Source organism: Anarhichas minor, unplaced genomic scaffold (genome assembly GCF_050575085.1).
Source record: "Anarhichas minor isolate MPS153535 unplaced genomic scaffold, ASM5057508v1 ptg000026l, whole genome shotgun sequence".
In the NCBI taxonomy this organism is placed as follows: Eukaryota; Metazoa; Chordata; class Actinopteri; order Perciformes; family Anarhichadidae; genus Anarhichas; species Anarhichas minor.
Genome location: NW_027466472.1, coordinates 8,727,471 through 8,799,559, shown reverse-complemented (window position 1 = coordinate 8,799,559; position 72,089 = coordinate 8,727,471). Strand labels below are relative to the sequence as shown.

Below are 72,089 nucleotides of genomic sequence, written 5' to 3'. Positions count from 1 at the left end.
TCTCTCTTCAGAGCTGCTGGCCTTTGGCTCTGCGGCTCTTTCCAGCCACAGCTCCCCCTGACCGGGCCCCTGTCGTCCTGCTCTCCGCCTGGCCCCGACCTTTAGCTACATACCAGAACACATAGCAGCCAGGACAAAGGGCAAATGCACACGACACATAAACGCACTCGTACAGTACATACCGGCTCCCTGTTTCTTATACACATACTATTGCAAAGGTGATTTCTAACACAAACACTGTCGGACTCCACTATGAAACTTAATACACTCCTATTTAAGCGTCGTTTAGCCTCCTTTTGATTTATCGTTGAAGATTGTAAGCTGGAGAATACATATCTGTTGCTGGAACTCCTCTTATCCTGGTGCCTGTAAGGTGTCACTGGTATCGGTGGTGTCCGTGGTAATTGCAGTATAGTTTTGATGAGACACTGACAAACACAAGGCAAATCCGGCTGTGCCCATGCTGCGAGCTAATAGAGCCAATTTACCTAACGGACCTAACAACCCTGTATACAGACAAACCTAATTCTACCCTTTAGAGGTCATGATACTACTAGGACATCCAGATCAAAAGAAGTGCAAAAGAAGCCTGTATACAGAAATTTAGGACATTTTCACGAGAACAGCGCTGTATTGACCTTTTCTGCCAGGCCTGCAGTGGGGATATGAGAGGGGGAAATCGGATATTGAATAGTGCAGCCAGCAGAGAGTGACAGGATCGACCTGAGTATTTCCCCCAACAAGCTGGTCTAATCCCTTGACCTGGTCCAACCAACAGATTAAACGTGTGCTGTTCAGCGGCCATCCTGTCTGACCTCAATACGCTTAACCTGGCGTGGTACCTGTTTAACAGCAGATGGAGAAAGCTACAGAAAGATGCAACAGAAAAGTGTGATATTTAACTTATAAAAGGCTCAGTTGGGGGGCTATCTATAATCAAATATCAAATTATATATTGTAGCACTGTAGCACACCAGCAACTCGGCTCAACAATGAGCTTTGTACCAGACAAAATGTAGACAACTGCTGACAGGACACCTAGATGTGGATAAATCATTGTCTTGTTCTTTCTGAAATGTGCAACCTGTAGTTTCACTCCTGCACAATTTTTTGTTTGATTTTGACTTACCACCTTGAGGTGCTCCATACAGCTTTAAAAGAAGGCTGTATTGATGTGGAGCTCTGGAGCTAAACCAAGTTATGTGAATAATGCATCAATCCCAGCCTTACAGTATCACAGTCCACTGTTACACTCTGCATGACTGAACACAAACCCAGTGAACTTGGAAGTCTCTGCTAACACTCCCGGGAAACATTATCCAGCCAGAAGCCGAATTTCAAATGCGATGTCATTTTCTGAGGACGAACTGAAACGGCCAGACGTTTGACTGAAGAACCTGATGGCCAGCACGCCCTTGGGTGAAATGGCTTTAACGTGGACCATGTGCTCTCAGAGGGCAGGGCGGGGCTGAGCTGGTCCTGGTCTTCATGAGCAACTATTGACAATTTCCTCAAGCATGCGGGAGATGCACACAGAGAGGCGGACACTCCCAGATACGCAAACACACACACACACACACACACTTTTTCCATGCTAGTGAGGTTGTCGCATACAGCTCAATTCAAAGGTCAGACTGCTCTCACATGGGTGCTGCATGTGGTGAGCAGACACATGTATAGACCAGACCGGCATCACATCGTAAAGCGCCAAGGCCGTGGCCCCTTGTGGGGGAAGCAGTCGAGCTGTCGCATTAAGAGAGAAACAGTAAAATTCAGAAAAGCTGCACATAAAATACGTGAATATTCACTGTCAGCGTGGTGAATCGCTAAACGATGCTGGTGACAGCTACTTTACTACTGCTGGATAGCTAACGTTGCTTGAGTGGGAGGCTGCTGCAGTACAGTCATGCATATTGTGGCATCAGACTGTACCAACTAGATCTCAGCCTAGCCAGTTGGCTATTAACACTACTAGCCTACGAAACCTGGTGTTTCGATCAAATATGTTTGGATGTCCGGATAAGCAACTGACCACAGGTCATTCGATTTGTTGGGTCCTCGTCACACATGTCAAAATGACCACGTCAAATTACATTGACATCTATAGGATCTTAGGTTTTCTATCCCCCAGAAAGGGGTGCAGCTTGGCGCTTGACTAATACACAAGATCACGTGGGAATTGCGGGATCACATATCAGACTAAAATCCATCTTGTCAAAGGGAAGACATTTTACGTCCATCGTTCCTTCTTCCCATCTCCATCTTTCTTTCTTTTAAATTTTCTTGTAAGAAAAGAAGATACTGGTTCCAGCTGATCTTGGTTGCTGAACCCTCCTGCTTAAAACACCCGAAAGCTGCCTCTGGCCATGGGCATGCATCCAAAGGCTGACACCAGAGGATGGGTTCAGCTTCCACTTCTTCACTTGAGTAAAGTTAGAGGAAGCTTGGAGGCAGCCTACATTCACAGTAAGCAGAACAAAAACATTAAGGATTGTAATATCTATACAATCCCTTTGGTTGGATTGGTTGGTTGATACCACTCATGTCTTATGGTGGTATCAAACTTCTCCCCTTACTCTCTGCAAGTAAAGATATTGAATTACAACAGTTCTAGTGAACCCTGCCTTCTGTATTTGGCCATAACGTCTCATCCACATGACAAGAAGAAAAGAAGTCCTCTATGCTGTTGAGGAATAGAGAGTAAGGTGAAAGGAAACGTGAGACCAGTCCCAGGATGGGCTGTAAACCACTCTGTTACTGGACCAGCTTGATGAGCCGAACACTACATCGTCCCAAACAATTACAAAGCGTTCTGGATTACGTCTCACTTGCCCCCTTTCAAAGTCGAGGAATGAAAATAGGCACTCTGTGTCCCTATTAGGACTTCATGGCACTTTGTTTCTTTTGAGATGTAGATACCATTTACAGTGATTTTGCATTTATACATCATATACTCATTGTTTTGAACGTGAGTTTGCCAGTTTTTACAATAGTATCTAAACATGTGGAAAATAGAGTTTTTGGTGTATAGGTCGAGTTAGGTTGTTTTGTGTCAAAGCAATTCACAGTTTACTCCACATTGAATTCTGTTGTGCAGTTTATGCAGGATTTCTATTAGAAAAATGTATTGCAGGTCCACACGTCTTGGACAATTTCAATGTCCTGGACAAAAGGGAGACATTTTGGTCAAATATCTGTTTATTGAGCTTAAAGCGATTGACAGGCAGGCTTTATGAAGAATGAGCCTCTCCTTGACTTCAGACTGTAGGCTATCTGAGACTCATCGTTGGTGTCAGGGTTGCCGCCAGTGTATTGAGAAGATAAGATGCACTTTATTGTCCCGCAGGGAAATTTGTCTTTGGCTCCAAGCTGCCGGGCCTAAGAGTTGGGGAATTTTTTCTGTTCGTTTTTAAGATGTTTTTTTAACTAAAATGTCTCATACATGTGTCAAACTCCTTTTTAAAGAATAACACTAATGTTTTAGCTGTGGACGTAGCAGTGAAGTGTGTGTACGGTTTTGGCTGTTTGTCGGTGAATTAATGCTACAACTCCTCAACACCCAAGTTCCTTTGTCTTGCTTGCCACCAAGTGAAGGGGGTTAGCCCCGAAGTTAGCGACAAATTTAGGCTAGGCTACTTAAGGTGGACTGACCTTTTTAAGGTGGACCAGCTATTATTATTTTAGTGACACGCTGTTCCTTGTGTTGAGTTTTGCTCAGCTCTTCCCCCTGAGACTGTGTGAAGTTTTGTAAAAGCAAAACAAACCCCTGTAATTTGGGTGAGTGGGAAAGTATAGCAGAACAATGTGTGTCTATTTGTTTCTAAGTGAATGTGCCGTTGGTATGCACGCGTATGTAACAAGCTGAAATGTATCCAAACAAGAGCCTGTGTATGCTGTTCTTCTCTAAGTGCTAATAAGCAACTAGCTTGGAAATCCCAGACGGCCCTGCCTCTCTCTACAAGGGATTAAGTTGTCAGGTTACATTGAACTCTGAGCGCCCTCCATCCAGACAAAACCGTCTTAAGGTGCCGGCCGTCCAGTTATTTATAACTCTGTTGTTTGCCTCTGTGTTCTGCTTTATTACATGGACTGAAGGTGAACTCATTGCAGTGGTTGTGTTTTACCTGCACTATATTGTAAACCCCACGCAGGAGACACTATCAGCATTGTGCAGCTCCTTCAGTGACCACTGATGTCTCTTGTTGCACTGTCCACTTTGCTGCTGTAATCCTGCAAGTGTCCCCGCTGTGGGATAAATAAAGGATTATCTTATTTTATTTTTAAAATGTGTGATATTGTATCGATATGTTTCAGTCTGTTCGTGCCCGTCAGAGCCATTTATCAAGATTGTTTGGCCACTACTGGTCAGACTTTCAAAAGAATTACATGATAGGCCTTCACTGAAGAGCACCTTTTACTGACGTCACCACACACACACACACACACACACACACACACACGTGCCTCATTTCCACTGCATGGAAATTAGTAGTAAATGCAGCAGATTGCAGCCACACAATACCAGTCCTTTATCCCTTTTTGTTACACTGTCTTGCTTCCCACTCTCACACTTTCTCACTTTCTCTCGCTTTTGCCTCCCAGCCCACTTATCTGGAACTGCCGTCTATTTTAGGAGCTCGGTGCCGGCCAAGTATCTGCTGCAATGTGTGGACTACATCAAAGATATAGCGGTCCTTGTGAGATGGGATGTGTTCTGGTTTAAACAGTGTAGTCAGTGGTGGGTGTAGGTTACTTTGTATAATTTCTCAATCCCTGATTTACTCAGTTTTACACCTTTTTGTAGCATAAAGAATGACATTTTCATCTTTTATTTAGAATTAGACAACTATGTTAGATATGCATGGTTAGATATGAGGTTTTTGGTGCAAATCCAACCTCGGTTTGATTTATCCTTTTTTTTTTCTCGTCTCTGATGGGATTTTCACCTGTGTTTCCACATTCAAAACATTCCTGAAAAATAATCATTACTTTGCCTTCAGTTTATATGAAGACTCGGCATTCTTTACGGAGATGGTTGCCAGTAATGTGCTCTAGATCCTCATATGATTTATGATCATATCCATTACACAGTTAAATATGACAAAAAGCTCAGACAGTTATTGACCGTTTCAATACATTGCTTTATTCCTTGTTAATTTATCAAAGCTTGGTAGTCTCCCATAAATCAGCTGAATGAGACAAAACAGAAGACCGCGGTGATTGATTCCCGACATTTAAAATAAGACCGTACAACCCCGAAGAAAGACGGGATGAGAAAAACCAGAACTCACCACATTTCAGCTGCTGACATTTCTACAATTACTCTTCAATTCTCTTGAGAGAGAGTTGCTGATGTTTTTGCATATTTTTTCTACATCATTCATAAAGTGATTACTCGTATAAAATCAATGTTATTTTTAACGTATCTGCTTGGATTCTGTCATGGATCACATGGAGACAGACAAAGCGCTCATGTGGGGCTTTCACTAAGCATTTCATTTTTGACAATCAAGACTTTTCATATCTTATAACGGACTACATTATGGACAAAATGCAGTACAGTTGGGTCAACATAGATAATATTCTTATACCTGGAAGCTGGCTGGAGCTGGACAGTGTATTCCCTTCGTTGCAAAGTTTTGTCACACCTGTTGTCTTTTATGATATGGTTTACTTTTCGGGCATTGTTGATGCTTAAAAAAAGATATATAGATTGGATAATTGGACTAAACACAAGGGTGGTGATGGAAAACAATCAAGGAAAACATCATCTTAGAATGTTGTCAATAATATGTCAAAATATGTGTTTAGTAAAATGTAAGGTTAAACATGGATTACACAATCTAAAACACATTCAGCAACAAATGAAATGATTATCTTGTTAAATTTATTTTGTAATCAGACCGCTTGTATGTTGTGTGTGTGTGTGTGTGTGTGTCTGAGTCTGATCTTCTGGTTTATTTCCTGCCTGCTTTAGGCCACAAGATGCACTTTTCCCTCCGGGGGCTAAAGGTCATGGAGGATTGGAAGAAGGCTGCTGTTGCGTCATCACCAGTCTCGAGTCAGGTGCCCTCCCAAAGATCTCGCTGCCAGCTGCCATCGAGGCAGGGATAATCTGCCTAAGCAGCTTTCACATGATTTCACCCACAGGGAAGAATTTAGGGAAGGTTGTAAACCTCTTCAGACCTGGCCTTGGAGCTTCTTCCTGCTTTGACTTAAGAGGTGAACCAGGGCTGTGCAACAAACACTACACCAGAGAATACAGAGAAAACAAACACCCTCTGCTCGTATGCAATGTATTAATTACCACACACACACACACACACACACACACACACCAGCCCTTATTTAAAAATCTAGGATTTGTGTGTCTTGTCCATTAGCGCTTTGTTCTCTAAATTTAGCCATTAAATTGAAAGCACTACTATGAGACGGGAAGTGATAAGGAACATAGATCCGATCTCGCATCGATGTCCTGATGGAGAATATCTCTACAGCAGACATGAGAGCCCAGTTAGATATACTGTATCTTCTTGAAAAGACTGCAGGACGTCTCTGTGACCTTCTCTGTGAGGGTCGGAGGAACTTGATGAAGTTAATCTACCAACAGCTCGGGGTCAAAGTCAATGGCCTGATGACTATACATGCTGTGCAAAGATCTGACTGGTATTACATATTCCAAAGGGCACTGGCAACCCTATCCCTGCAGGGAAAACTGTCTCGGTCAGTCTTATGCATTCATGCAAAGCTCAGACTTTTGGCTTCTGATGGCACTGCTGACATTTAAAGTTTTTCTTTTTAGAAATAAAGACCAAACTGACTTCTGTAAAACTGAAATATAAGTGAAAATCCTACTTTAATTTGGCTTTGGAGTTGCTTTGCTCTAATGCTGTCGTAAACATCTAAAATTAACAATCTATTGAAAAAATAAAGATTGTCTTTCAGAAGGCTACATTTTTATTTATTTACTTTTTTCTTTACTGATGTGAAAAAAGTACCTATTCTTTCCTCAGCCTCTTTCAGGCTTATCACTTACTGAGCTCAAACAGCTCAAACAGATTATAGCCTGCTGAGCTGTTGGTGCACTAACTAACCCTCAGCCTGATGTTGATCAAAAGACATGCATATGTGAAAAGGTTTACTATTCCTAAGAATATCAGTTTTAGGAATAGTAAACCTTTTGCGCTGCAGACATTTTACCATATCGTAGCATGAAAAGCGTGTAATCAATAACAATAATTATGTCTTCATTTTATGGACGTCTCAGTATGAATACCTCAGTGATGTATAGTTTGCTGTGACACCTGAAAGAGCCATCGTTAATATTAACCAGCTATTCAAATGAATTGAGAACACTGTGTTAGTATGGTATCTGTGCAGGTGTTGACAGAAATTCAGCTTCAACAAAAACAGCACAACAATTTTGGTCCGTAAGTGCCACCTGACTGAGCCGCTAACTGCACAACAATGCCACGTTATGGAAAAGTAGCTGTCAGTATTTCCTCTTCAGATACAGTACATTGCTTGAGTAAGGGCTTGCTATTACTGCTCGCAGAGAGGCTCACAACTTAAGAAGATTATTGTTTATGTTCCCTCTGGCTGTAAAATGTATGTCTCCAACAGGAAGAGTGTTTGCTAAGTCCATTAGCCTGGAGCACTTATGTGCTGTAGTTCAGCTCCCACAGTCTAATGCAAGATAAATACAATATATCCACACGTGAACAACAGATTTGAATTTCTTATTGATTCAAGCTAAATTGATGAGTTGATTCTCAGTGAAAATGGTCAAACTGTTCACCACTTCTAGCCATTCTCTCATTATTTGAGCCATCACAGCAAGATGATCCGTTCAATAAACAAAATCTGTCAGACATACATGTATATGACTTCACATCCCAGGTGAATTTTCTGTTGCCACACAAATACAATTTCTGTATGAATGTGCATATCTTCTTTCTGTGTACTACAGTATTATACAGTATTGATGATTTCAGTAAACTTTTACAAACTGTGATATTGGATATTGAACCCGTAAACATTTTGTCTCATGTCATTAATGTAGAGTTGTAGGACCCTGATGTTGTTTAAACGGATCACAGTGAGTAGTTTTATTGATCAAAACTTAAGTTAATGTGAGAAATCACAAAAGCTGAAAATCGATAAAGACAAAACAAACAACTTTTGTACTTATAAGACATTTAATGTGACTGCAGCAGAGTACAAATTATACATCCTTAAATCGAATTTGTAATGCTGTTGACTTAATGATAAATTATATGCTGTAAAATAACTAAGCCAAATAATAAATATATTACGATTGATTGTGTGACGGTTGACTCAGGGCTCCTTTGATGATGCTCCTACATCTCACCGTTTGCAGCAGCTGTCTGTTTATCTCTTTCTATGATGCTGTGCTGTTTGCTTACACCTTCACAGCTGGCACAGGTACAGGCCACCCAGGTCTACCGGCACATCTGGGAGGAAGAGAGGGGTGGATGCACACACACACACACACACACGCACACACACACACACATATGTACACGTGACTTCAAATCTGTACTACAGGAAAGCAAAATGGTCCCATCCTGTAGGGTCAGGTGGATTCTCTTTACTGCAGGTGCATCCCTCCTTTCACAATCTCTTAATGCACTCACAGGCAGATTCCCTGGGAGCGGATCAGGCAGGCGAGTCACTGGCCTGAAACTAACATACACAAGGTCAAGGCGTGACCCTTATATGCACTGGTGTGGCACATTAATGCAGGTACTGGCAGTGCTTCCTGAAGAGGATGTACAGGAGAGAGAGTAGAATAATCCTGTGTTGGTGTTTCCTGTTTGTGTGTCTCACTGGAGTGAGGGAGGATTGGGGGAGGGGGGAAATGTCTGCCTAGCATAAGGACAGAGGGGAAAAAAGAGCAGATAAGGAGATTGGGACACAGACAGAGAACGAGGAGCCAGACCATGTTAAGGTAGTCTATAAAGAAGACGATGTACTTCAGGCAGGCTGAGGAGGGAGTCTGCCCAGTTCTTGCTTCCATCTGGGGTGTTAAGAGCTTGAGGAGTGAGAGAAGGCAACCGAGAGCATGTGTGCAAGGGAGAGTAAGCCGGGGCATCTGGTTTTGTTAAGGCCTCAAAACATTCCTTTCCTCTCTGTTCGTCTCTGGCTGGTAGCTTTTAAAGGGACTTGTTGGCTCTCATATCCTGCTCTGGGCATTGCCCTGTCTCTTGAAGTTTGCTTTATGACTGCCGAGGGTCACAGGCAAGATGTCTGTCTGTCAGTTTATATGTGCGCTCCTCTGCATGACACCCAGGGTTGTTACAGAGGAGAAATGTTCAATCCAATTCACTTACATAGCGTCAAATCACAGCAGAAGTAATCTAGAGACACTTTTCGTATGGAGCAGGGCTGGATTGTACAACATTCTTCTATGAGTAAGGACTTGGGCCACGGTGGCAAGAAAAAAACCTCCCTTTTTAATGGGTACAAACCTTGGGCAGAACTGGGTGCTGAAAAGGCAGCCAAATGCCTCCAGCGGTTGGGTTGACAGAGAGAAAGACGGAGAGAACAGGCAACAACAATAATTCTAACCACAACAGCTATAATAAGAATGAAAAAAGGACAAATACAAATTATAATAGTAGCGGTGAATATAATAATTATAATAATAATAGCAGAAATATGACGACGCAGACAAGTGAATGCTGAGGCATGTTGATTATAGAAGTTTATTTATTTCTTATTTAGTTCTTATTAGTTTTTTTTCTCATTCATTAAGCAAACACAGAGCATGACTAATATCCATTGTCACCTCGAGCAATAAGGCATTTTAATACAATATTAATATAGACAAAAGAACTGTTTTTTTTAGCCTTCAACTTTATTAGCTTCGCATGTGATTAATGATCGATTGAGCTCCCAGCATTTGTGGACAGATTCTTAACTTGGAGGTTTTTGTTTGAACACTGAAGGGGTTATCTTCAAAAGAAATTGAAATCCATTTCAGATGTTTGTTTTTCCTTTTTAAATTTCACCGAGGAGTTGTAGTCCAAATCTGAAATGAGGGAAAAAAGACTTTAATGTGACAGCTCATGCTCAACCAAAATGTTTCTTTTTTTTTTAGGGATGATGCAAGCCAGGTGAAACTTACAATTGTGCCAACACTGTACAACAACATTATAATAACATATCATTAAAAATAAACCCTAAACTGCACAGCTATAGTGAAATCTAACCCAAAATGACAGCGACGAGTCTACTGTCCCATGATGCAATGCTTTTGTTACATGATACGGCAGGTGTCATGGTATGAATCTCAACACATGAACGTGCCGCATAAGTAACAGGGTTTCCATGCAGTGACAGCTATGCCTATTAATTGATATGGCTGTCAGAGGCTGGATTTGATGGGCTCATTTTCCCCATGTCACTGTAGGCGATGGACGGGTCTTCAATGCAGGGAAGGGCCGACCACAACAGTTCTTCAGCTGGCAGCTTTAGCTGGTACATGAGGACATAAAGCTTGCCAGTGAAGAACTGCTGTAGGTCAGCCAACGAGCACCGTATACCCAACATGCAATTATGCACACCACGACATGAAGGAAAATGCCGAAAGTAACACTTTGAGGCTTTGATTTTCAATTTGCTGCTTGCTGGCATCTGTGACTGTAACTGAAGCTAATAGGAGGAGACGCCAGTCAATAAATAGAACACACCCCTAAACAAACTCCTGGTAAAGTCGTAATATCCCCTTAATGAAGCACTAATTCTCGAAATCGCTATCAAGGAACCATTTAGCGAGCTGTTGAAGGCATAACTTCTTCCGAGAACAAAATAATGACTTTGTATTTCCAGAGAAAATAATTTGGGACCTTTTCTATTGAATTCTATGCAGTTGGAGATTTTTTTGGAGCCAGCATCTAGCAACCATCACTTGTACTCCATCTTAAGGCGCTTCCACGTTGGCTCCAGCTTTTGGCCATGCTGGTAGATGCTTGGCACACAAACAAACACACACACACACACACAAACACAAACACACACTCCTTCTTCCTGGGCTGGCTTTAAAGGGAATTTGTTGTGGTAGAGATGTGAGGAGGAAGGGTCAAAGATACCAGAGAGGGAAAACTTTTATAACATTCCTTTATCCTTAGTTGTCAATACTGCGGTTTACGGCGTGTTTAAATGTGCGTGCATGTGTAGCGGCACGGAGCTGGCCTGCATCAGACTTGCCAGCCTACTGTTTTAGCATTCTCTCTGCTTTTACAATAATTGAATACAGAAGTCTTTCGCTAGCGAGATAGCTTGGCCTCTGGTTACAGCCTGAAACTCCTGATAAAAAACAGCTCTTGTCCTGTGGGGCAGTTCAGTTTACAGCAGCCATACTGGGCTGAATGAAGGAATTTTTCTTGTTGTTTAGACACTTCCAGTCCTTTGGGTGTGTCACAACTTCACCAACATGTCAAGCATTTTGTTATTTCACTTTGAGAAAACCCCACAAATTTCCATCCAGATGAAAGTCAGTTTAAGAGATTTTGGTGGACGGATGCGCCCCTAAGAGAAACTACACTGGGCCAATTTGGTCCATCATCTTCTTTGCTATGAAATTGTTTTGAAAGTTAAACCATGGCCTAATCGAGTGTTCGAAATTAAAAGTGACAAGAACACCCTTTGTGTGATGTTCCACTTTAACATCCCCTTTCCGCTGGCCACTGTGTAATACTTGCAAGTATAGCCCAGGATTTGTCTCGTCTGGCTTCCATTCAGCTGGACTGACTTCAACTATTGCAGTCACTCGGTCTGAAAAGCCTTTCCCTAGCAGCATATTCTTACACAGTTCAAGGACAGGTCTTTGGGCAAACTAGCTCTCAGCAGCACCGCAAACCCAGCAACCCCTGGAAACTCAATGAACCCCACGCTGCTCTGAGCAACAGTGGAAAGCTCTGGTCTACACACACACACACACACACACACACTCTCTCAATGTGACCAAGTGGTACTCTCCCACAAAAGCTCTGAATGGGCGGTGGGTTTTGATCTTGTACTGAATCCAGTGGGATCCATTGGAGATGAGATCCAGGACAAAGGTTTTTTTTTTCCTTTTGTACTCAGCACATTTGTAAAGAGGCACTTGATATCCGTTGGCCTTTGTTTAGCAATGAGGATATATGTTTCTTCTGGTGCTCAACAGATTGTATTTAAACTGAAAATTACAGTTGTGTGGAGAGAGAGAGAGAGAGAGAGAGAAGTAAACCAATAACAAAAGAATAAGAACAGACAGAAAAAGATAATGGAAAGTGAACAGCAAATATTAACAAGGTCAGAGATCAGCACTGATACAATAAAACAAACTGGTGACTATGGCATAACCCCAATGTGACAAATGATGAAACGGCAAACCTCTCTGTGGCCAAATATAACAATCTGGCCACTTATCAGTTCAGCTCCAAAACACGATTTGCAACGACAGAAGCACTAAATAGTTCTAATAGAATTGCTTGCTAACCCAAGCTAGCATAAATATCTGTTGTACACTGAGGAAACAGAAAATGTGTAGCATTAGCTAGAAAGGTAACCCTCTACGGGGCAGTATTTTCAACTGAACACACACACATAAAGCACACTGCCCTGCTCCTTCCTGCGTTAGGATGGAAAAAGAACATTTTGACACCTTTTGTTATTACCTGGTTCTCAACACTTTGTATATAATGTGTTAATTGTATTACATAGCCTGACGCAATCTGCGATCATTTTCACATGCTGCCACCGTAGCTTCCTCTGGAACATCAAATGCTTCTGCGTTCAAAAAAATGAGTCGGACATGCAAGGCTGAAGGGGAAATTGAAGGAAAGACAAGAATTAGCAGCAAAAAAAGGAACTACATGAAATATATTTACATCTTCATTATACACCAATTTGCATGCATTGGTTGTTCTTTCAAATAGCATAAAAAATGAAGTTGAACCTCTTGTGCCTGTTGTGACAGAGAGCGCTGCAGCAGCGGTTTCTTTTCCTTTTTAATATAATTTTCATCTCCTATTATTCCTTAACTATGTTCCTTCTCTGCTCATGATATGTTAAGCATGCACACTACACGCACGCAGAGGCCATCCCAGAGTGGAGAACACAATGTACCAGAGGAGTGATTTATTACACAGAGCCGACGATTCCCAGGACAATTGCAGCCAGCCTAAGCAACAGGCTGAAAATGGCTCCTCGGAGTGTGTACGCACAAATACGCAAACGCACAAGAAGTACACAGTGTACTTGTGTATGAGCGATTCAAGCACAGTTGGCAGTGTGAAAGCTAAGGTAACTTACGTCGAGGAGAGCAAGGGCTACTGTCCCCAAATTGAGTCATTGTTCTTAATTAAACATGCACAAAGAAACAGCCCATATGTTTGTAATTCAGGCGTTTTAAGCTTTTCCTGAGACAACACAGTGACTGATTAGGAGAAAGATGGACTGCATATCTATTAAGCTCCAAATGCAGAAGACAAAGCTCTGGAACACATGATGTATTTAGTGTCGATGAGGTGGTGGTTAACTTGAGGTTAGGATCAGGGCAAACGTTAACACAGAAGGGAGGTTTGACTAAAGTTAAACTTTAACCAAAGTGCTCTAACATGCAAAGTCACTGTGTGACTTTTAAAAATAAACTACAAGCTGCTGACACTTTGCAAACCAGCCAAGTATCAACATACCCTCATAAAGAGAGTGATTTGACTTCACACAGAGAGATGGGAAACACCCTCATTTGTTTCCAGTGCAACCTAACTCGTTTTGGGGGGGGGGGGGGTCAGTTTAGTTTGAGCTGTAATGATCTTCCTCAGGAAATTTAACTGATGTCTAAGTATGATTTATTTTTTATTTTTTATTTATTTTTTTTTTAAAAGGATGGAGAATGGATCAACTCTATGACTGTTTGCCAATAACAACATATCCCAGCGGGCCATGCAGGGAATGACTTGGCAAACACGAAAGAATGGGAAGCCCCATGAATCATTCTAGGAATGCCATTTCTTATCCAAAATCTCCCCCAAAAATGCATCCAGTCTGTATTATGAGATTTGTACAATTCCAGTGTGATGGTTTTAAAGTAATCTAAATGTTTCTCCTGCAACTTGAGCTAACGGCTAACATGGATACTAGAAACCACCATGCATGCTGTATGTAAATGTGGGCGTAATACCACAGTTGAGTATACCATACGGCATTTTCTATATGGGCAGGATAATCTTACATGTATGCTTGTTGTGCTTTGGGGATGAGAGCATGCTTTGCAACATATTCTGACAAGCATCTTATCTGTCCTCAAAAGAGGTATCAACAATATTCGTTTCCCACACAGCATCATCCTGCCCTCGTCTTTTTTTGGTATTGCAGTAATCTAAAATATTTTTCCCTTGAAAGCCGCAAGCTTGGCAGAACAGCTAATGTTAGCTTTATTATAGCAACCTTAAGGCCCACCCCAGAGTAATTAGTTCAGCACCAGCATATCAATCAAGCTGATCGCCGTTATAGCAGAACAATAATAATGCATTACATTTATTTGTTGAGTTTGTAGAGTTTGAGTCCTCTGGCATTCTGTTCTCCATTGTAGAACGTAATGTACCAGTAACCCAGATTCTGTAAATTAATATCCGAGGAAGTGGCCATCTTGGTTCTGATAACTAGCTCATTTACAGTTAAATTATCTGATCAATTCTTCACTTCTGTGCCATCGTCCCAATCATCAGCTGTTCTGCACTTGATCATGTGTGCACACCTAACCCCCCCCCCCCCCCCCCCCCCAATAACCCTTCACCCAGGCCAGGACAAATTGCTTTCAAGTCAAGGGCGGATCAATATATCTGCCAGTGCTTTCCTCCTACAGCCTTGAATGGGGATTAGAGAGAAGAAAGGGCGTGACTATTAAGAGACCTATACGGATGCTTGTTTTCTCGCAACACACGCGTGCGAATTATGAAATGCCACTTGACGCTGCTGACAAATAAGGGAGTGTGTGTTTGTTACTGCACATGCATGTGCACGAGACCTGTGCATACATTATATAATCTCTATTTGTGCCTACAGCTGCTGTTTATCTGGATATGAATTAATGATTCAAAATGAAACCGCTTACAGTTGGAAGTGGCAGAATAAGTTGCAGTGGTAGAAGACAGCCCATAAGGCATTCTTTAAATGAGGACTGAAGCCCCATAAAAGGCTAATGTATTCCTCAAAGGAGGTTTTGTCTAGTTCAGCTGTTTACCTGGTAGGAGACATACAGTAATCCTAAAGTGCTGTAATAAGAGGTTTTCTTCTAATTTGGGGGATAAGCTGGAGGGTTAGGGGTGAAGGGTGCAGAGAAAGACAGTATCTCAACAAAGCATTTTTGCTCTAAAATACACATTTAAATGCAACAACCCTGACAACAATTATGCCTTAGCCATTATTGATGCAAGTGTGAGATTTTTGCAGCTAGTGCATGATGGTATTTGATTGGAACTGGAAGTCAGCAGGTGGGGAAGAGGGAATGGCCCTTCAAGTAAAGTCTTGCATAGCATCTAACAGGATTTTTTAACCGAGCATCTGGAGCCAGGAACGCATGGGAACAATATAATGTGTGTGTGCGTAGGAAGAGAGGCGGGTGGTATCTGCCCCATGAAGTGAGAATCAGACAACCTGGTCCTGGTGTTCAAACCACGCACTGATGAGACAATGACGCAGCATGACTCTGAAACTGAGGGTGTGTGTGCGGGTGTTCGATGCAAGCTCCCTGTGAAGGACATCAAGTGTCAAGTTTTCTACGCATGCACGGAGAGAGAGAGAGAGAGAGAGAGAGAGAGAGAGAGAGAGAGAGAGAGAGAGAGAGAGAGAGAGAGAGAGAGAGAGAGAGAGAGAGAGAGAGAGAGAGAGAGAGAGAGAGAGAGAGAGAGAGAGAGAGAGAGAGAGAGAGAGAGAGAGAGAGAGAGAGAGAGAGAGAGAGAGAGAGAGAGAGAGAGAGAGAGAGAGAGAGAGAGAGAGAGAGAGAGAGAGAGATGTGGACACTGGGTAAAGATGACCAACATAAAGAAAATATTTGTGTGCTTTCTCCGGCTGTCATCTCCCTTCCTACCACTGGGAAGAAGTGTGTCAAAGAGTACATTGTTTCTTTCTATGTATCGGTTTGTGTCCATCCCTTGCTCTGGCTAAATGCCCCTGTAGTCCCTGCAAATTCATCCTCCCTGCCTCTCTCTCTCTTTCTGTATGATATGTCCTTTGTCACGCTCCCCCTCTAACTAGCAGTTTAGTTAGGGTGCTGAGAGACAGGAAATGCCTGTAGGGCAAATGAATAAGAAGTGGCAGCTGCCCATGCGTGGTACGAACTGAAGAGTATTTCTTCATTGAATCTCCTCCGTATCATCCCTTCATCCCACCCATCCTCCCTCGAGAGATAGAGAAAAAGACTCGGAGGGCTGAAACACGCCGTAGACCATCTCATTCAATGCACAGTGTCATTTTCCTCACGAAAGTTTATATTTTTAAATGAAAACCACTGGTTGACTGCTTTCCAAAGTGTTAAGTTGCGTGGTCAGATTTAGAGACGGAAATAATGCAGGTTTCCCTGTCACTTTAGATTTTATGACCACATGTACCATTATGGTGTCCCAGTTAGGGCTACAACGGTTTGTGTAATCGTTCAGAACAGTCACGGTACGGGGTTCAGGATTTCCGTGCACGCTCACTACGCACGGCATATTTTTGAAAGTGCCTGCGCTTTTCCAAACAGTTTCCAATGACGGCTTCTCAGATGGTTGTTAGTAACAAACCATCTGGCCGTCGGGTGAAGATAGCATAAAGGGTTACCACGCTAATGTGAGCGGGTTTTTCCAAATAAAATAGAGAACCTCATTTGGTTAATTGGTTCCTTGTTTTATGGGCTACATTTTGAATTAGCTTGAAGAGGATTAAGAACTTCTCGTCTATAACACCGACACAAGATTAAATGATAAGCTGATGAAAGTTTGGTTGGTCAATGAAAAAAACGTGGCGGGTGGAGGTCAACTGCCATTCAACCACAGCTTCATCTCACTCCACTGAACAGGGAGTGTGTGTGTGTGTAGGGGACATGGCCGGGGTATGTTGGACTAAAAAGAAATGTTTGTATAAGTGTGTGTGTATCTGTGAATGAGTGTGTTTCCTGCCACCCTGGCCCCAGCTGTACCCAGATGGCCTGAGGGCACAGTGTGCTAAGCTAACAGAGACGAGACAGACATTCACCCCGAGTTAGTGAGCTGGAAGAACACTGACCACATTTCATCCACAGAAGCCACACCCTATTGAATATCCTGTATTACATTAGATTTTGCTCATATAATTAACTTAAACCAAAAAAGTGCTGGTCAGAATAGTCTTCTACTCACCTCAAATCTTTGTCTGCATTATCCTGATGAAGAAGACTTGGTCTAGTAAACATAAACCACAAAAATTATTTGTCTCTTTTGTCTGTTTTGGATTCTACCTGTCTTAAATACTCTCTCCCTTTAGCCAAGCCATTGCCCCTTTTTTCACTTAACTCCTCAACACCACCCTGTCATCTTTCATCTCTTCTTGTGCGCTTTATTAATCTCTCTTCTTCGGCCATCTGAGCTTTCATTTTCCTCCATCTCCCTTGTTCCCCTATGTGATCCTTTTCATCCCTTAATATCATCTTCCTTGCTCTCCCTTCACTTTATCCCTTCCTTTCCTCCTCATCCTGTGTCTTTAGGTTGCTCAGTTCAACAAGGCTGAGTTACATTCCTGGTATGCCTGCTACATATGGTCCACATTCCAGCCGGTCTGCCGAGAGGCCCACCGCTCTTCACCGCTGGCCCTGCGGAGACCAGCCCCAAAGCTGAGCGTGCTACAGCATTGCTTCAGCCTAAAATAATCTTAACACCGCTCTAGTCTTTGCCTGCATGAGGCTAGAACTAAAACTCAGATACTAAAGATTCAACCTGGGCCTACAGTGGTATTTCATTAAGCTTTCTTTCCGGGCATACAGGCTATAATTTATTTCTCTGTATATCTGTTCCCTCCGGCTACTGCCTCTGGCTCTATATGTGTGTTTGTGTGCATGCAGTTTTACATTTTTGTTGGTAGAGAGAACTTTTCCAGTGGGCAGGCACACATAGTGCAACATGTGTTGTCCATATGGGCTGGTACAGCGCTGCTGAGGAGCGGTGGTAATCTCTCTCCATTTGAGGCATATACAATATATTCTGGGACACAGTTGCAATGCTGTTAGCGCCGCATCGCTATGCTGCGCACACACCAAAACATCCTTGCATGTGTGCACATATGAAAGCACAAAGAGTACATCTGTCTCTCCATCAGACGATAACATACACACACCTTCGCGCAACACCTGCCACGGAGCTTTGTCTGTCTTAACCGGATGCAGACACACACCCTTTTAACCCGCCTACAATTTCTATACTCGTTAACCTCTTTCAACTGTATACAACATTTAGATACTCAACAAACAATGCTGTATTCATCCCAAAGCGTGGAGAAAGATTTGCCTTAGCTCGTCAAAGTTAGCTCCCTAAGACTGTCTGGGTGTGGCCATAAAAATGTGCAACCTCACTGCAGCTACCGCATTTCCACCGCAGATCCTCCCCTCTTTGGTCGGCCATCAATAACGATCAATGTCCCAGTCCTGCTCACTTACACCAAGTCATTTGATGGATCGGTTATTCAAAAGCTTAAGTTAGCAGAGGAGGAGTGACTCAGCAAATTACATATTTACATGGTATGGTTCTGATCAATGTCAGTGACTCTTAACAGGGTAAAACTGTTCCAGGTCTCTCTGTGGGAAAGTTAAGTCAAAGGCCTTTTTGTCAGACCAAACCCTTTCCAATTTGCCGAACCACACATATACACAAATTTGCATTAAAATTTGACAAATACTCAAACACGCACACACAATTTTGCATTGACATGCACTCTAACTAACGACTTTCAGGATAACTTGATATTTGACTCTAGATTATAGGGCACAGGGACACAAAATGGCACGAACACCAGATACCAATCTTTCTCCCCTCTTACATGCCCTTTCAGTGTGAGTCTAGGGAGTGGCACAATGGACGTCACTGCTGGACGGCCGTATTAATCACATCTAGCCATGTAGAGATAATGACTGCAGGCTTACCACACCACACACACATACATAGGTTAACTCAATGTGGCTAAACAAGCAGAGCCCAGACAAAGCAAACATTCCAACAAGATGGCAAAGGGGAGAAAGAGAGAGAGCAACTCCGTAACGGTACAGAGCGGTACACTATGCTGTACAGTCCCTCGCAGCAGGATGTCTTTAGTGGTGAATACGGGTGTCACCTGAACAACAGACTTCATAAAGTCATTCATTTCTTCACAAATCCACAGTAATTACCCTTGCATTGCAAAAATGCAACCACTGAGGCTGCAGATTCAGTTCCTTTTTTTACTTGACATTTAAGTGAACTTCTAATCTGGACCATATTTCACCCAGTTCACTTGGACTCTTCTAGTTTCACATCCTTTTTCTATACCAGTCTTTTTATTAACACGCATAATGTGTCATTGCAACCAAAGTCAACGAGGCCTTGTACATACATTTTCACACTCCTAAATGTGAAACCAGTCGCAACGCAGTGCTTCCTGCATGGGTGGGACATGTGCTGGGACTCTGACATTATTACCCCCAAGGTTAATTCTCATATGGTGGCATCCTGATAATCCAGATGCGTCCCGTGATCTGGACTCTGACCGGCCTGCAGCATCATGTATAATTCACTATTCATACCCAAAGAGGGGATAATTACTGCAGGCCGCGGACTCTTGAGGAAAGGGAAGGCAGTGGGGGAAGCCAAAGTGAGCCCTGTACAACTAACAAGCATTTCCAGAGCATCTACGGCCTGAAAAGTGCATTTTCTTTGATTCATCATGTACAATTGGAGGGAAGCAGAGGGGGAAAAGCTTATTAATTTTGCATTTGACCAGGTGAACTTGTCAGTGCTTGGCAGGCCGTTGAAAAAGCAGCAGCAATGGGAAGCTCTAATGAATCCCTCACAACTACAATGTGGGGGGGGAGGGGAGAAATGGCCATGATTTGCACAAGGTCAGGTTGTCCATCAGGAGCTTTGATGCCAAAGATCAGAGACAACAAGGTCTGAGCTGTCATTTGGCTGACGTAGATGGGATGCAAGTAGAAAAGGCCACCGGTTGCTAAACAGAATGTGAAGACGGGGAGTTGCAGCTCAGCAGCCAGTCCTTACTGAATCATAGCCAGTCTCTCTTTCTACCGAAGAGTTGATGAGCTTTGAGACCTGAGCTTAGATAAATTGTTGTATTTCAACCCATTGTCTTCTTTAATGTGGAAATCTTTAAACTGAGCTTGCATAAACAAATGTTCGAGGGCCTTGGACACTGACTATAAGATTACATAATCCCTGTCACTGGAATTCATAGAAAATGGGGGACGGAGTTCATTGGCTGTCTAAACTTGCAACAGGTTGATGAGCACAGCACAATAACCAAAAAACGGCAAGCAACGGAAAACAAAACAGGCAAAATGAAAAAGCACTGAAGTATAACAAAACCTACAATATGTCGCAATAATACACTTCTTGGTTGTCTTTGGCAAAGTAGACAAATAGTTCTACTTTTTTTTTTGCTTTGTACAATTACAAAAGAGCTGTAAGCATTCCACAGGTTGACTCAAATACAACCACGCCTTACCTCCAACAATTAACACTTCTGTAGATCCCTGGAAGTAGATCCTGATGCCACGATCTAAAGTTGATGAAAAGACATGAAGATCTACTGTAGGCACCCGGAGACACTGGGGGAGAAAAAACAGCATAAGACAAGCTTGAAAATGGAAATGAATGACGCGGAGGGAGTGACTGAGAGGAGGGGGGGGAGGTGGGGGCAACTCTCCACATCCATGTTGCGCTACAAAGGGTGGGGCCTTGAGGAATTCACTCTATCTGCTTTCCTCTCGACTTAAAGCTTATCTTAATTAGACTATACGGGGTCAGTCTGCCTGTGCACTCAATTATGACTGAGTTATTGTGGTATAAACGCATCGCAAGAGTGAGGAATGTGTGCTCGATGTTCTTTGACAAGTAGAGCAGACTACTGTAAGAATATAGAGACAACTCCTTCCCTGCTGGATTCCGATTCATTCAACGCCCAACCGATTTGCCTAAAGACGCACCCGCCTCATCCCATTATAGCAGCATAAACGCGCTCAGACACATATACAGAAAATACATATTTTAAATAGGCCTCGGTAGACCGACCCACAACCTTCACTGCCAAATCACTGCGTTTCTTCTGTTTAGACTGACATATTAATATAATGATGATAAAACATGTTAAAATGCCTTAGATCTAACACCGCAGCACGCCCTCTATTGTGGCCTGTATGTCACCTCCGCTAAAAAAAAAGTTTGCAAAATGTATTTGCCAGTCGCACTTACTTTGGTTTGGGTAAATCCACCGGCTCCACCGAGGCACTTGTCAGTGCGGTTATACTATGTCAAATATGCGCAATTTGTGCCGTGCTTGGATGAGATTTGAGGAATATTAGGCGCTGTTCGGACCGTTTCCCCCACGCCCAGTTTGCCTGTGGCATTCAGCAGGGCTGCCTGCTGTAAAGTTGCCACGTCCGTTACATTTCACTTATGAAACCAAATCGACCTGACAAGCAGTACTATAACAAAAAAATAAAAAAAATACTCTACTTACTTCTCAACTGCGTAATAGTCCAATTCATCTAATTCACTGAGAGAGATGTGAGCCAAAAGGTGCGCACATCAAGATGGCATTACATTTGTTATGTAATATCTTCCTAGATGAAAATGACTGAACAGAATCTATAAAGCCATTGGCAGGCATAGAGTCTCAGCCCTGACTGGACACTCGAGTAGAAACAGTCGGTTTTGTACCGTTTTTCAGCGCAGAAGCCTTACAGAAAACCCTCAGCCACACCTTAACTCTCAATCAATTTTTTCTAACACTTCCAGTGGTTTCGACGAGATGCGAAGCCCGCAAGTTCACCCTAACCAGGCTGTCTGCTTTGTGTGGCTCGTGCACTCCGGTGTTCACGTTTAAACCCCTAAAAAAAAAAAAGAAACGTAAAACGGTCCGATCTGAGTATATGGTTGTCCGGACCCACCCCGTGCTGCTCGTTGCTCCTCGGGGCTCCCTCCCCGGTCTCTCTCTCCGGTCCAACTCCTCTCTTCAAACCGGCTTCTCACTCCGATCAGCTGGCAGAGCCGTGACGTCAACATCCACCATCGGCCAATCAGACGCGAACCGGAAAACCCAGTGCTGACGCCCACTGTATACGCACGATGACGATCAGGTGCACCGGCCAATGACGGCGCAATTCAGTGAGGAAAAGGGCGGGCGCTAGAAATAGTGACCAATGGGATTACATCCGCCCATGGGAGGTGTTTTATCCTCTGACCTATTGGGTGTTGGGAAATGTTATGTGTGAAGTGTTGGGAACTTTTCTCCACCAGCAGGCTACAGATTCAATTGAATATACTGTATTGCTATTGAATAACTATAAATAGTTGGGATAACGAAATGTTTTAACTATAAAAATGTAATGAGTTCACCTGTGAACACTTCACAACTGTCATTTTCAGCTTGTGTGTCCTGTCAAATGTTTATGTCATATGTTGTCTATTCTATTTCAGTGAAGTCACTTATTTGTATAGCCCAAAAATCAAAACTTTGCTTCAGAAGGATGACATACGTACAATATCTGCATGCACTGTCCATCTTTAGACACTAATTTCAGAAATGGAAAAAGTCCCACAATTCTATTTTGTTTGAGCAAAGGCCTGATTTGTCTATTTTCTAACAGTCATGAGTCAAGTTCACATATAAAGCCTATTCCTGGTGCTGTAGTATATAACCAAACTTAATTGTTTTAAGAGGCCCACAAGTCTTCCAGTTTGGGTCTTTTAACTGTTCCAAAGTAAAACTAACTGTGATTGAGCCTTTGCAACACTGGCTCCTCACCATCTGGCTGACTAACACTGTCTCAGCTATTACATTTAATCTTAGAACCAAATTTATCTAATGCTGCATTTAAACGGCTGCTTATCCTATCATCGTCTTTCATTATTATAACTCTGGAAAACACTTTCTGCTTGAGAAGTGCTCTATAAATGGACTATTATGTTATTACAATAGGTTACAAAGGTTTTAGGGGCACATTACAAATTCACTTTGCAGTTCTACTGCTTTATGCAACTGAAAGCAAATGCAAACGCTTACCATAATGAGAGACAAAACGGCTTTAGATTTAGGGTGTTAGTATACAGTATGGTACTTTTACTTTTGCAATGAAATGGTGCTTTCCCCCAAAAATACATTACATTTAAAGCCACCCACCCAATCTCTTCTTCATAATATACATTTTCCATCCATGGTTTGAGAAGTCTCCATGTGGAGCCCAAACAACCAAAACTCCATTGCATTTTTAACTGTTTTTCAGCGCATTTTGCATCTTTTTTTTTTAAAGCAAACTAAGCTTTCCTGTGGTTTGGAGTGGAGTAAGAATCTGGTTCCACTAACAAATAAGTGATTGCACTTCTCGTGGATGGAAACCTCAATTAGAAACTTGTTGAAGTCACTACAATTCCACGTTTAGGGGAGTGTGCTACATTTTCCCTTTTCGAATCGACGAAAAACAATGAAACATTTGTGTGCCAGCTGAGGAAGTAACTCTCTCTTGAGGATTCAAGGTGAAATGAAAATGCACATGATGTAATTTACATGATGAGATCTTTGTTGAGAAGATTAGCCATGTGGCTGTCTGGATGAAGTAGCAACAGAGTTTTGGGACTGGATGTGACGTGCAGATATGAACAGCCGAGCGTATGGAGTCTTTGATACTGACAAGCAGTGCCCGGTGCTGCATAATTAAAGACACCTGAAGTCTTCTCAAGCCACTGCAGTGCATGCATGAGAAGAACCAGATCTTGCGTGAATTTTCTCATGACTTTTTAATGTAGTGGATATGCATGTAGTCAGACACGCATATTGTCTCATATTAGCATGGATTTTAAGCTCGAGGGTCAATAGATGGATCGACGTTCTTGTCCTCATACAGTATGAGCACACAGGTATTGTGTGCATGTTTACTTGTATGAGCATGCACGTGTCCAGAATCATACTATAAATGTACAGTACGTGTTCACGTCGGGAGAGAATCAAAACAAAGCACTCTATACAGCACCAAATCAGTCGATGTTTTGGCCGAGGCACAGTTAGATAGATCATAGGCAACAACCTGTCAACCCATTTGTTGTAAGACTTTAAACAGGCAGTAACGCAATGCTGCCTCAGCACAGTGACACAGCTTTTATTCCTTACCTCAATTTATGTTGATGCATTCACAAAGCTGAGCAGGAGTGCGCCACAGGCACACATCGCTCAAGAAACCAGTCCTTCCTCCCCTCAGTATTATTGCATGGGTCTAATCCATGCATTAGTGTCCCCCATCAGGGCAGGGTGCACCACGTCTGTGAAGGCTGCTAAAATACATCCAGGTTGAAGGATATAGGAGAGACATCTTTAAACCTCAGTGATGACTGCAACGATTTCTAATACCTCCATATAATACAGCTCGTTGTGCACCACTGGATATGATCAGATTATATTTCCTGCAAACAGTAGATGTGATAATACGACCACCCACAAAAATGTCTCTCTGGCCCCAGATGAGGAGTAATTTGAGCAGACATGGAGCGAGGATGAATTGAACCAAACCAGTAATGCCGTTGATTGCTTGAATTTTAAGGTGGGACAACACAAATGGAACGCAAGCATTATACTGATGTGCAATTACATTAGAGGCTGTTACATTTCAGTGATCCTCTCAGTCAATGTTAGGTGAAAGTAAATGGTTTATTTGCTTTTAAAATCACCACTTTTCAAGCAGACAGCTGTCTTTTCTGAACCCACTTATAGTTGATCATGGAGCGAACACTGAGGTCAATTTAAATTCTCTGTAATAATGTAATTCAACAGACATTCGAGAAATGATAGTTGAATTGTCTTTGTATTGGATAGTATTATATTGTAGGGTGGTTTGATCATTCATGAGAGTGGACAGTTAAGATGGTGTTGCCACATGAATCCCCTGAACGATGGTGTTTCGGAAGCACATTGGAATTGTTTAGCTTGAGTACAATTGGCCATAAATATCCATTTCAACATCTAAAAGCTTGTTGTACTTGGATGAGTTTTACTTTTCTTCAGCTGAGAATTAATACATTAGGAAGCAGAATGACACATGTTGACGCATTCAATTGAACTGATATGTTATTTGTAATCAGCAGCCTTTGAGTTGCATCACATCTGCAACACATTTAGTGGCTGCTCTTTTTTTGTGGGGCTTCAAGATTGAGAATAAAATGACTGATATTGAATCAAATAATAATAATTAGATAACAAGACTGCCAGTCAGTCATCTATCAACTTCTCTATTATTGTTTAGACGCAGAAAAGTGTTAAACTTACCACTTACAGTACTCATCAAGTGCATCAAAATGTGTGAATTAGTAAAATATCATCAATACTGTGGTGAGAGGATAACCTCTTTGAATGGCTTCTTTAGAGCTTCTGATGCGTGTAAGCTAAATCAAATGACTATTATTTCTCAAGGGGTTGAGGTAGCATACCTCCACTGGTATCTTACAAAAGAGTGAATCATTGTTGTTATAAAGCAGCAATGGAGAGAGCAGCATTCTTCCTTTAGAAAAGATGTATCACGCATCACAGAGTAAGCAAGCCTTTATGCGTTTCCTCAAGTATGACGTGTTTATATTTCAGTGGAAACATAATGCCACCACTTCCTGTGTCTCTCGTAAGCACACAGCACAGACTCGAGCACGATGCTCTGATTTAAGTGCACCAGTACGACCTGTTAATTAGAGCCACACATTTTCCATCTATATATATATATGTCTAACTTTAATACATGCTCCACTTTTCTCTCTCTCCTACCCCCCCCCCCCCCCCCCCCCCATTCCTCAATTGCACAGTAGGCCTACATACAATCTCTGCCAGGCAAGGAGCAATCTGGAAACTGTTTAAGCCAGGTAATGGCTCTCCACAGCCAAACGGAGAGAACACATTGCACAGTCACACACTACAACAGGTGGGCGACTATATGCTCCGAGTGAGCGAGAGCGACTCACGTAGATGAAATTGAGACCCTGAAGCCATAAGTCAGAGGGTTCAACACTGACAGACTGCAGAGGATATTACCCAAACCATCCTGGCCATTCAGGATCAAGGTATTATGGTCCATGAAAGTGCAGCTCAATCATAAAGAGGTTTTAGTAAAGAACTTGGGTAGCATCACCTTTTTCTGAGTGACGTAAACTGAGCAGGTAATTATAAAATGCTCTATTTGGCTAATTTATTTAATTATTAATTTAAATTATTAAACGTGTTTGTGAGCGATGTTGAAATTCTTTGTGCAGGTAAGAGTCGGGGCCTATGTTTTCAAACAAGACTGAGCGTCAGTTACGCTAGCGGCTCTAGCTGTACTTATACTGTGTCTCAATTCGGACACTTTGTCCGTAGTACATTGTGTACACAGTACACTTTGCTCTGTGCTCCTCCTTACCTGTTAGAGGTCAGAGATCTCACATACGCCTATTCTTCTATCGCTCTTTACTCTATGGCTCTTCCTCAGTCTCTGATTTTACCACCTCAAGTGTCCATCTGACCCAGACCCCCCAACTCCCATCCTGTTTGTTTTTTCTTTTTCTTTACAGTCGTCTCCCATTCAGCCTCTTTCTTTTCAAGATCCCCACAATTAAACCTTTATGGGCTTCTTGGGTCAGTTAGACATCAGTCACAGGGGAGAAAGAGGAGCACCTCTGTCACTTTAAGAAATGCTTCTGGTGAAAAGAAACTGATTAGTAGTGCTGGCAGCCAACCACGTGGAGAGCTGTGTGGAGACCGAAGCCAATGAGAAGCCCTGCTGGGTGGAGGTTACAAAAGCAGTCTGAACCCAATGACTCAGCAAAGTTGGTGCGTGTGAGATGACACTTTGCAGGGATTTAAAGGGCCAGCGTGCCGGCTTGCAACCCTCCAAAGGAAGCTGAAAAATGCACTTTCAAAATCAGGCCAAGTGTTCACTCCCTCCCTCTTGTGCAGATCACAAAAGTATGTGGACCAGGTTGTTCTGGTGAGTCCATTAGAAGGATACACCCAGCTTGTTTCACTCAAGGGCACTGTCAAACTAGGTGTTGGTAATTGGAATATCGGTATGTTTGTTGTAGAATGATCCACCTCGGGTAACATCTAAGGGCTTTAAACTATATTGCTTTAATAAGTGTTGTCTCAGTCGATGTTATTCATTTCCCAAATCAAGAATTCATTCCATCCTCCCCTTCTTATGATCTGTTTCCACCAGTATGACTGGCAGAGTCATCCTCACACTGGTACACAGATTTGCAGATGATAATGAGTTGGCCCATTCAGCTCTGTTATAGATTGGATGACCCACATTATGATCTGGCCAGGCGCCGTTCCGTCTTCCTCTCTATACTGTAACACTGAGCCGTATTGTGAAGAAGTCGGGTCTGTGAGCAGCAGTGGAAACTTCCATTAGGCCACAGGAGAAGTATACTCCTGAGTATTGTTCTGGTCAGGCCTGCAACAGTCAGCATAGCGCAGCACACTTCTGTGACAAGACGGGGCTAAATATATATACTGTGGCTAGCAGTAATTCAGCAGCGGCAGCCATCTCCAGCATCCCAGCTACCACTGCAAGAGGAGAAGGGGCCTCTTAAAGTCGTAGTTCACAACTTCATGTCCTTAAAAGAACAGAAATAGGCTATTTTCATCTAACCCCTCTTGCTGAGGGGTTAGATAAAAATATCAATACTACTGCTATCTGTCTGTTCAATATTAAGCCGGAGCCAGGAAATGGTTAGTGTAGCTGCTTCCTGTCTTTATGCTAAGCTAAGCTAATTGGCTTCTGGCTGTAGCTTTATATTGAACATGCATATACAGTATGAGGGTGGTTTCAATCTGATCTAACTCTCAGCAAGAAATATGCATATTTCCCAAAATGTCAAACTATTTATTTATAACTTCCTTTAGTTGCAAGGTTCACTTGACATAAAAAAAAATTAAAATTTCCGAAAACATTTAAATTAGAAACTGATCTAAGAGAGAGCTTTATCAAATCTATATTTTGTTCATTCTTTAACTTTTTGTCAACCAGACGGCTGCCTGTGACACAATCCCGGTATCCTGATAACGGACCCAAAACAAAATGGTATCATGTAAATAAATGCCAGTGTTACAAACCCATTGGCCTTTCTGGAATGTTCATTTTCTTATTCATGCTGACAATTAAAAATGTACAAAAATCCAAGCGATGCTCAATCAACCAAGCCATCATTTGTAACTTTGTGGAACATACTTCACAAGGGTTCAGTACATTCTGTTCATAATTGTCAGCTATGCAAATTCACATAGTGAGAATTTAGAGCAACGGTGAGCTTAAGATGTAGTTTTGCTGAAAAATGTCAGCGACTGAATATTTATATACCACTATCTTTTTTTCTATTCATGCTACAAGGTGAATGTATAGTTATAGTATAATATAGTTTGCGTAACACTGACAACTGCAGATAAAGGAACAATTCTGTTCCCAGTAGATTAGACATTGCTCCGAGGTGCGGTCCTCCTCGTGCTCTCCTTTCTGTGCTCGTTGTACTCTTCTGCAGTCAGTGAACTGTAACCACTGCCCTCGGTCTCCGTCACCTCTCCACGTTGAGTTTGTTTGTTCCAGGAAGTGCCTTCACTTGAACCCTGAACCCTTTAAGAAGTCACCTACTTTCTTCACAGAAAAGGGTGTTTCCTCATTGATTCATGTGATCTACATCCAGCTGTTTCATAAGCTCGTTGTGGCTGGGATGTTAACCGCGGTCGTTCATGTAACTCTAACCTGGAGTAACTACAAAGAGTATGGTTTAAAGAGTTACTTTTGCCTGTTATATCATTCTCCTATACTAATTACCCACTATTCCCCACGGCTGACTGGGAACTCTGATCCCTTTGCATGTAAGGAGGCCAAGGCAACGTGCACTCATGCCAGAATTCCTGGAGAACAGCATTTCCATAAGGTTTATCTTGGTTGTCACATGCAGGGCCAAGGCCTACTTACTGATATGATTAGCCTTGCTGGTGGAAAAGGAACACATCCTCAGACAGTCTGATCCAACCTCCATTCTTTCCAAACACCCTTAATGTCTGATGCTTGGAAGAACCAATGATAGTAACTGAAAAGCACCTCTCTCTTACGAAAGAGAAACCCCCCCCCCCCCCCCCCCCCCCCCCCCCAAGTAAAACGATGTGACTTTTAAAGCTAATAGATGGAGACAGGCTGGCAGAACTGTGGCCAGTGACAGGGATGACATCACTGGGAAGACTTTGAGAGAATACGTCTTAGTGACAAGTGGTAGCTATTGGAGCCGACAGGCCGCTCTCAGGCTCTTCTTTTCTCAGTATCAAAGTGCCAGGGCTTGCTTTTTCCCACCAGCGGGATAAATATCGTCCAAATCTTTTATTTCACCTAAAAATCTCATACTCATTGGATCAGTGTGTGCGGGTCAGTAAGTACCTCCAGCGATACTCTGACATGTCTGCTTTCCATGCTGTGACACCATGTGACTGCATTGCAGCAGACACACCAGCAAGATGCCTCAGCCCCAACTGACACTCCGTTTTCCAACATGCACTCTCACGGATCAATAACCTCTTACATAACATTCTGGTTTGGACTGGAGGCCAGATTCCAGCTGACTGGAACATGTGACGGGCCTTTGACTGTGTTGACCCACATTTTCCCTTCTTCCCGAGATCCCTCCCTCCCTCCGTCTCCCCGTCCCACCATGTCCCTCCTTTAGCCCAAGCCCCTCTCTACCCCTTCACACCCGTCAGGAAAGCAGTCATGTAGGCAGTCATATCCAGACTTGGGTTGGTCAGGCCTTTCTGCGACGTGCCCAGACATGCACCCAGACAGAGCGAATGACACAAGCAGGGAATAGCTGGTGGCTGAGCAGTAGCTTTTACTCTGACAAATGACATAACAGGGGTGGTCATGGAAAGTGTTTGACTTTTTGTATGGTATTCCAGATGGACACTGTTATGGCTTGATGCTTTGGCAGGAACTTTTTGGTGTTTTTCCTCTAGCTGCTAGCTAATAATCAGTGTTGGACAGGTACGCATTACTTCGCGATGTATTACAGTAATGAGTACTCTGGCCATTAATAGAGACTACAATTAGAAATTTCGTACTTAGTTATTTCGGCAATTTGAGGGTCAACTTGTTTTCCGTTTTACCGGGTGTTTAATGGAGGGTGGGCATCAATTTGTTCTCTGTGCGTTCAGAGGACAGACCTCTGCAGAAGCACAGAAGCATTCCCCGGTCTCATTTGTTCAAAAATATCTGCAACTTCGCCATTTGCTATCGGGGATCTTTGGATGTAGTACACCAGCTCATGAAGCTGCAGAGTTATTAGATTAAGAACTAATGAGCAATGGGAAGGTCATGAGGCATCTCTGTATTATTCCATGACGATTCGGAGCCTGGGTAATGAGGCCTTTTGAGCTCTCAAGAAAACATGGGAAGAGATCTGAACCTGACATTGGATGATGAGGAGTGCGATAAGATTTGTAAGAATATCAAAATCATGTTAAGGGATGCGACGGTACGGTAATTGTCGTTGTGCAGTAATGTCTTTATTTTTTCACGAGTGATTCATCACAGTTTTCAAGCAGTTACCATAATGAATATAATGCAACAATGAATGTGGTGGTTTCCTTGGCTGTTTGTCCAGTTTTCTGAGGTTTTGTTAGAGGTGTTGGCGCCATGGGTGACTATCGTGTTTTCATACACAACATAAGCTTGTTGTGCCTTCAGGAGAGAAGGGGTGATCACACAGACATACAATAGATGCAGCAAGTTGCACACTGCATTGTCTCTGCAAAGGTCTGCGTGTTCTTACAGCGGGCAATCAGACAGTATTACAGTATGACACTGAGCTCGAGTGAGGGGAAGCCCGTTCTGTATTCCTGCCACATTAACCTGTCTGACTTTGCATTACAGTAAGCTGATTAAGTCCCCACAGGTGTCCTATTTAAGTGTTGGTTTCGCTAAAACTTCCTCCACACAAGTGCCTCTGAATCTTGTGAGTGCTCCTGACTGATCAGTTTACCCTCAGCAGCTGAGTGTCGAGTGGTTTCTGTGCTGAGAAATGTCTTTACCTCAGCCTCTTCATTCTGAGCAGAGAGTGATACTAAACAAACCAGCCAAGGCTTTTGACTGACTAATTGGGCCTAGCGCTGTACCACAAATGAACAAACGATTCCTTTCTACCGATACTTCTGCAAATACTTCTACAGTTTGGTCTACACTAGTACGGCCTCCATGAAATAGCCATATGCTCGCATCAACACAATTATCACAATTAAGTAAGAAGTACTTCTGGATTTCATCAGGTCTTCTTCAGCTTTATTTTGTCAACGTAATGTTTTGAGATGATATCCATTCTGCTTCACTTCAACTCAGTTCCCGTGTATCATGTTAGTGTGCACCCAACGATGTTCTAAGACTTTAAATACTCGATGCATTTAGAGACCCGGACACGAACACTTGAACCTGTTCTACATAACTCGACATACAAAGACCGACCGTAATTTAAATTCTTTTCTTGATAAATTGTTTATTTATTTTGTCTCTCAGTCGTCTGCTTTCATACAGTATGTGGGTAATTAGAGTGTGAATTGCACTGGGCCTGGAGTTAGTTCTTTAGGAAGTAGCAGTGATTCATCAGAAGCTCGCTTCCTGCTTCTATAAATAGAAGTAATTCACTAGCTTGAACAACCGGTACAAGTCGGTGTACAAAACCATCTCTTTTATTCTTGTTTTCTACAAACCTAATTATCAGTCTATGGCTTGTGTTGCTCTCACTAAACAGAAAAGAGGGGTTTGTACTTCTCAGATGCAATATTTAAACTTAATCAGATCTTTTTACCGTCCAAGTTAAGGGTGAATGTAAAGTTTGAAAAGGTTTTACGGGCATTTTCTGCAGTCTGAAGCCTAATGAAGGAAATTCAACTCTGGGTTATTTTTTAATTAATTCTAATCCCACTTTAGACAAATTGTTGTTACTTTTAAAGCTATAATTCAAGTTCAAACATCTCTCTTGTATTACCAGCTCAAGTAGTCCTGTTTTGTCTCTTGTGGACATAAAAATGTATATATTTAAAGTTCTAAAAAGTGATCAAATTGAACTTTCTGTACGTCTCAGCTACAGACGGCACAATTCACAAGTGCATTAATAGTTCACATTCAGAGCCATTGAACGTAAATTAAGCACAGTGACATCTTGAGGCCATGCTGCTTTCTTACACTAATGGCTGCAGCGTGAAAGAAAAGAAGGGACCTGGAGGGAGAAGAGGAATGAGAGGAATGAAAGACCCGGGGCAGAGGAGAAGGGCAGGGTGCCACCACAAGGGTGTGGTGGTGGTGGTGGTGATGGGTGGGTGTGCAGCAGAACATCCAAATGGACTGTGAGAGAGAGCCATCAGTTAAGGAAGGCTGGTATTTTTCCAGGGAGGTTTGCTCTGCACATGCATGCACACACAAATGCTGCAAACACACACACACACACACACACACACACACACACACACACACACACACACACACCCTTATGCTTACTCATTTTCCGTCCATCCTTTTATTTCCTATACTGTCTTTCTGGCATGTGCTTTTCTCAACTCCTTTTTCATCTCATTCCTTCCTTGTGCCTCCATTTCTACTTTTCACTCTCTGCCTTGCCTGCATACTCTTTCCACTTTAATTTCCGTCGTCTACTACTACATATCCCTCCCCATTTCTCCCTCCCTCCCCATCTCTGTCTCTCCTTCCCACCTCCCCCTCACTCCCCATCTGGGGCCCTCATCAGAAACGTCCAGCCTAGACGGGCACCAAGGGCAAGGAAACATCCTGACGCACACACTGATATGAACGGAGTTGGACTGCAAAAAATGTCTCAGGATAAACCTTTTGTCTTTGTGTATATGAGCATCCTGAGGCAGATGCAGTATATGTCTGCCATCAACTATGTACGTGCTTGCATGTGGACGAGAGCGCATCCTGGAGTCGATTTTGAAAAGCAGCTGCTCAGCGGCTGTTTGCTTATGTAAGCCTGTACTATAAAACACAGCAGAACAAGAATAAACTGGCTGCCCGGGACAAAGGCCTCACTGCTGCATTGTCAGACATGTGTGTTTTTCTGTCCGTCTGTATCTAGGAGACACAAAATGAGGGAGACAGAAAATGAAAAAGAGAGACCGAGTCCTCTGGAGATTAAAGTACTGTATGGGTCATACTACACAGGACTGTTGTCCTGAAGATGAGGGGAAACATGAGCCATGCTGCGCCCTGGTAGCCCACCTGCTGCTCTCTGGCCCTCATCTACTGCTGCTCTGTCATACAGCACACCACCTTGCACAAGACTCCATGGGTTGCACATGGAGAGAGACAGAGAAAGAGCAAAAACAAGATCACATTACAGGCAGAGAGAATCAATTTGAGAATACTAATTAAAGAAAATCGGAGCCGTTTAAACTCTAGTCCAATTGGAGTGGTTCTCATCTGCAACTGGGCCACAGGTACAACAGTAATATCATTGGTCTATTGCTCAGTTCTGCTTAGTTTAGTTCCTTTTAAGTGTACTTGGAGGAAAAGCAATAGGAACTCGCCACGGTGTCAGTGACTGCATATGGCAGATATTTTTTGAGAGATGAAATATGTCACAAAAGCCACTTTGTCTTATTTCCCTGTCTTGTTTAAAACGAGTCAAAATGAATCCGGATTGAACTAGCTTGCAGGTGACTCTTGTGTTATGCTCTTGTCATCAGGGATGCTTTGGTTTCACTTGCCAAGGCCGTTTGGATCGTGTGCAGAGACAGAGCAGGCTAACTGTCATGTTGCATTAGCTCTTCTAGCGTTAGCCTCAAATTTAGCCTGAAGGAGAGGTGGTTACCCACCAGCAAACTCATTGTACAGTGAAAAGGACATGCATACACATGCAACACGTGCAGACCGAGATGCACACACACGCACGCGCACAGCGACGCACGCTGACAAGCAGTATGACCGTCTTTGTCCAAACCCTTTCTCAACCTCATTTCCCTCTCTACTGTCTCTCTTGTCCCTTTAAGGCCCAACAAGAATGAAACTAGCACATATTAGCTGGTGGATACGCTAAACTAAATCTCTCCTTGCCAGCAGAGAATGGCCACACCCTGTAAAACCCATGTAATGTGACAGTTAAGGAATTTGCTGCAGGCTAGCCACAAATACTTGCAGCCTGAGTCCAAGATACTTTTACATCACTTGCAGTGTAGATTGGGGAATGGCAGTCAGTTGTGCTGAAAACAGTTTTCAGCATGTTTGCTCCTTTGCTTTCTTCTAATTTTATTTAATTTTTTTACTTTTGCAGGTATTAAAATAAATGTTTGGCATTGTTGAAATATGTGTATTTGTAAATGGGGAAAAACCTTCTGAATTATTTGCAAAGTAACTGAGATTTAACCCCCGACAAGTGATTGGAGCCATTTCTATGATTACAAAGTAAAAACAAACTGATAATTTAAAATGAATTTGTAACATATTGTACCTTAAGTTAGTCTGACTTCTTGCCTGCTCCACTTTGGAAAATTACAACACAACACCCACTGAGTCACATGACCAGCATACTATAAACCTCACAAAAAACAAATGTTCTGTGCAGGTTCAAGAGCTTGGAAAATGTACACTTTGAGCATTGCCAGCTGGTCTCCAATACGTGTTAATATTGCACATTGTGATTGCGCTTCTTTCTCGTTCTCCTTTTAGGCTCAAATTTAGAAACATGAGCTTTTGAGTCCAGTGCGATGACACACACTGTACCACAACTCAAGAGAAAACGGCAACAAGAATGCAGATGAAAACCCATTTTCTGTAAACATTCAGTATGAGACGGCACAATACTGCATCCAGTTTAGTCTTTGAACTGGGACAGCTTGGACATTTGCTTTGTGTTCATTGCTGGAGAACATGTATCCTCATACTTTCTGATAACCTTGGAATTAACCAGTTGATCAGCTCAGATTTACACTAACATTTAATCTACAAAATCTACTAAAGCTGAAAGTTTACCAACCTGCCCCCTTTTGAAGCGTGGCACACACAGCACAGAAACGACATTTTTGAATCTACATTGTATTTATTATTCTTTGAATGTAATTTAACAATGCAAGTGATGTAACATTTTTGTGATTAGCCACAGCTATGTTACAAAGTAGGTTACTCTCATATTACTCACTGGTTTTGCGGCATTATTACAGGGTTTGAAAAAGTGATACTTGATTCTGTTTGTTAGACTCTATTCCTTCCACAATTGCCAAATCATTGCAACACATTCTTTTTGTTTTTGTTTTGTGGAGCTTTTTTAGATTCTTATTGACCCAATCTTGGTTTTGCATTTTTAGATTTTGTCAGTTTTGCTTACACAGACAAGCCACATGTGGCTCATTGTCAGTGATCAGGCCATACATTATCTCTTGATTTATGGACCAAAAGCATACCCCAAAATGAGCAATCTGTGTCAAATAGTCTTTATTGTCTTTCAGATAACATTTGGTGACGTTCATTTCTGTAATCATTAACTGCACAGACGCTATTAAACACAAGTTTATATTTTAGGGTTATTTAATCAAACTATATTGCTCATAAGTTGCAGCATTAAATAAACGTTAAGCAGGATACAATGCCACTATCGGACCAATCCAAGGTGAGCACCCACACAGAGGCTCAGACTTCATCCACATGGTGCAGTAACATGCCAATGAGCACTGTTCACGTGAGCTGTTCATGCTAACACATGGCCTTAACAGTTCTGAAAATTAAAATAGAAGAAGTACTGAACATAGAAAAAACCCCAGAAAGTTTATAAACAACTCACTCAAAAGAGTAATGTTTAAGAGCTCAGATTGAAGAACTCATTATTAACTAGTTCTGCTGTTCTGCTGTCATATGTTTGACTGTTTTAAACATTGTTTTTTGTTTTTGCTTTGGCAAGTTTGCTCCTTACCCATCTGTCGAGTGGAAATAATTACAATGGAGTGATGTATAAACAGTAGGCAAATAAACTATCTGTCTGCAATCAATTTGATTAAGTGGTTTGTATCGATGCAAGTAGTTTTAACTAATCAGTACTTAATGCAGGCTCAGTTTGTTCACATGTCGTCAGTATGGATCGTGTGTCATGGTGTAACCTTTGTCACACATTTCATGAATGCAGAATGTCTATGTTAGATGATCATAAGTACAAATGAGGATACATATCGAATATGCAACAAATTCAAAACGTAGTCAAATGCTTTTATATTCCATTACATGTACACAGTATTTATGGACATACAGCAGAGTCCAATTTGTGTGACTCTGCAGATATCTATTTAAACTACCAGCTTAATACATACCCCCCATGTGCTGAGCTCTAATTTAAAACTAGGTGCTAAATATACTGACAGTTTCCAAGCCAAAAGCAGAGATAGCTGCGTCATTGTGTCTTGTCGGAGCAGAGTCAGCACCTGGAGAGGTCTGAACATTTCGGGCAGGGGACCTTGTTGATGTCGCCATCTGCTGGCTACTGCAGCAGAACAGGTGGTCTCCATGGTAACCCCAAATGACATGGTTGGATAGTTTGGATGGGCAAGTGGGTCAAGTGATCTTGATAAAGACATCATTGTGAAAATAGGTCACAGGGATGCAGACAGTGTTTTAAGTGTTGTGGATGTCAAGCTGCACTGAATGATGATGTGATCAGAGCACTGCAGTGGTTTTATGTCCTCATTGCTAAAAGACTGTGTTTGCACTTTTTCCTGAGTTAAACTTTTTCTAAATGGACACTTGCTGTCATGAAAATGGCTAAATAAACTAATTATTAATGCCCCTGTTTTAATAATATTATTACTGTAGTTTCTGTTGGACCCAATCATTCTACAATCGTATACTCCTTACTGTACCTAAATTACACTAAAATAATGAAACAATATATTTAATTAATGCCCAATTGGGACAAATATTTAAAATGTATTGTTATTTTGGTCACAAAGGGAATCTCAGTATCCATTTAAAAAATAAGGATTACGATTTCATTTTAAATTGAACACACAAGCTTACTATTGGGACTAGAAATATCCATCCTTTACCCCATAATGTCCACTAGATGGTGCTCTGGTCAAAGTCATTTTCTGTGGGAGATCTCCAATTGTGCTGGCTGTTTCTTTTCCCTTATCTGGACTTTGAAATACTTTTTTAAAAAGAACAAAATGAAAAATATGAAAAAGACAATAGATGCCAAAGACTCATGATTAATGCCTGACCAAAACCCAAATATGAATCCCAACAAGAAGAAATATTATATATACAGTATACATAATGTTACATTAAATGGAAATAGCATACACTTTTCCTCCTATAGTAAGAGCTATTAAAAAATATCGTTTTCTGATACAACTGGAGTTCTGAGCAGCTTAGTGGGCCAGCAGTCTGAGGCTGTGCAACCTACATTAACATGATTGGACACGCTCACTCGAAAACCCAACTGGGCTGTCTTGTGGTATAGTAAATACTGCATTAAACTGCAGGTGTATTGTAAATATTTCACAGCCTCACATTTCATAAAAGATTGATAGTGCCAACGGCTTCTTACTGTATGTAGTAAAAGAGTAAATACCCCCTGAATCGTAGAAGACGGTGATGGTTTAAAAGTAGAATGCTGCACTATTTGAGGTCCATTTATTCCGTTTTTTTCATGTGTAAATAATCGATACAAACTCTTTTTGAATGTCAAAGACCATCGTCAATTTGTTGTGCTAATCTATAAAGCCAAGAGCCAACACGTCACAAATAGCAAGCTTAATGTATATGTACCGCCATAGATCAAACTTTTTTATTACGTCTTGGCAAACCAACATGTGAACCTGAGATACAATAAACAGAAAACTGAGAGTGATACAGCACATTTAAGGAAATACAGTAAAAAGCTTCAGTAGGAGAGAGGGGGAAGGTTTATCTCTCTCTCTTGTCTGTCCACAACACTATGGTGTTTTATTTAAGTTTTGCACATATGTAAGCACCAGGGAGACAAGACGTCCTTCACTGTAACCATTGCCTGTATATAGTATACCTCTTTTGGATGCTTACAGAGAAGCAGAGCTGGCAAAGAAACACCAAAACACTTGTTGATCACTATCCAAACCAAGTACAATTAGAGTGTCACTGACCCAAACCTAAACATCTGTTTTGTATTTTTGCTGGCCTGCTGCTTGCTTGCTTCTCTCTGATCACATTTAGTTTTCTTGGCTCTGGAGAGACTCTGATAACGTAATGCTTTGAGCTAAAAGGGCTCTAAAGTGAATGTACAAAATATTAGGCATTCCTGCTATTTTCTATGAACACAGCTTTTCATTTGCGAGATGCACAATGAGTTATGTCTTCTTTTAAAAAAGGACATAGTCTTGCTTTAACACACACATGAAGTATTTCATGTCGTATTCCGTCCGTCTGGCAGTTTACTGATAAGTTTCCAAATCTAAATCTTGTTTGTTGAACTCATATCTGAATGCAAATATTTATTTGTGTATTTAGTATAATAATACATTAACCAGCTTCTGAATTCCATTAAGATTATAATGCACCCATTGTGTATTTATGAGATGATGCAAACCTGTTTTGTTCTCGTTTTCCCACTTCAACACATGCCCAACAGAGCGTGAGCTTCAATTTAGAGAACCTATGATTTAGTGTAATTAAAGTGATGGGAATGTCAAGCTCTTTCTTAATTAAATATCAATCATTTTAATTAAATCAGTCTCTGATCACTGAGGCAGACTATTGGGTCCGAATTGAATAAGCAAATTGGGAAAGGGCAATTCAATCTTAACGGCTTGATGTGCTAGAGGCCAATGAAAGCCAGCGTTTATTGTGAGGGGAAATAGTGTTTACATTTGGCCATAAATTATGAGGCCTAATGTCAACAATAAAATAGGACAGGTTGTATAAAGCCCTTTTTTGAATGGTACCCCTGCTGTCACGTATGCTCTTTTTCAACATGTGCTGGCCAGATTTTATTCCAGTAATAAAGAACCACAGACTTGCCAACTTAAAGGTCCCATGAAGTGTACTGCTTGTTCTGGTTATTTCAAAATAAGAGTTGAATAACACTGGTCTCAAACACAACTTGTCGATGGGAATGATTTAGAGAAAACAAATTCACTGCAAAAACTCCATGAATGACCAAGAGATTGCTTTATTTCTTCAAATCATACTTGTGTACAAAACGCACCAACTGGTTTTGTGATAAATGCTGGATAGACATGTTGGTGTGCCTGTTATTAACACACACATTATGACACGAGTGATAAGATCTACCTGCAATGACGAGCACAAGCCTCAATTTGTCAACAGCACAGTATTAAAGCCTATCAATATTTGATTATGAAATGCTTTATAAAGCACACTAATATGCTCTAATAAAACAGTAATTTGTACATGATCAGTTACATAATAACACAGATGTCCATCCATCTTTTGTTATTTCACATCTGTGGCTCTGATGCATGCATGAGGTCTGCTTACAGTATATTCTGTGACACCTGTGCAACATTAAAACCTTTTTTCAGTCTTGTATAGTCTTGTTTCTGCTCCATTAAATCAGGTCAAACTCCAAACTGTATGCATGCAATGAAAAAGGCCTTTGATTCCCATTTTGCCTCTTTAAAGACAAAACATGATAATTAAAGGGATTCATTTAAGACCAAAGACATGTCGCTTTTACCCCAAGACCGAAAATGTGGACAGGAATTGAATAAGACGAAACTGCTTTTCCCTCCACGACTGCAATAATGATTATGACTCGATTGTTTCCAGTTACAAATCGTGTCATTACCATGGCTTGTGGGCTGAGAATCTCCCTTTACATAATGAGCGTGTATAAGAATATCATGTATGTATGCGACAGCTTGTTTGCATGTCTGTGTGTGTCTCTCTCTCTCTGTGTGTGGGATGCGTGTTGACAATGTGTCTGCCAGCACACATTTTTGTGTGCGTCTGTGTCTACACTGCTGTGTTCCAGCTGTCTGAGTGGATAAGGCTCAGTGGGGGGACAAACACTGTATTGAAACACACACACACACACACGATAGAATAGCTGTGGGGACTGTGCTATAAAGGGGAGTGTCTGTTAGCATTTATTCAGCAGAGTTTTGACAAGACCACAGATCCCAACTATACTGTGAAGCAGAATTAATGGGAAACTGAGAAGGGGATATATTCTGCAACATGCTGGTGTTAATGAGAAATGTACTTACCTGCAGTGGAAAGATACATGCTATATTTTTCAGGACATATTGCAAACTGTATATCCCAAGTTTGTCATCTTGGTTCATTTATTATATTTTTTACTGGCATAATGCATGTTTATAAAACAACAGAAGACAAAAGTCAATTGACAAACAGTGCTTGGTAATTTTATGTCGTGATGCTTTCTACTTCTCCGACTCTTGGCTTGCTCATTAAACTGCTGATCTGCTTTTTGAAGTGTTACTTCTCTGAACACATTCAACGCAATATTTATTACTTTGTATGATTATTTGCTTAATGAACCTAAATAACACACTTTACAGGGACTTGAGAAATGTTCAAAAGATCGTTATGCTGCAAAGTCTTAGAAGTTATATCTTCGTGCGAAACGAGCCACCATCACCGCTCCATACCCTTCAGATCCCGAGTGGCCAGGAGAAACCTAAACGATGAGACAGGAAAACTCTCAGAGTGCTTCCAGCCACCCGGCTCATTAAAATATCATAACCTCATGACAAAGATTTTCCTCTGAAAGCTAACTGGGTGCCAGTCACACATAAGTTCCTCTATTCTGGGCATCACAGGACATTTCCCAATACAGAAGAGAACATTCAATAATATAGACATAAACTCTCTTTAATGTGCATCACACCACCATACCACCATCATTAAACTCATCTGACATGTAGCTCCAATCAATTTTAAACTTTTACAGGATTTCTTTCTTCACCTTTCTAATCTATGCACAATACTTTTAACACTTTTGCTCTCATATAAATATCCTCAGTGATAAAAAAAAGTGTCAAGGTTTCAAACATCCGGTGTAAACTGTGTAGAATGTGAGGCAGATGAATTGATGAATCAATAAATGTACGTGTGACAGAATCCTCCAGTTTTACCTGCTGGCAGTGAAGAGATTTGTATCAGTCTGTAGAACTGTTCAGCAGTTAAACATAACAACTGCATGCAAGCTTGTGGCCTGTCGTGGTCATCATCAAATGTGTGAGAATGACACACACTGCATGACCTCAGTACATAACAACATTTGCACTTTTCTAGTTTTGGATATCTTAACGCTTAATTGCCGAGTGTCACACAGGCAACCGGAGTCCTTCACATTCCAAATCGAAACAATATCAGAAGGCATTAGTGTAGTCCATTAACTTCCATTAAGCTCCCTCATCGTGTATAGGACCTCTGCCAGTTGTAAATGGCATGGATATTATGGGAACACGCTGGCACTCGTTTACATGTACTGACACTGCGGTGGCGGAACACCCTCCCTCCTGCTCCTCCCCCCAGCCCCCTCCTCCTAGCAGCGAGTTGCTTTGCTCTCTCTTCTGCAGCGAAGAAGTCCGTGGTCGCCCTGAAGAACTCCAGCAGAGCTCTGTGGCTCCAGTTGGTCCGACGGCTCGCCATCCCACTGTTCGGCGCAGCCGCAGGACCGGCTGCACCAAATGCACCAGCGGCGCTCCACTCGGGCTGGGTGGAGAAACCACAGTGACTTCCACGGCCAGTCAGGAGGAGGAAAAAATGTGGGTTTGTCTCAAAGAGTTCAAAGGGTACCGTGGATTGGGCATCACCGCGGACTGGGTCATCCTGAGCGCACACGCTCAGAACAGGAATAGCCACTTCATCCACGTCTCTCAAGGGTTCATTGCGTTCCCAGTAAGCATCCCAGGTACCTGAAGTATTGCAGATACTGCTCGTCCCTGTCGGTGTTGCTGGTGCTGAGCCCACCTGTCCAGTCTGACAGAACAACGCCTCCTCCAGGCCACGTAAGGAACAGCTAGAAAACAGGGTGTCGGTCTGTATGTTCTCACCCAGCACCGTCTTGTACCTATGCAGATCATCCGAGTACACACACACACACACACACACACACACACACACACACACACACACACACACACACACACAAGCACAAAAAGAACAGAAGCATATAAATAAACAGGAAGAAAAAGAGAAAACCAGTAAATCAATTTTGAAGAGCTGGGTCAGTGGCATTGATTAGAAAAACCTTACCTGAATCACGATGTCTCTCAGAATCACTGACTTGACACTGAGCAGGCCATCTGTTGCTACAGCAACTTGATTGTCTCCTTAATTGTCTGTGCCTTTTCAGTAAATGGTTAGTGAGTATTTACAGCTGTTTTTCTTACAATCTCCTTGTAACTGTGTATCCCTTTTGGCTGATTGAAAATTCATGATTGTCCTTGTCTCAGTGTATTTGTCTGAGATTATCTCATTGTACAGCAGCCTCATGAAGCCGGGTTGTTTTGTCACTTGACACTGTGATATCTTACAGTTGACCTGCGGTAAACTGAAAGATCTCATTCTGTCTTCCAAAACTCATTATTCTCACAAACTAATTCACCATGTTCCAAAAGGATAGGAAATCCCTGAAATAGAAATATAACTTAAAATGTTGTTTCTGTAGTTCTGGTTGTTATTGGTAAGTGCTCAGGTTAATTGCTGACAGCTGGGAATGTGGCAACCTATCCTGCCGTAGTTGTGCAAACATCTTTCTTGTGTTTGGAGGGATTGTTGCTGTAATTTTAGGTGTGCTCATGTTCGGTTTTGCCTGACAAAACATCTGACTGTCTGTTTGACAGGCATTGCAATAGTGATATTGCAGTGCTTCCAGATTTCAGCAACTGCTTTGGTGAATACAATAACCAATAGAAATAAAGGCCAGAACTATACGAAATAAGACGTGTATTGAACCAGAATCTTACTTTGAAGAAGTTGGGTCCACTTGAGTCTATATTTTTATAGCACGTTTCCCTCCATACCTGCTGAGACAGATCTTCTGGTAGAGCGCCAACGCCCACTGCAGAGGCCAGCACAGCCCGTTCTCAAACCAGCTCTGACAGCGGAACACAGGTGACAGGCAGACGGCAGCCGTCATGTAGCTGGATGATCCACACTCCCCGAGGTAAGAAAGGAGAAGGCCCGAGCCTGTGCTCTCGCTGACTGCATACAGTCTTCCTGCTGGCTGTCTATGGCGAATATAGCGCACTGCCTCGCGCAGATCCGCAGGGTCACCAAACTGCTGCAGCTTGAGGGTGGTGAGCGGGGTGCCGTTGTGGCTGCGGCGGTTGAAAACTGCCGGAAGGTAGCCATGGGACAGTGCCGTTTCACACAACTGTAGAGGAGAGGAGGTGGAAAAAATATAAGTAAAAGGCTGTCAATGTGTCATCAAAAAGTGCAAGTGTTACGGATTGGGAACATTATGGAGGATTTGTGGGGAATTCTATATGTTGTGTGATTGCTCCTTTGAATTAAACAGGATTTTTAGCCACGAGTCAAGAAGGGAAAGGTATTAATCCATGTATGTAACGTTACAGAGAAAAGACGAGGAATGGTTGATAGACTATGTATTTTACATACACTATGCCTACATAAATAAATCTTGAATAAGCCACACACTCTTAATAGTGTGGCCTGGTCTCCTGGTTGTAATGCCACAGAATTAAACAATGCCCCCTTTTAGAAATCAGTTTCCATTTAGGTTTACTAAATGTCTTTCTAGTTGTAACACCTGAAATGTCATGGTCCTACTTTTTATTGTAAGGGAAAATAAATGAACAGTTGCTGAGGGAAGTGAGAACACAGTAAAACCGCACAAGTACTGTAATAATTGTTGCTCTGTGCAGCTTAACTATACTTTACACTTTAATACTGCAGAATAGGTTCAACCGTCATTACGCCATTTAAAATATAACCACTGAATCATGTTCTATTTTCTCTTCCAGTTTCACCTATTTATGATTTCAAATAGTGGAACAACCAACTCTTGACAGATACACATACTATTAAGCTTCTTTGTTTGGCACAGATTTTAACAGATTTTAACAAGAGTTATGCATCCCAAGATACTGCCTTCACAATGTGGCCCAAAGAAGCAAACAAATCAGTGGCAAAACATGGCCAAGGAAGCCTCCCTGTGGTGATTGTCAACTTTGAGGCAGTTTTAAGACAGCGTGGAGGCCTTGGTGAAGGCCAATAATACAGTCTCGTTAGATGCGATGATGTCCTGCACGATGCAGCTCTCCTTGAGCTGGACAAAATTGGCGCGAGAACCGAAAGGGCTCGAGTATACGGAAACCTGTGATCTCATGTCTCTGGCAGGAAGTCTTTCCTTTCAGTCAGCTGCAGGTTGGAGAGAAATACCACCACTCATTGTTTCTTCTAAAGTGAGATATTCTTTTTATGTATAATTTGATACAAACGTAACAGTATTACATATTTGGACTGAATGAATGAATGTAAGAAAACGCTAAACAACTGAATGGGAAGTAATGTCTCTTTCATGTTTCCTTAACAGTAATTCTGATGTGTAAATGTTTTTAATCAATGTTGTAAACTTGACAATATTGTTTTATTCAGCACATACATTTTTTTGTTTTGTTTTACTATTCTTTAAATGCTGAGGAGAATATAGGGTGACATATTCTCAAAGTTGACTGTGCTCAGAACAGCATAATTAAGGCTCCATAAAGCATAATATAAAACGGAAAAACTAATTACAAGAACAAGCCAGTTTTATACAAAGCAGGTACAATTGAATAGAACTCTTCTGCTCACCCAAAAGCCTTTTTATCATCAAAACGAGGCTCAGGCACAAATGGTTACCATCATTTGTATTTAGCTTTGAAGGCTTATGCAAATCTGTCTCGCCAAATCTAATGGTGTATTCTCTCAGTAGACTGGCTCAGTAGTAAACTGTTGTTTACTAGAAACATTACAAGCCTGTAACGGTGTTAAAGAAGGAAAGCAGAGGAAATATATAAGTTCTACTTGTAGTCTTGGCTGCAGATAAGCTTATTGTAAGCATCACTTAATTGGTTAAATCCTTAATCTTGTTAATGATAGTAGCAAGTGTAACATATTTAGCACAGATTCTCATATGACATATAATATATTATATACATTCCTATGAAACATCATCCGACTTTAATAAGTCTCAACCAGAGCTTATAACTACATAAAGTGTGAACAATAACTTTGGGCAGTTTTGATTTGGAGTAGAGCAGAAATGGCAATTAAATAGATCAATTACACTGACGAGCTCTCTATGCAGAGAAGGACTGAAAATGAGAGATTGTTCCCGCCAAGGCTCTGAATATTACCTTTTAGAATACATAATTCAATCCACCAGTGTCTGGAAACAGAAAAAGAGTCTTCCCTCTTCCCTCAGTCTCCCCTATTCCCTCAACATAGAGGGAGTAGTGTTCAATTCTCTGTTTTCTCAAACAAAAGTTTGTGGTCAGAAACAATGGCGGAAGCCTGTTCAAACAAAACTGTCCGTTGTGAAATGAGTTCCATTCTGCTTTGAACCTGCAGAAATCCCAGTGCGATGCAGGAAGAGCTGCAGAATTGCTGCATTAAATATCTACCAGCTGAGGAAGACTGCAGCAGGATTTTTGCCACTTTCTGGTTGTCCGTATGAAAAGAGGATTTACTCGGCCAGATGCATCGCTTGGCAGTGTCGGGAGAGCTCTGAGCAGAGCCAATACACCGGAACACCATTCACTGGCTTATTCATTAGCCTCTTAGCTAACTCATTACAGAGATACTCTTTTGAATCAAGAGACGAGGAGAAGAGCAATTTCTGATGAATATGAATCATTTGAGCTCGGTTGAATTCCCAAAGATATTGAGTGACACGATTACTTCACAATTTAAACTGCATACGAGGGCCGGGGCTGAGGGTTTGAATGTTGCTGGGATTAAATTAGGTGAACTGATTGTGAAATGATTTCGTCCTGCTCACGCCTGCCTGCTCCGGTGTTAATACAGCGACACTGTGGGTGATGCACTATGTGAATCACCCACAGGCACAGTGAGTGATGAGTAACAACCGCTCCCAATACATACCAAACACACCTTCAGGATGGCAAATAAAATGAATGGAAGAATCCACTAAGCCCATAACAGACACAGCAGCGCCTGTTTCTGTTATGAAATGTGTTGGCAAAAGGAAGCAAAGCAGTAATAAAACATGTTTTGGACAATCTGATAAAGTCACCAGCTTAGAGGGAACATTTGTTCTAAGTACTTCCTTAATGTGACTTTTATTTAGATTTAAGTAACTTGGCAATCATTTTCCTAAAGTATTATCATGACTGTGGGAATTTGTCCTTTTTAGAGATTTCAGCGTCATTGCAGGAGAAGTAAAAAGCGACCAACTGCCGCTGTTGCTGCAGCAGTTTTCTGCCAGTGCTGATAAACTGTCAGCTCGGTGACAAATTCCTTCAGCAGTGACTCCAAACATTGGCTCCAAACATACCAGCCCTCATACACACTGTGCTTCTTATACACAAACACACACAGAAAGCATTATTCTCCTCCCCCGCTCTACTGAAACAACGACATAAATACAACAATCTTCCATTCAAAGCATATTGAATAAGTTGATCTACTTCTGTGAGACCACGTCTAGCATTAAACAAACTTCAGCAGCTTCATCTCCATATGTTGCCACAAATCAAGTTAAATTAAGGACGTTAATTCGATTAGAAGCCTTTTAGAGGCAACAAAGCATCTCGCTACAATGCTCTGTCCTCTGTTCAGGTCAATAGTTTCCCTAAATACTCTTGAACTGGCCTGTGTCCAGGGAATAGATTTGCTCCTCTGAGTTGGATTTGTGCAGGAGAGCAGGCAGCATTTCAGAAATACGGGATGATAATATTATACTATTGTATAGGCTCACCCAGCACTATATGTAGATCAAACAAATGATGAAAATCAAGATTAAAAGTGACTGTACTTGTTGTATAATCAATTCCATCTTTACAGTTAATTGGTTGGCAGTTTCCAGACCAACTAATTGTATGAACCCTAGCTAAACAAAGCAGAGTCTGTTGCATTACAGCAGAGATAGAAAAACTCGGTCCTTCCATCCAACATGGCAGCACTGCTGGAGAAGAGCGGTTACTTAAAAGATCATGATACCATAGATATAGAGTGTTGGAAACTCTGCCTGCCATAGTAAAAACAGCAAGAACTGATGCACCAGCCAACTGGCTCCTGTTCCACAAGCTTCCATGAAAATGTGTTTCCTGTCTATATTCTATGTTAAATGAGCATCTACTTTGCATTTACTTGCATTTGCATACTTTGGATAAATTTGCATTTTGCTCAAAGTGTGGCGAGAATTGACTCTTTATCCCCGTGTCCTCTCGGCACACAGATTTTGAATAGTGCAGCAGAACAGTTATGGGCTGAAATTCCTACCCTCTTCACTTAATAATAACATGAAGAATTTCAAACTAAAGCTGAAAATCAACTCTCTGCACACATCGTCATTCTCCTCCTTCAAAACCAAGAGCTGACCGAAAAACTGTCCTACAGACTGGCCCTGGTGTGTTGAAAACAAACAATAAAATTCACAAAGGAAACAGATCTAACGCCCCATTTAATTATGTGCCTACTCATTCAGTTCATCTACTGTATGTCCTAGTATATCTGGGTATTGTGCTTTGTACTGCTGGTCATGTTTCTGTGATTGAAACATTTCCGACCCTAGGACTGATTTAGTATTACTGCGACTATAACCTCTCTCACTGATCTAATCTTGACTTTTAATGGCAAAACCTCCCCACTTTTAGTGCATGAGTGCCAAGCTATTATCCCATCCTGCAAGGAATTCGGAAAACTCCAGGCTGCTCTCTCAGCAATCAGAAAAGACAATTATCTAAGTGTTGAAAGGTAAATTACACACAATGACCGGATTATATAATACCTCATATCTATGAGCAATGAAAAATACTTGATGTGAAAAAGAGTGCCAAAAGCATACTGAACAAAACACTTAACTAGGTCACAAAATGATGGTACACAAGTGAGTTTGTGTCAGGAAAGTGTGACGCGTGTAAATTATATGAGGCAAAAATGGTTGCAACAGCTGGATGTCTGCCTCCAGGAACATTTTATGGCCTTTCAACGCTTTGCTCTAAACAGAGGACACGGACCACTGAATATTGGGCTCACTCCTACGTGTCTTTACACACCTCAAGTCTATTAAACTGACCCCTGTGCGTGACCTTTTTGAAGTTGAGAGTGAAAATGAATTTAGTTTGTTGATGGCTGAGATCAGGAGAGTTTAGGGAGGGTAGCTGACTATGCAGACTTTCTTGGACTTGAGAGTTTACATACATCCAGTGCTGGTTTAAATAGTTGGGAACTACGCTTCTTCACTTTCTCTGCAAAAATGATGAGAATCAATCAAGATCAAAGTCCTGTCTCACAATCTCAGTGTAAAGATACTGCAGAAGCTGATTAGCTAACCACAAAAAAACTGGCACGGTTATTTTACAGGGAGGTTATGTGCTTGACATGCATACACAATACAATGTGTTGTTTTTACGCTTTAGCATTAAAAAAAATGAACAAGATACAATGCCTTTAGATGAGCTTTAGAGGTGCTGGTAGACTGATTTGGTTACCTTCGGACAGAGTAGCTCGCGGTTTCCCCCTGTTATGCTAAGCTAAGTTAAACAGCTTCATATTCACCACACAAGAGAGAGTTATCGATCTAATAACTCAGGAATCAGGAAAGCAAATAAGATTTTCCCCTGAATTTCCAGCTTTTAATGTCTGCTTTAATTAAGAAATAGAAAAAACAAGACAGAAAGAGATCAATGGCAATGCATTTTTGGTAAACGTGTTTTATGATCCTATTAGTAATTAGCAGTATTTCAATGCACAGTGACATATCTAACTAACTAACTGGCTGAAATAATGTAAGTATATTTTGTGTGTTTTGGGAGGAACACATTTCAGACTTTATAGCCAATGAAAATACTCTATGACTGTTAGGTACTGTACTTCATTAATGTTTGATTATGCCATTATGAAAATATTTATGAATTATGCCAGACCACATGAATCCAGGGATCAAAAAGACAAACGGAGAGTAAACATGCATGTGAATGATTTAAGAGGAGATGGCCCATTCAAAAATTCATGAGCTACTGAAATGTGCCGTGTAAAAGAGAAGGGGACAGGAACCGCAAGCCCAAAATAATCTACATTTCCTCTCAGTTTCTTCTCTGAGTCACAGATATAGACCCGTGTGTGTATGCCCACGCAAACATGAGCTCTTCTTACACACACCTACACTCACACACACACACACACACACACACTGGGTTATGCACACCAGTGACGGGAATGATCTTAATTGGTGTATATCCCTTGTGGTGCCTCAGCTTTCCCAAGCATAACTGACAGCATCACAAACTGATGATGGCCCAAAAATAAGCATGAGGCACAGATCTGTCTGAATGGAACAGTTACTTTTCATCTCTCCTTCCATTTTGCTTTTTCCTGTTGTAAAGACAAATATTTATAATGTTTTCCTTCTATTGTTGTCGCTCCATTGTTTATTAACACTTTTCTTTTAGATCTATACAAAGGCGATCACTCTAGATTTATAACAAACCATTTGGCTTTGTTGGTGCTGAGTTCTTGCAGTTGTTATTTCTGACAATGGGTCGACAGTAAGTCTGTGATGAATTTACACACAGACCTAGCAGTATGAAATGAAATGAGCTATGCCAGGTGCCCAGAGTTGTGCGAGAGCCAGCAGGCAGTCATGTGGAGCAGCGCTGCACTTCCCCAGGCCGCTCACATCAAGCAGTGCTTTGTAATCTCTCACTCAATTACCTCAGTCAGTGTACTGAACGAGTAGTTGAAAGACATGGTGCTGCCTCCGCATCTGCTCGTTTTTACCCCCTCCGCTCTTTTCTTCCAGCTGAGCTTGTCAAGGCTTAAGCTCAAGTGTGCCTTTGCCCAAATGGGCGTTGTTGATTTGCACATAAATAAGTGAATGTGCGAGTTCTCTTTCGACAGACTTGGTCCTGCATGTTTCTAGATTTTACCATCTGCATTTGAAAATAATTTGCTCTGTTATTGTTTAGTGTTGTTGTATTTTAGCTGTGGAGATGCTAACTTCTACTTGTTGCAACTGTATACATACACAATGAAAAACAGGACACTCTCAAGCAGCTGCTGAACTGTATTGAGAGACAGATAAGAGACGGAGTGGCTACAAAGTCCTTCACACAATTTAAGATGCATCCTGACCTTTGCCAATGAAATTGATACAAATTGGTTATTCAGAAACAGCAATATGAGGCTGTTAGTGCAGACCAAGTGCTATTTCTAACATTTTACAGATTTGTGGGATATTTTAAGTGTATTTCTTTCATACTGGTAAGGATGAGGTACCCTACTCTGTTCAGCAATCAGCTCACCTGAACATTAAAAAAAAAAAATACTTTTTTTTACATTTAATAACTTTTGATTATGTACATCGTGAATCATTGTGTGACTGTTCAGTTTCTGCATGCATATTATTATCTATGGCCATTCAACTCCTATCATTAGGATCATTTGTTATGTATGTCTGAGGAAAAACCAAGAACGCACCTTTAACACATTCCTAGTGAACTTCCCAAAAGAGTTTGGGATGATGAGCAGAACGGGACTGGTGGAGTGACTGGAAGTCCTGCGTCGTTTCTGGTAGGACGGCACTGCCCAGTCCAGGGCCACCAGCCCATCATCGCTCAGCTGCAGGTTGTCCCGCACAAACTGGACCGGACTGTCGTACGGCCAGCACGCCTCGTACACACTCTGGAGGAAGGCGCTGGCCCGCCACGTCCAGCCGACACACGGCGAGTAATTACTGAAAGTCCTGCAGTGTTTCAGGAGATAGTTGGCCAGCGCGGACGGTTTGCATATTAGTGCCACGGTGCGTGCTTTCTCATCACAGGCCGCCTGGGAAACGTCGCCCCCCTCCTCCTCCGAGACGCACCTCCCGGTCTTGTCCTTGGTTGTCTGTTGCGAACTCCCATGTCCCTGAAGCAAGGCACCCGACTGGCTCTCAGTGGCAAAATATTTGAAGCCTGGCCAGATTAAGCCCACCAGGATCACAATACACAGAGCCACAAGCCATTCCAGCATTGGCACAGTTGTTTTGAGCGAAATGAGCACAACAGGGACGCTTTCCACACCTTATCCTGGATCTTAAGTTGATGCTTGCAAATGTATATTATAGAAAACAGTCGACAGGAACATGCTCGTTTTTAGTGTGCCGATCTTTTGTCCTAAATTGATGCTCAGCTCGTCCTTGAAGTTTGGTGCTTCCCTCGGTGCCAAGGCGCACCAGTCTCTCTCGTCTTTGCAGGCGTGCTGTCTCAGTTACGCAGCGCTTCTATTGTTCTTGCTCATTCCAAACCCGGCTTCTTGTTTCCATTTCGGTACAGCACTTTTTAATTAACGATGAGATTCCGTCCGTGTTTCATGCATCCAACGTCAACTGGTTTGTTGACCGGCCACGTGCAGGACTGCGCTCAAATCAACAGCTGGGAGCGCATGTCTGTCAGCAGCGCGCAGCTAAAGCTGGAAACGCCTCCCATCATGTCCAGCCCCCCTCAGAGGGAGCAGGTACTCCGTGCACATGATAATCTCTGCTGTTATTAGCCATCTCCTTAAATTACTTCAAGTGCACCCACAAAGAGGTACATCTTGAGTGTTTTGCTATACTAGGACTATCTCTCTGAATCCCTGCGAGGAGTCCCCCATCTTTCTCTTGCTTGCTCTTTCTGTCAGAGAAGACAGTCACAGGAAGTGCATCTGATCTGTTAGATTTTAGTGAATTACTTCTGAATTTCATCATCATGAATTTAGTGAATTACTTCTGAATTTCATCATCATGAATTTAGCAACATGTGTACACTGTGACCTATAATCACAGATAAAGAGAACTAAAATGAATAAAGCATGAGATCTGGAACGTATAAACTATAGTGGTTTGTTTTGTTGGGACCATGTCAAGTAATGTAACCTGTTTGGCAAGTCTCTGTTGTGTAACACGATAACTTTAGGTTGACTTCAGAATTGCAGTGTCATTTTTTGTAACTGTAAGTTGAAATAAAGGGTGAAAATAGGCCAGTGTTCTTTGGACATGCATATTGCAATGCACAGTGAGCGCTGCAGACGTCCAGTTTGATTCAAGCTTATGGTATGAGCTTATCGACTCTCTGCTATTTTCCCTCCTCGTTATCTATGAAACTCAAACGGATAAAAATAACCCGTTCATTAATGAAAGCAAGGAACTAGAGAGCAGGGACATTTTAATTGCAAATCAGATATGTTGGAGGATATAGGGCAAATGGAGATTGTCATCTACAAAGGAGTGCTCTTCTCCTCTGTGTACAAGACGAGGCATTTGAGCAAAATGCAAAAAACGGGTTGTTATTGAAGGATCCATGGAATATTGAATTGACATCTTAATCAGTCACAAACACACTTTAGTGCTACTGCTTATAAGGTTGATAGATTTCATGGAAAGCTGTAGCTGCGCTGTCTGTTTTTGAGGAACATGTTGTTTTGAACACTCATTCAATCGATTTAACAGGCGTTGGTACCTACTCTGTGTTATTCCAATTTTAAATGCCACCCCATTCCTGTGGATAAACCAATGGAAAATGAAAAACACATGGCAAAATGGGAGATGCCAAGCGGATGAGCAGAGAATTAAGACAAATGAGTGGCTGCAGGGATTTCGGTATCGCTTCAGAGACACTTGAGCCGTGACCAGAACAGCTCACAGCTGGTGCACCACAGAACCAGGTGGGGGAAGTTGTATTATGTTAATTTACTCAGTATGCAGTTCCAGACATTGTTCATCACAGACGCTTCCCATTCGTGAGTGATAACCATCTCAGCTGTGATCAAAAATCCCTTGCTGTAATGTAATTCTAGAAGCTCTGTGGTGGTCTATGAAAACAATTTGATTGTTCACGTCTCTGCACTTAATTCCTTGAAATGTTTGTTACGCAACGTCGATTTAATGTCCTTCAAGCAAAACTTGCAACAAATGTATATATTTTTTCATATATCCTGAAAATAACATTACATTTGATGACCGTTACCGTTATTCTTGTATGATAGTGAGATGTTTTCAGAAGCTACAGTAAGTCTGAGCTGCAGGTGGAGCTGGATTTTCTCTTTTAGTGATTGTCATATTGGCCTTGACATGATCACATTTTAGCCGGAGCTAGAGATGAATTAATGAAAGTCACCAACCTTTTTCAAATGTTTGGTAAAATCATTTCATGTTTCGGTGTAAATCTCAATTATTGTTACATTTTTTGGGAAATCATTCAAGAAGACTCACAAGGAAAACATTAAATCAAAACACATTTTGAATGTTTTGACTACGGCCACTTCTCTATCGAGGGCTGAGTGAGGCTGATATGCCTCTGTCTACCATATCAAAAAAACACCAGACTTGTTGATTTACTATAGCAAATGTGCCTGAAGGGGTTTTACTGTCTCTCCAGCATACTGTAAGACACCCTCTGTCCTTTCAACCCTCGGGAATGTGTCGCCCATATTGATTGCAGTTTAATAACTCACTGGTCTAATTTGCAATAGATCATAAATACTGTAGATGTCAAAGCTCAGAATGAATTGCTAATTTATGCAAATTAAAATGTCTCCGGAATAGGAAAATTAGACATTAATGCAAGAACACAGTCAATGTTTCCAAAAAGGTCACAAAAGACAAGAAATGTGTGGAACAAAATAACACATTTTGCATTGATGGGAGGCGATGAGGACAAAGAAGGTCAACTTGAACTTTGGGACCAGATAAAAGCGACAAGATTAGATAAGGTTTGGACTGACCGGGTAGTGTGGATAGGTTGGACGTTATATATTCCGGGATAACTAGGTCAAAGACCCTGAAAAATGTCACAATGTTGTCTAAAGAAACAAACAGCCGCTGTTGTCCTGTGTTTGAAGAGCCCGACCTTCATCTTTAGGTGTATTGATGACAGAAAAAGGCATATAAGTTGTATGGAACATGCAGTCCTCAGTCCTATCTGTATTGTGTGAATATCGTGTTTACCAAATAAGAGGCATTTAACCATCAATTCAGGGAGAAGACAAAAATATAACGCACATATCTTCCAGCATCGACTAGAAGTCTCTGTAATAGTTTTATTCAAGGAGATACATAAAATAATGCAAAACCATTCCTTTGGTGCAAGAAAGATGGGAAGAGCCCAACCCAGTAACTTTTGACCCAGATCACAAACTCGGACACACACAAACACACTAACACCTAATCCGCAATCAAACATTGTGCTTTTATATGCAGAAACTGAAGTCTTTTCCCAGGCGTGCTGACGAAATAGGACAAGTACTAAAGATGTAGCCTCAAGGTTGCACTCTCTCTCACTAGATGCTTAATGAATGAAGTCTCCTGGCTGCGATTCTGCTGAAATGTGCACATCTTAACAGTGTCAGTAGTAGGTACGATCAGTGTGAAGAAGCCAATAAAACAATAGAAATGTTTTTCTTTTCTGTGACAGCTGAAGGTGTGTTAGTATCCAGGATGAAATAATTCAGTATTTTGGGAAATAGGCTTTTTGGTTTCTTAGCATGAGTAAGATGAAAAGATTGTTACCACTGTGTGATAAATATGAAGCTAGCACCTATGATGGCTGTAGCACCTGCATCTTTCACTCTGCAATGATCTTAAACATACAAAATAAAATTAAAAAGCAAACAGTTTTAGAATTATTAGAATTAGAAAGTGTTACGTAGAGGACTATAGTTGCTATCTTTTACTGTTACCGTGGTATGGTTTGTATCAGGCTGTTAAGAGCTTAAAATGTACACCCTTATCCTGCAATGTGTGTATAAAACATGACACAGTTTGTTTGTTTCTAGGGCTATATCAAGTTCTAAGCTTCATCCATAAGATTGGAATGCTTCACAGCTTTTTTGCATGTCAATTCATTGTGTTTAAGGCCGTTTTTTCTGCTCAGTTGCATATAAAGATCAGGCCACACTAACATTATTAGTACTAAAAGTGAGCAGGAGAAAAGAGCAGTGAAGACAATTTGGCATTGAATCCCAGGAGAAGAAGAAAGAGAGCACCCTGCGCAGCCTCATGACCCATTTTTTTGTGTTTAAATCTAATTTGTGGGCCCAACCAAACATCCCTCCACCACATTTTAAATCTAGTTAGCTTCTTGGTGAGGATGCAAACCAGCTGTCGTAATTTCAGATGATTGTCAGTCGATTTAATTTTGAGATTCTTTAGTCTGACCCGATAATGTCTCGTTAAGAATGAGTGCTCTGCTGCTGTGTTGTTCTCGCTGTGTCCTCTTTCTCTCCCTCCTGTCACCATGGCACAGCCAGGACCTTTAACGTCAAAACAAAGAGCGACTGTGTCACGGCTTCAAACTGATTCAGGGGGCAACGTCTTGACTCAGACATGGTTTGGCTTTTCTCTTCACTTATGTATGATTGTTTTAGGTGTAAACTTAGTCTAAACACAGAGCACCAACATCCCACCTAAGCAATTACAAAAGGAGAAATGTTACTGTAGTCACCTCTGCCAACTAAACCTCTGTAGCTGCAACCATACGCATAACTCATGTTTAGGTTGGCCATAACCTTTTCAAACACCAACATTCATTTATGTTGTGTTGCAGTACATGGCCGAACCCTGAACCCTGACTCTGACGTAGGTCTGCTGTTGACTGACTCGTACTGATGATCAAACAGATGTGTCCACTTCTCTGGGTGGATGTTTGACAGGCTGCAGCCTCTCCAAAATCCAAAGAAATGTCTCCATTTACACAAACTTGCTTTGTTAACATCAATAAGTCACATATGAATTGAGAGGGTAAACATTGTCCTTCACCAGGTCCTCCAGAAGTGTCATGATGAAAAAATAGGTCAAGTTAGCTAGATGTTTTCTGCAGTCACGAACAGCTCATTCAGCCACAACGTTGCACCGCCACTTTCTTGCACATGTCGATACACGACCACATCCTAAGTGGTGGCCTTTCTGCCCCATTTAAACTTCCTGTTGCATCAAAAATACCCTTTCAGCTGAGGCATAAAACTAGCAGCTCACCAAGCTATCAAAGTAAAGACCGAACAGTAAATCGGATCTTGTAAAAGCCACACAGGACATCAGTTTAGATCATTTGCGCAGGTGTTTATCATAATAAGTTGGTCTCATAAACACCCAGTCAACTGCGACAAGGCAAACTAGTGAGGAAAGAATTTTAAAGCTCGTCAACAGGAAAATGAATCTGAGACTTATTCTCAGACAAAAGGTGGAACAACAAATGATGCAACAGACTAGAGAAGCTGTTGATTGGAGAACTTTAAAGACATGCTGAGGCAGAAAGTACAAGAAGGGAGAGGGGATGGAGGTTTAAATAAAACAGAACAAGATAAAAGAGACGCAAGGAGCTCAGAGAATACGAGACATGCACAGAAAGAGATATCAAAGTTGATGAAAGGGACAGAAAATATGCAAAATTGTGCAGATGTGCCCCGATTCCTTTTTTTTGCCTCTTGACCGTCTTCTCAGCCGAGACGAGTGAGTCTTGGAAAATAGATTAGATGGAGTTCAGCAAGTCTTGGACGTCTTTTCTCTTCTTCTTCCTCTGAAGTGAACCATCAGGAGGGCATGCAGGGCCACATGCGATTGTGACAAAGCACATGCATTTTAAACATTTGGAATCTTATTTCAGCATCAACTGTATTTTGATATCGTCTTAATTGGCTAGTTGAAATTAGTTGAAGTTTTGTGTTTTCACTGTGACCTCGGGTGACTTCGGTACAGAATACTAAGTGTTTGAACACCTGCAAAAGAGCTGTCAGTCAAGCAGGTGATTTGAAACCCTATGTCAGGGTGGGTATGATGTTGCGAGGCAGCCAGCTAGATGATTGTTTAGGTCTGCACTGTGACTGCTAATGTCAACAGATTTTTGAATAACTTGTCTGATATATGCACCAAATCCTCATTGAATAAAATGAACCATGCCCTTGAAATTTCTTTACCTACAATATGATTTAGCAAGAAACTGCCTATGGAGTTTATTATGCCATCATGGCAGTACTTATGAGTAGTCAGTTATTCGCTCAGGGGTCCGTTATGTGAGGAGCCTCACCAGCGAAAGATGCCTCATTCGACCATAGCGCAAATAAAAAGAGGGACATTTAATTGTCATTCATTTGAAGTTGTGTTTTTGTTGGTCACTCTCTTTAAGCCGTTTCTTAGTCACCAGCTCGTCGCTAACTGTCTGTCTGCCGTTTGGTCCGTACAGGTTGTGTACTGTGAGCGTTTTAGCTTTAATGCTACATGACTATGGCAGCTTTAAAGTATTAGTATCATTACTGTCATTAGTATTTATAGGCTGTTATTATTATTATTAATGATAATAATATTATGAGAGTAGTAGTGGTAGAAGTAGCATTATGACCAATAAGAAAGCAACAGTTTAAAGTAACACTGTTTCGGTTGGCTACTAAGGTTAACAAGGATTGCAGGGAGAAACACTGTCAGTTAATGGGCTTACGACTGCTCCGACATAAGGCACAGTGAGTAGGTGTTTATTGACATGTATAGTGTTTATAGAAGTTTTATTGATACAATAGCGTCATGACACTGACTGTGTAAAGGTGTTTTCTTCTCAGAGTCAACCCCATGTTTCCCCAGCCTGCAGAGGTTTGTCTAAACAGTCCACCTACCATCTGTTACTTTTCCTTTGCAGCTCTTCTTATTACTTGTCTGATTCTTTGAAGAACATTTTTGTCTGGTTTCCTCATGACTTTGTGAGTTCCATTAAATTAAATGCAACGTTAATCAAGCCTTTGCGATCCTCTGGGAGTGGCGCTGCCATTGTTTTCCAGGAAACTTGGTTTGGTAAGGGGGAGCCGCCTGTTCCTGACACTGGTTACCTCACTGATCCCAAAGTGGAGCATTGTCTTATACCTCTCAGGTGTAACACATTTGGCATTGATAATAATGTACTACCATAGAGAATGTCAAAGTCAAGATCAAAGCTGATCCTGGTTACAGATGGCTAGGATGACATTTGCAATAATAAACAAAGGGAGCCCAATGTTCATTAAATCTCCCATAGCGTTTGTAACTGCAACATATGCAATTATAAAGATGAAAGCCAATCCCATATGGTATGTTTATGCTGGATCTCATCCAATTACAGCTGAGGCGCTGTGGTAAATCCAAGCTGCTTTGTTTGAGTTTTTCACGGATGGTCACTCTATGAGCAGGGTGCCGTTTACATGTTGTTGTATATGTTGTGTGTGTGTGTGTGTGTGCTGAATGTACAGTAAACAGAACATGAGCCCTCGGGCTACAGCGTACTGACTGTGGGAGCCTGAAAATGAAGAAGGGCATGTGGGAACAGCAATTTCGATAAAGGTTAACCGAATCTGCTGATATATTCTGCAGAAATTGTCAATCACGGTACTGAAGGATTTGTAGATAATGTTCTGGGAATCTCAGCTTCTAGTTAAGAGGATATCTGAAGTCATGCCATAACTTGAAAGTAGTGGTCTCAGGGCAGCACAAATTAGCAGCATCACGGCCAACTGTCAACAAAGGTCAGGCAACTATTTCTGTGACCAACATGACAACAGTTTCTTGAATTATAGAGATTTGTATCAGAAAAACGAATCTCCATATTATTTCATTCTTAACTTTAGGAGATAAGTTAAAAGTACATGACAATCAGTGGCCTCTGTTGCTACTGTTTATTACTAAATGGTTTGCAAGTCAAGATTTAGGAGCTCACACTGCTTTCAGATTGTCAACTATGTCATCTCGGCCTGAGGCAATGTGAAAGAGTTGAGTTTGAGGATATTCCAGTAGACCCGAGACCATAATGGTTAAATTTGATGCTGAACACAAACATTCATGTTCCATTCTACATTCAGAAATGTTTCGAACTATCTAAGCTACAGCATTAGTTCTTTAGTAAGCATAGATTTCCTCACAGTATATTGCATGCTAATCAGTCCCATAGCCTATCACACATACACACACACACACACACACACACACACACACACACACACACGTCACATAGCTCTGCACTTAATTAAAGAGCCTTCGCCTAGCTGCTTCTGCAGTGAGACGTATGAACCCATGAGATCTTTACAGATCTGTCAGTCACCGGGGGATTGCGGTCAATCTTCCTCTGACTCCAGTGAGGGGGAAGTCGTTGCACATTATCATTAATTATAGTTACTTAACCTTTATCATAGCTCAAATGACACAAGCAGCCGGATTTTCTCCCAGATTCTCTCAACAGGCAGCCTACTTAAAATCCACCACTTGATCATTGCGGGTAGAAAAAAAATCATAGCCGGTAGTCGCAGCTGTTTGAAATCATGCTTTATACGAGGCTAAATATTATACATCACAGTTATTTGCACTTTTCTGTTCACAAATTATCAGGGCATTATATGTCACTGCTCGAATATGCCTTCTGTATGTTTTAGAGGAATCTGCAAGTGAAAATCATTATTATTATCGATGAGTTTGAATTTTTCTCTTGAAAGTTTTTTTTTTTCTTTCATATGTTTTATTTTATGTTGAATTTGTATTCAAGAGAATAGAGTATAGAGTATTTCTTATAAATGTATGGTTAACATTCAATTTTTAACTCGTGCTGATGACCATCAGACCGTCTATAGAAGTCCTTAACCCTTTGAAAAATGCCAAACTTGAACTGGATTGTGATTACTCCCTGTGACAGTCACCCCTTCATGAATGCTATCATTTGATCATTTGATAGTAGCCTGCTAACTGTGCAAACCCAGTGCCCAGGCAACAGCTAGGAAAACGCTGAAGGTGAATAAAGAGCACGATAAGACAATGTGTAGTTTACCAGCAACCTGACATGGGATTTTACTCAATCCCACAATTGTTCATTAGTCAGAATATTGAACAAAGACGGGCAGAGATGTTATCTGTGATCAGATCATTTCCCAAAAGCAAAAACATTTTTTTCAATCTTCCACTTCCAGTCAGTCACACAATGACAGTTTGTGGTGTGCTCTTGAATTAGCACAAATGACATCAACAGTGAATGTCAGGAAGGAAGTTCTAACACGAAGGGATAAATGCACATTGAACATGACCTTCAGCAGAGTCTCAGACAAAAATAGAGCCCCATGAACCAATCATGTCCCAACAATGACGCGATAAAGAACAACAACAATACAAGCCCACAGCCACTTTGCGACCCATTGAGGAGCAAACAAAAACCTCCAGTGTCGACCCGATTCACAGCAGAGATTTGAAGAACAAGAAAAAATGCTTTTCTCTGTTGTAGGAAACTTCTCAAAGGTCTTTTATGTTCACTTGGTGGTCTGAGTTTATCTCTAGTGACAGGTCTCAATGCACAGGGCTGCATTAATACTAAAGAAAAACAATCCAATGACATGTAACCTAATAACCCTGATGGATACAGTATATGGTGTAGGTCCTTTTGGAGTGTGAGAACATGTGAACATGCAATAACAAATATATATATATAGGGTCCCTGACTTTCCCCATCTTTTTTCTTTTTTTAAAGATAAGATAAAACCTAACCCTTTGGCCATTACTTCATAACTGGCATGGGATTTCATTTTTTCCCCCCATTTGTAATTGATATAGTTATCCATCACAAAAGAAAAATAACTGCTCAGTAGTTTCATTGTAGAGAAAACATTTTTCTACACCGACAGCATCATGTTCTCAGTGGTGGGAGAAGTATTTAGACATTTTACTTACAAGTAAAGTAAACTACTCCATTAGAAATAAAAGAAGTACTATCAGCAATGTTGATTCAAATTATAGCATCTGTCATAGAGGTGTATTTGTTATTCTGCATGGATTCACATGCACCTCGACGTCTAAAGTCATTGTGTAGAGACAAACGCACAGTCACGAGGGTTGACGCTGCCCTTTTTGGCATCCTGCCTTAGTAAACATTATTGCCTGAGATCTCTACAATACAAATTCTGTCCCTCTCCCTCTTTGTTTTACACACACACGTCCAGCCTCTGAGCGGACTCTTTATATCACTTAGCACCCATTCAAACTTCAGCATGTTGTAAGTTGCGCATAAACACACACAGATAACAACAAATGTGTGGGTCAGAGCGGCCATTAAGTGCTTGTTATGATAATTAAATGGTTTATTTTAGGAATAAATACTGTAGGATTTCTGAGAAGTAGAGATATGCGCTCCACAGTTCCCATATGTAAACAGACCACATGCCCAAATACACTGAGAAGATAATCCTACCATGTGTGTATGATACGAGAGAAAGTTTTGTACTTGTGGTTGCTTGAATTGAGAAGAATCACCGACTCAAAGCGTATGTTGCTGCGTCCTCTATTGCATATAGACAAGCAAGTATCCTTTAAATTACACATCATGCTTTTGTAAAAATGAGGCCAGCTATTTTGTGTGACAGACGGATGGATGGACACAGTGTGTGAAAATAAAGTGTCGAGGATACATAGTCAGGTCAATGTCTTACTAAGCACACATTTACAAGGTTAAGCCCTCTGATGTGAAAAGTTGAGACAAAAAAAAGCCTTTTTTAGCACCAAATGTTCCCAATGAGTCTGATCCTTTTTACGTACAGGGAAGCCAGTCAAGGCTAAAACTATGAATAATGAAGGGCTACAAACAACCATCACAGTTGGAATCTAGTGTTTTATTTAAGTGTTCTGAGTATATACACCACCGAAATATATTTATTTAAACAAAAACAGGTTTGGTGCCCAGGCAAAGTCCCATTTTTGCTTTAATTGCCCATGTGCGATTGGACAATAATAGTTCTCCTCACAGCGTTTAACATTATAATAACAATCTTGAGGCAAAGATAAGCCGTTCAAAATGAAGGACCTGGTCTATGTTAGTGGGAGCTCAATATTAGTTGACATTTTATTATCGCTTCAGGAAGAGTAAACACCTTGCCAACTGTATGCAGAGTGAGCTTGTGAAGAAAGTTTTTATTCACAGAATACATAGAGTAATCATGGCTACATTGGCTACAAGTGCCAATAATGGATAATGGAAAGAAAAGCTACGTTAGCTAACATTGGCCACCATGAGCTACTGGTCATAAGTAAGTTAGTCTGCAGTGTACAGAGCTGAGTAAGGTGTACTTTTTTATTTTTTTATGGTTATAAATTCAGGGTTTTTTTGTGCGATGATGTATTGTAAGAATGAGTTATTTCTCCTTTCAAAAGTAACATAGTTTTGCTTTAATGCAGAAGCTCTCTGCCCTTAATGAATGACATTAAAGGACTTCGACATCAGACTGATGCACTTTTAATATCTTAGAGAGAGTGAGTTCTGGCTGACAAGATCAACTACTGTCCCAAAATAGAAAATGAAGTTGTGTGTGTGTGTATGTGTGAGAGAGAGAAACACTGAGCTCGCGACAGACGGAAAAAACATTCATCTAAATTAAAAGACATGGACCCCAGAAACCTCATACATATTACCACCACAATGACACCCGCTATACAACTCATATTCATGGTCTTGTGATCCAAACACTTACACTTATACAACGCAGAAACAGCTGTTCATGAATATGCTGCAGCTTGCTGTGTACTGCCATCCTGACAAATGCATGCACACATTTATTAGGGTGTAAATGATAAGCTGTGCTAATTAGTTTTTTTTTACAAAAAGCATTTTTTGCAGAGATAAAATGTCACATTTAAAGGTCATCCCTTTGTGACTACTAGCAATGTGTGACCTTATTGTTAAATGGACAAGTACTTACTGTACTCCTTTCTACATTATGTTTCTTCCACATGCTTTCCCTTGATTTAATTAAAAACTGTTGGTTTTGTGTGAGGTTGTCTTGAAAGACTGCATATGGAGCACAACATCATTACTGCTGTGCTCTGTTACCCATTCAGTGAGGCAGACACAGATCTAATCAAGAGTGAAATGTCACATGGGATGAGAGTGATCTTTGAACATAAATTAGAAAAGGTGTGGCTCTCCTAATGGTTACCGCCGATGATACAGTCTTATTTCTCAGTTCCCTGATTATTACATTCACAATATCTAATGAAGACAACAAATGTATTTGCTCAGTCCTTGGAACAGTTCTGACACAAAAGCAAACCTTCATCTGGCCTGATGCTGTATCCAACCCCTTACAGGTAATGAACTGGAAAGGGGCTAGAGCTCACTAAGAGCTGCCGTGGGCAATGGCCCCGACATCCTCTCTCCTGCAGCGTCTCTGAACGACATGATAAGGGCTCTGTAATTAGGAAGATAGATAGGTATAGTATGGGCCAGGGATTGTAAAAACTAATGGGCTCTCTAAACTGAAATCCATTAACAAGCTTTCTGAGGCCTGCTTGTTAGCAATGCAGTATGGCCAACTCATACTCTCCTTCTTATACTTCACAAGTCAGTGGGAGGAGCAACATGGATTCTGAATTTTGTAACAAATATAGATATAATGGAGTGTTATTTACAGAAACATGTTGACTTTGTCATTCGTGGATTGGATACAACAGAGAAAAAGAATAAGCAGCAGAGAAAATGTCCAACAGTGGAAGCTACTGCAGTCTGAATTAATGTTTTATCTTGTTCCTCTTTTTTTTCTCAACTCATTTCCATGTTAAATAGATTCAAGTCTGAGGTGCCCGCAATGTATTAACAGCATCCTAGGACTGTAGAGTATTCGGCAGCTTTCTTGCTGAGCCAGTTGGGTTGAAACCTTTGGACACATTCAAGTCAGTGTGTTACAAAACTATCTGATAAAGTACAGCAGAGAAACGACAAAGCTGTTACACAAAACAACAGAGCTGGACTGACCTTCAATAAGAACACAAATTATTTTTCTCCAACCAACACTGTTGCTCACCACAGTCCAAACACAGAACCAACAAACTCTGCACCAGCACCGCCCTCTTCTAGTTTAATACACAGGCTCAAATATAGCAGAAGTCTCATACACTTTACAGCGGACACAACCACTTAGTGTAGACAAAGGTGGGGATATCAGACAGCCTCTATGCAGATCTCCTAGCAGTGTAGAATAGGATATAATACAATTGTGTTGAGATTGAATTGACTGAAACAGGAATAGAGGGACAGTAGGAAAAACTAGACACAAAAATATAAATAAAGAAAAAAGAAACTGACAGATATAGAGATATGTTAGTGCACATAGACACAGTTAAGGCACAGTAACAGTGAGTCTGCTGGCTGATGGGAAATGACACACTGTTTACAGAGACAAGCGAGGGCAAAGGGAAAGCAATAGGGAGCACTTTGGCCTGCCATCAGGGTGGCTGCTGGAGCTTTTAAGAGCCTGAATGAGGGGTGGCGTAACTTCATTAGTGTCCCTGGGCAGCAGTGAGAGCAGACGGGGAGTGTTGAGGGACTCGAGGGAGGATCCCATCTGCAGCCAAACAAGCAATTAGACACACAGAGTCTCTGCCACCTGCCTCGGCTGTGACAAATGAAAGGATGAAGATTGCCGTGTAATTATGACGGCTATCTAAGCCATCTACCTAGGTGTGTGCGGTGTTACTGTTCATGTTTTGTTTGATTCTGATGTGTGTGTGTGTGTGTGTGTGTGTGTGTGTGTGTGTCGGAGGGATTTTAATATTCAAATGTGTATAATAGTAACACATGAAACTGCTGTCTGTAACTTGGGAAGGGTGACAGCAAAGAGGGCACTTATTGATCTAGTCACTGTGAACACACACACACACACACACACTCTCAGAGTTAACTGTGTTACTGATGTGTTACAATAACAACAGTTTGATTAAGGCCTTGCCACTAAAAGCTCAGAAATGCAAATTTCCATTTGTACACAAAGAAAGTAAAGATTCCCTTTATTTTCCTGAATTTTAGTGACGATAATGTTTCAGTCACGTACCTGAAATCATTCCCTAAGTGTCTGGATCAAAAGCAAAAAAAAGGAACACACTTTTTAGTCTATATTCAAGTACAAACTCTGAAGTATGTTTATAACCTGCGAAATAATTAGTCTCAAAGAAAATACAGTAAACCTTCATTAGCTATGAATCTCCAATCGTTCCTCTTAAGCTGTTCAAGGGAAGCTACATAGGTGTGTTTTTGTTGTTGGGTGCCATGTAGAGAGTTAACATACGCAATAACTTGTAACGGCTCTCTAAGATTCAATGAAGAATGCTCAGAAGCATTTAAACTCACGTTTTATGTATTCTCTTTTACTGGTATTGTTACCACTTTATTGGGCTAAAAAACTACAGAAATAAACACTCCAAAAACATAAGAAAATGAATTGCAGAGTAGCGCCATTTTAATAATGGCAGCCATTGCCAAGTGCTACAAGCTACGGATGGCTCACTCACACTCTTCACTGTGTCTTGCCCTGTAGCAGCATCTAGTGGATACATAATGTCATAGCAGCTCAATAATTATATTAAATGAAGTGTAAAGTTAAAATGGATGCACACCAAATTTTTGACTTGCTCATATTATGACACTATTGTATAGTTTATAGTTTAATACACCATGGGTATAACAGTAAGGGAATATAATATAGAAAATATAAAACATGTATAAATCACATAATGTGGTATATTTTGACTTGTTTGTTTAAAGGTCTAAACTATATATAAATCATTTAAAAAGACAAACCACCAAGACTAAAACGCACGTTATGTGAATTGGTGCTCTATATGTATATGTACAGTATGGGTTGTGTGCTTTGAAAAAAGTGAAATATAAATGCAAAGTGACATTTTCTTAGGTTAGTACACTGACCTGAGAAAAAGTCAGTGCACACTCGGCTGTATCTTTGCATGTAGGTGACACTGAAATAAAAGTGTGGAACTGAAAATAAACATTTAAAGAAGAAGATTGTCCCTAATTACCAACACATTCAAAGACTTCCTTAGTTTGATTATATTTCTTAAGACCGTATCTTAACTTTTGTCTGACCTAATCTAGGGCACTTAAACACATAGTTTTGTAGTTTTGAGTGAAGGTAAAATAAGCCATACGCTGATACATTGCTCGTATTGTTTTTATAATATTTGCCTTCTCTCTGTTTCCCATTAGGAGGAAGCAGCATCCTTTTCCTCTCCTGCAGTGAGTAGCCTCGGGGCAGCTCACTACTGTTACTGTGGCTGAGGCAGCAACTGGACGTTAGCTTGAAAACAAACAAATCAAAATAAATAATAGACATGCGTGTTTACCTCTGCACGAAGGAGATTTAATGTAGCCCACATTGTGTTCTCTTTCCTCTTTGTTTTCTTCTTCTTCTTCTTAATCCTCCATACCGCTTGCACATGCTTTCAGTCACATTTCTCCAGGCTTAGCTTTTTTTTACACGTTCTGTGGTTTCTAAAATATTTACCTTTTAATCAAACAGCTCATTTATGTTTTTCCCTAAAAATGTATGCACTGTGAAGAAACTATGCATGGCGCACAGATATTTGACAAAGATACCAACGGTGCCCTCCTGTGGCCAGTGATAAAGCACTTTCATTGTTGGCTTTGTGCAGTCATACTCTTACAGAAACGACTTCTATCTCTGTTGTTTATTATGTAATTAGCACGGCTTCAGAGGAAAACAGCCTTCCCCACCTTTTAACCAACACTAAAGACCATGAAAGGAGGGATTACGCATGAAATACAAACAGAGGTTACCAAAATGTGACATTGATTCTATGAATACATGCATATATCCTTTATGCTCCTGGTTCATTGAGTTCAAAAGGAGCAAAGCAGCAGGCTTGTTAGTAATCTAAACAGGGAATTGTACCAATTTACACACCAATAAAATTGGAGTTACATGCAGATAATGTATTTTATGTATGCAAGAATTTTCTACCAGTGGTGCCACATGAAACAGCATTCTAAATAAAATCACAATATTCCTCCTGTTGAGTAATCAATATGAAATTGAGTATTTGATCAGATTACTTGATCTGTAAAAAAAAAAAGAAGAAGAAAAGAAAATGAAAGTCACCGACCCTAATATGCATATAAACTGCAGTTTGCAGGCAAGTGCTCCCTCATGCATGTCTTCATCTTGTGCCATGAAAACAGTTACTCATATATGCATGAGTGCTAAAATAGGCCCACATGCAATGCACCTCTCGTGTGAGGTCCAACATTCACACACGCAAATGCACCAGCCCCCCCCCCCTCTCCACACGCACTCAATATCAGTGGTAAACCATGAGACAAATCCATTGAAGCACAAATAATGTGGTCTTCCTCATCAAGTTTGAACAAAGTAGGACAGTGAGTCAGACCATGTGATATGAAGGCACATCACAAGATAATATGGACCACTGGAATTAGAACGTTGGTCCAAACCATCAGATGCAACTCCTGGCATGAAGCAGCCATCAATTAGAAAATGCATTTACAAGATGGATACACTTTAAGACGATGCATTTGATTGGCAATAATGTCAAGGTGTCCTGTGGCATTCGAGCGTGCCTCCCCTTTTATCAAGGGGCCCAGTGTTTTTTTGAAAACACTGTTCGCACTCTCACAACACAGTCTGAACGACATGATCAATATATTTTTGCTTTCAGGCCTGCTGTTGGCTCGTTGTCAACTGGAGGATTGATCATTCTGGAGGCACAAGGGAAAACTCCCCAGCAGCAACCACTTATACTGTATGTCCCATTCAAAGGCACTAAATACTCTATTGTCCATTTTAACTGTACACAGATACAATGTATGTCCTGATAATCAGCTCTATACATGTGCCTTTATAACCGTCTCTCTGTCTGCGCTGACTAAAGTAGATTACAAATGTGCAGTCAATATCAGAATAAACTGTAGCAAGCACCGATTTGACCTGCTTGACGTATTCATTAGAAAAAGCACATTTAAAAAAAGGCATAAACTATTATAGTTTATACAAATGTAAAACCTTTTCAAATTGAGTGCGGATATCAAAGATTTACTTACCCAGGTAATGAAAAGGTAGTTTGACTTTAATGCAGAAAGATGTTTTATGTTGTACATGCTGTTCCATACCGGGCCTGGTGAAGGATGATAGATTAAATAATCTCACAAATCTGTGCCTGTTTTTTAATCCAATAAAGTTTTGGGAATGTTAATCCAGATATAGATACTCTCCATTTTTATAATTTGGGATTTAATCTCATTTTTGGATCATGTCTCATTCAAGTAAATCCCTTTTATATATATATATATATATATATAAAGATCCTTTGCAGTTAACAAAATATTGTTGATCACGTGGACGTAGAATCAGAGATGCAATAGTGATGAATAGTGAACCCATCATAGGGTAAGCACACATACAGACACTGAGATTGAAAGGTATGATGTGTGCTCTTACTATCCTTTTGTGATGAGAACTGTGTCATGCACAAATACTGAATACAGGCAGACAAACCCATGAGGTCAGGCTGTATTGAGATCTATTCCTGTTTCTGACAGCTACACGCATCACTGGCTGGTTTTGTCTGAGCCAATAAGCAAATGGCTCACTGGGTGTTTTCTTTTCACTGCAGCAGGAGTTAACAAGAGCTTGGCAGAAAAAAATGACTGAAAAGGCAAAAAAAGAAATGCTGAAAGGTGTGAGACAGAGGGAGAGAAATCAGACCATTTATTACAGTGACGTGAATTTGTTAAGTGTACATCAAACAGGAGAGCGGTGTCACGCCGGTTGGACCAATAGGAGGCGGAGAAATGAGGCCACTTATGACATCAATGCTGGCATGGCATGAGAGTTGCCTGCATGAGGGAGCTTTCCAATGAGTAGACAGACGGGGTGAGCATACAGTGATACTCCAGTCATCAGCCATACAAAAACAAAACCCACACACTTTCTCCTTCATAGTCCAGGTTTGGCTCATTTTGCACGTGCAAAATATTTTCTTGTTTTTCATTCACACTAATGTACAGAACATAGATGCACAAAGATTGGGAAAAAAAAACATATTGGAACATGTATTTATTCATCATTTGTACATTGGTTGTTCCAATAAATAAATATAAATATAGATAAAAAATAAATATAGTGAGGCAATTTACGATTTATGAGCAGTAATAACCAAGCAGCTGTGGTCATGGTTAAATAATTCATTAAATAATAATAATTGTCATATTTAAATAACAAGATTTTCATTAAATGAGACCCCATGTTTGATTCTAAATATGGTCGCCATTTTTTTCATAGTCAATATGTGCATAGTCGGCAGTCTTGATGGAAACTACACATCATTGTAACATTCAAGTGACCGTTTGAATTACATATTTAAGATTATCTGATACAATTTACTGTAAATTTAATCAAAAAAGCAACCCAGAGGTCTAACTTTGAAAGGCTGACTAATAGAACACACTAACATCCACTATGACCGAAGACACGTATGTTACACAGATCCACCTTAGAAGCCTGAAGTATTATTGATGGTTTGTTAAGCACAATACAAAACCGTAAGACAAATTTGAGATGCTTCTGTGCATGTTTATGCAAAGATACATTTGTGAAATAGGCACAAATACACACATGCACATAAAGGACTATGGAGTAATCCAAGTCGCTAGATCAGGTTTCTTTCCTCAGCAAAAAAATCTCTCTCACTCACACACTCACACACACACACACACACACACTCACACACAGTGAGTAGGACTGCGGCAGCTGCTGCTGCTCATACCATCCATATTCCACAGCTATGTTACTCATCACAAACGGAGCACAACAGAGTCTTAGTTGTAGGTTTTTGATTCTGCTGTGTAGTTAAGATACAACACACAGAAGCACCGCCACCGACCATCTATGTTTTACAAGAATTGCCTTTTGGCAAGTACATGCATCATTCATGAATATTGATGGACGTTTGTACACACAGTGCGTGTATAGTATGCACTGTGTGCTAGGCAATGCTAACACGTTATTGATCCCGGAGAGAAGGATGTAAAGGGATATATTCCCATTCACAAGCACACACACACACTTTGTAAATGAGCTCTTATTGATCGGAGACCTTCACTTTTGAAGGGATTAAATCACTGGCAACTTGTAATGACTTTTAAACCCATTATGTAGGGAGCGGTAATGTAGCAATCCCTGGAGTACCGACAGTGGCACTCATGAATGCTGTTTTGTGTGCAGAAACAGTAAATACATGCAAACACATGCACACAATCACTACCACTTTTTGGGCTTAACTGATATGTGGTGCTCTACAAAAATGCTGTTTTTGACCAATATTTAAATCATGAACACCCATTCAAAGTGTGTTGATGCACTCCATTCTTCAGACTTGGTCTGCAAGCCACAAGCCTTACCCGAAAAAACCAGCTAGCCACTTGGCTGAGGTGGCATGAAGCTGCTGGATAAGGTGCTCATTTCAATCAGGAGAGACAAGTCAGATGAAGAAAAGATAATTGTTTATTATTAAGAGATGATATGTGATGATGAAGTCTTGAGAGTCTTTGGCGCTTGGACTCTACAGGAAGATTTGTAATCGAGGGGCGTCTGCCCTGAGCACCAGCAACATAAATCCCCCCGTAGAGTCCAGACACTGGTGGTGGTGGCTGATAGAATGATGACTTGATGAAGCTGATGGATCTGCGAAGATTGGGCGGAGATGAGGAGGTGGAGGGGCGCATAACAGCAATATGAACATACTAAAGGTAGAGAGACAACCTCTTAAGCACGACGCCCCCAAATTTGGGGGCTCTCGGGCTCACAACCCCTCAAACTCACATGCAGCAAATAGCCTGATTATTAGCCAGTAGTGTGGACACGGCCACTTTTTATTTCCGATGAACCAGCAACGTCTGGACAACAACATCATATAAGTCACTTATTATAAACTCCAAAGACAACTATAGGCTACTCATATAAGCACAAGTATATCGTGGCATAAAAGCACCAAATCCGGGCCAGAAATCGGCGCTATGAGTACAGTAAATCAATGTTTGTACCCTCATGCTAACAGCTACCCAGTCATACAATGCATTTATTAGCATTAGCACACGTGGCGGAACACGTAACTAACTTCTGTTTTACGATCCGTAGAAGCACTAAACCGTTGTGTGTGATCAAACGTACCTTCATGCTGAACTTCGCCGACAAAAATCGTGGTTATGCGCCCAAGTTTTCTCAAAATATGGATAATAACGTCGCGGAATTTCCGTTCCAAAGCTGTAGTCATTGCTGCCAACTGCATACTGTTGACTTCCGACTTGTTTCCAGAATAAGAGCGGTCAAGGGGGCTTGGGCGAGTGGTCAGACTGCCTGCGACCGGAAATTTCCGCCGGGGTACACGCCTCACTTCTGGCAACTTTATTGTCCGAAATCTTTTGGCGATCACCACCAAATTTGGCATGAGTCTTCCTAAGCCTGTGACGCGTCTAAGGAGGGGTTGTTTTTGGAAATCGACCGAGGATAGGCTGAGATCCAGCCACACACACACACATGAACTGAGAAAATCCTACAGATGACAGCCAAAACTGGCTCTGATGATGTTATGAATATGAATATGATTCCTATTATCTGTATTTGGATGTATTGAATCATATGAGTGATAAAGAAAGTGAAATATATAGTTATATAGTGTATAAAAGTACAATGTAAGAGCTGCAACAGCTGGTTCGAAAATGATGCCTCGCCTGACTAAAACCTCTTATTCTTAACTTTATTCCACTTTATTCCACTTTAACCTTTTTTTAATAACTACTGATCAGTTATGCTATGACTTGGGAAAGAATCAGGGAGC

The 72,089-nt window shown here is 41.2% G+C and overlaps 1 protein-coding gene and 1 long non-coding RNA gene across 2 annotated transcripts; both read right to left on the bottom strand.

Annotated features, from left to right (window-relative positions):
• Window positions 1–9,714: 9,714 nt before the first annotated feature.
• Window positions 9,715–22,614, bottom strand: LOC142959292 (uncharacterized). The gene is made up of 3 exons (XR_012956205.1): window positions 22,175–22,614; window positions 20,731–20,833; window positions 9,715–10,054 (listed from the first exon to the last, which is right to left on the bottom strand). It is a non-coding gene; the product is annotated as an uncharacterized LOC142959292 (long non-coding RNA).
• A 19,036-nt stretch (window positions 22,615–41,650) lies between these two features.
• On the bottom strand, window positions 41,651–51,445 carry abhd15a (abhydrolase domain containing 15a). The gene is made up of 3 exons (XM_076099851.1): window positions 50,912–51,445; window positions 43,267–43,619; window positions 41,651–42,311 (listed from the first exon to the last, which is right to left on the bottom strand). Exons 1-3 carry the CDS (start codon window positions 51,443–51,445, stop codon window positions 41,651–41,653), a joined length of 1,548 nt encoding a protein of 515 aa, XP_075955966.1.
• Window positions 51,446–72,089: the final 20,644 nt, after the last annotated feature.

What these genes read in the sequence shown, in the direction of transcription:
- abhd15a (XM_076099851.1), bottom strand. Translation starts at nt 51,445, where the DNA reads ATGCTGGAATGGCTTGTGGCTCTGTGTATTGTGATCCTGGTGGGCTTA. An exon ending in TCACTAGGAATGTGTTAAAG is followed by an intron (nt 43,620 to 50,911) that starts GTGCGTTCTTGG and finishes TCTCCTCTACAG; the next exon opens with TTGTGTGAAACGGCACTGTC. An exon ending in CAGAAGATCTGTCTCAGCAG is followed by an intron (nt 42,312 to 43,266) that starts GTATGGAGGGAA and finishes TGATCTGCATAG; the next exon opens with GTACAAGACGGTGCTGGGTG.